This window comes from Phyllobates terribilis, unplaced genomic scaffold (genome assembly GCF_046119375.1).
Source record: "Phyllobates terribilis strain yellow unplaced genomic scaffold, ASM4611937v1 Scaffold_1__5_contigs__length_1240528914, whole genome shotgun sequence".
Taxonomy (NCBI): Eukaryota; Metazoa; Chordata; class Amphibia; order Anura; family Dendrobatidae; genus Phyllobates; species Phyllobates terribilis.
The window spans coordinates 918037570-918109658 of record NW_027362761.1 but is presented as its reverse complement, the minus strand read 5'-3'; positions in this window follow the sequence as shown (position 1 = coordinate 918109658).

Below are 72089 nucleotides of genomic sequence, written 5' to 3'. Positions count from 1 at the left end.
TGATTCGGGCGCCCTTGACCGGTGGGGGTTACACAGGAGACAGCAGCAGCATCAGTATCATCATTAAACACGTAACGCATACTCACCGTCTCCTGTGCCTTCTTCTTGCGCCCCTTCTTCTTTCCAGGTCCCGGATCTTCGTCCCCGAAACAAAAATGCTGGAGGTTCACCGGGGACTCCAGCAACCGGATGGCCGCCATGAGCCCCCCGGACCCCGAAGACGCCTCCATGTCCTCCTCCTCTGATGTGCTGGAGGCAGGCAGCGCCACCTGCTCAGGACGCAGACCGGAAGATTTAGGAGGCTCCCCAGTAACGCCGGCAGGCTGCTCGACCGGGGTTACTGCCACCTCCTGGGACACTGTTCCTGGATCCGTCTCTGTCTTCCCTGCTGTTTTCCCTGCTGCCTCCCTCCCAGCCGCAGGTTTCTTCTGGGTAACTCCAGGTGCTGTGGTGGGCAGGACGAGGGGCGGGGCACTGGCGCAAGGCTTGCTGAGCCCTCTGGTACTATAAGCATTGCTTGCTGCTTTTTCTTTCATGTCCCTCCTGCCTCCCTCCTTCCCTCCGCCCACAGACTGTACAGAGGCAGTGCAGAGAGCTGCGGTGGGCAGGACTAGAGGCGGACCAGCAGACCGGGAACTGCTGGGCTCTGCAGTTCCACTCGCGGCCCTCATGGTAGCTGCGCCGAGCGCTGAGGTGGGCGGGGCTTGGGGCGGGTTGGCAGACTGGGGGCCGCTGGGCTCGGTAGTTCCATGTGTGCCTCTCATGGTGGCCGCGCTGAGTGCCGAGGTGGGCGGGGCTAGGGGCGGACTGGTAGACCGGGTGCCGCTGGGCTCTGCAGTTCCACGTGTCTCTCTCATGGTGGCCACGCTGAATGTCGAGGTGGGCGGGGCTTGGGGCGGGTTGGCAGACTGGGGCCCGCTGGGCTCGGTAGTTCCACGTGTGCCTCTCATGGTGGCCGCGCTGAGCGCCGAGGTGGGCGGGGCTAGGGGCGGGCTGGCAGACCGGGTGCCGCTGGGCTCTGCAGTTCCACGTGTGTCTCGCATGGTGGCCACGCCGATTGCCAAGGTGGGCGGGGCTAGGGGCGGGCCGGCAGACCGGGTGCCGCTGGGCTCTGCAGTTCTACGTGTGTCTCTCATGGTGGCCACGCCGAGCGCTGAGGTGGGTGGGGCAAGGGGCGGAGCCCCGGACCGCGATCCCCCGGCCTTTGTGCCCGCACCCACACTATCCTCTGCTCGCACTAACAGCGCGCCACTTCCTCCACCCCCCACCTTCTCCTCCTCCATGGCTGGGGTAACCCCCGGGGCAGCACCCAGAGCTGTGGTGGGTGGGACAGGGGGCGGGGCTCCAGACAAACGTTCCTTTCCAGGCTCCTGGTTGCCATGCGTAGTCCTGGGAGTGCCTTCACTGGCCGGCAGGCCCCCTTCACACGCCCCCCTTCCTTGCTGCGTGGTTAACCCCTCCTGGCCCGAGAACCGCCGATCATTAGAGAATTTCTCCAGAAAGGGACCCGCAGCCCTCTCTATTTCTGCCTGCCTCTGCTCCACCTCGGCGATCCTATCCTTGACCCTCTGGATTTGCGTGGCGATCGCCGGGCGCTTCCTCTGGGCTGCTGCATTATATAGCGCCTTGGCCTGCCGCAAGTCCAGCAGGAGTTTCGCCAGTGCCACCTTCCCCTTTTCGTGGCACCGCAACATCTCCACCACCCGCTGGGAGAAAGCCTCCGCTGACTCGTCCGGGCCCCTCTCGGCCCATGGGGCACTCCCCTTGCTTCCCTTGGGCTTGCCAGTCACCTTGTTAGCCGATGCCGGCATGCTCACCGTAGCCGTTTCACGCTGGGACAGCCTCCCAGACCTCCTTACAGAGTCCTCCGATGGATCCATATTCAGTCCTCCGACCCCACCCGGCCCAGACCGGGAGGGCCGGAGCCCGGGGATACCCCCCGACACCCCTGCCTCGGTCCTGGGAAAACGAAGAGGCAAGGGTCGGGCTTAGAAAAAAGTCCTAGTTGGAGCTTCCCAGGAGCTCCTCCACACAGCTCTCACTCAGCTAGGAACACAGGCCACACCTCCTCCACTTCCTGCTACCGTGGCTGCTGGCATGAAACTTGCCCTCCAATAGATCCTTGTAAATGGATTTAAAGTGTATTCATTCAAATTAGAGAGACAATTTAAATTAAAAAGCTTAGAGCTGCCTCCACCACAGGGGGGCTCGCTGGACCCACCAGCGGACAGGCACCAGTATTGGGAGAGGGGGGCTGGCCGTCAGGGTTCACCGCGGCTCTGGCACAAACCCGGCGACACGGAGGTCGCACGGGCAGGAGCGGACTGGCCGTGTCGGCTTCTCACTTTTTGGATTTTAGAAGGGCATGACATGCCTATATCTGTGTCTCCCCCTCCTTTTACTCCTCCACCTCTTTTATTTTCGCATGACTATATGTACTTGTCACTTTTCCATGTGTTAGTTATGTCTTCTGAGCAGTTTGTCAGCTTTTGGACACCTTTGAAGGTGTTTTCTATGTGTTTCTATGTGTTTTTGTTTGCCTGCCATTGGTTTTAACGGTGTTCGAAGGTGTTCGACGAACAGTTCGACGAACAGTTCGGCGAACACACGGGTTTTCGACGAACCGAACCGAACTCGAACACTACGGGGGTGGCTCAGCACTAGTAATAATGAACATTTACTAACCAGTTAATAAAACCAAGGAAAGGATGGTAGGTAAACAGCGTATATATAACAAATACAATGACAGCAGTTACTCTGAATAACACAGACTAAGACTAAACACAGGTATAGCTAACCGAATCGACAGACATAAGCAAGCAAAAATACATGCAATTAACCATTTCTATGCATATATCCATAAAACGTCAGTGTTGTGACAGTACTTTAGTAATCGCATTCTCAGAGCAGTTTTTTTGAAGTCTCTCTTACAGAAGAAGCCTTTTCTCCTAACTAACTAGATCTCCATAAAGTTATTTATAAATGCTCTTATATATTCAGTTGTAAATTGTACCGGTACGTCCTGAGACTGAAGTGTCCTTGCTGGGCTGAATCCCGAATGATCAAAAATGCTGACTTGAATCTCTTAGAGAACACTGATCGCTCAAACGCAGGGCTTCTCTAAGTACTTAGCAAAAAGATCTCATGTGGCCTAGCCCAAGATGCTGTGTCCTTGGTTGTCCCCACCATGTCAAGCCGAATAACGCGTTCCAAAGTCACCAAAAACAGATCAGATTTGCACCACTATATCCAGACCTTTTTCCAATGATGCGTAGCTTCACTTTCTCCTTAAACTCCCCTAGCAACAGTCACCAACTGCCAAACCCCTGCACTATAACTCTGGCCTCTCTGCTGCCTACTACTGGCCAAATCATATATTACATCACAAATCTGCAACAATACAGTAAACTGTGATTAAGCCTTACTTTAGTATGCTCTGTTTTTCTTACTGCTGATTGACATCACTGGTTTGGTTGAGTTTTCACTGCAGACTGTGTACCCTGAACACATTAATTAGCATGTTTGACTAAACTTAAGTTTCTGCAGAATGGGAATGAAGGCAGCAATAAAACACTAAAGGTACAATTTTTATATGGGCTATATTACCTACAAGGTAGAATGCATATACTGTCAGTTCGAAATAAAAAGCTCACTTTAACATAGTAGAAAGTGTGGAAGTGTCATACTGATTTGCTTATTGTAAACAATATTTGGCTGATATATACAGTCATGCCAGAGTGTTGGCACCCTTGAAATTGTTCCAGAGAATGAAGTATTCCTCCTAGAAAATTAATGCAATTATACATGTTTTGTTATACACATGTTTATTTCCGTTGTGTGTACTGGAACAACACAGAAAAACAGATAAAAAAAATAAAATTGGACAGAATTTCACAAAAAATAAATAAATTGGGCTGGACAAAATTGTTGTCACCTTCAACTTAATATTTGTTTGCACACTTTTTGGAATAAATAACTGTAATCAATTGCTTTCTATAAACATCAGCAAGCTTCTTACACCTCTCAACTGGAATTTTGGACCACTCTTCTTTTGCAAGTTATTCCAGGTCTCTCAAATTTCAAGGATGCCTTCTCCCAAGAACAGTTTTAAGATCTCTCCACAGGTGTTCAAAAGGATTTATAGCCTGTCATGTTGCTGGCCACTTCAGAACTCTCCAGCGCTTTGTTTCCATCTTTTTCTGAGTGTTTCTTTAGTATATTTGGGGTTTTGTCCTGCTGAAATACCCATGACCTAGGATGCAAACCCAGCTTTCTGGCACTGGGCACTACATTGCGACTCAAAATCCTTTGGTAATTTTCAGATTTCATGATGCCTAGCACACAGTCAAGGCACCCAATGCCAGAAGCAGCAAAACAATCTCAAAACATTTTTGAACTTCCATCATATTTGACTGCAGGTACTGTGTTCTTTTCTATGTAGGCCTCATTCTGTTTTTAGTAAACAGTAGAATGATGTGATTTACCAAAAAGCCCTATCTTGGTCTCATCTGTTCACAAAACGCTTTCCCAGTAGGATTTTGGCTTACATACATTTTGGCAAACTTCAATCTAGCTTTTTTATGTCTGTGTCAGCTGTGGGGTCCTCCTTGGTCTCCTGTCATAGTGTTTCATTTCATTCAAATACACTGATGCACCCTCAGCTTGCAAGACAGCTTGAATTTTTTTGGAACTTGATTGGGGCTGCTTATCCACCATCCAGACTAACCTGCATTGCAATCTTTCATCAATATTTCTCTGCCGTCCACATTCAGGGAGATTAGCTACAGTGCCATAATCAAGAAGTTTGTGTAAACTTCTTGATTATGTTGTGCATCATGGACAAAGGAACATCAAGATCTCTGGAGATGGACCTTGAGATTGTTGATATTGTTCAACAATTTTGGTTCTGCAGTCCTCAGACAGATCTCTTCCCTTATTTCTGTTCTCCATGCTTAGTGTGGCACACATAGACACACAATGAAAGATTGAGTCAACTTCTCCCCTTTTTATCTGGTTTCAGGTGTGATATTCTTATTGCCCACACCTGTTACTTGCACAGGTGAGTTTGAACGAGCATCACATGCTTGAAACAAAGTTGTATACCCAAAATTTTGGAAAGGTGCAAACAATTATGTCTGGCCAGTTTTGGGGTTTTTTCTTGAGATTATGTCAAATTGGCCTATTTCTCAGGTTTTTTTGTGTTGTTCCAATACACACAAAGCAAATAAACATGTGTATAACAAAACATGTTATTGCAATAATTTTATGGGAGAAATACTTCATTTTTTGGTGCAATTTCCAGGATGCCAACACTTTCAGGCATGATTGTATGATATTATACAGCAACAAAACATAGCATAATGGTTTTAGCCAGTTTATGAATTTTATAAAGCATAGGAAAGCCAGGTAGGACTAGATTAAATACTAGCACTGCAGGTATTGATTAGATGCACCTGGCTAGCTTTTACAAAGAACAAAGACATGTGCTCACCTTAGTCTTTCAGTCAGCTAGGAAAGCTAAGCGAAGTGGGTTGTGTTGAAGCTGGGGAGAGACAAACCAGAGTCTCTCTGAAAGTAGTCTGCACAGGGCAGTGTGCACCAAACTGCAGGTATCTGTAGTTTCTACAGATAATAGCTGTTTTGTCTGACCAAACAGGGACTAGCTCTGCTGTGTATGAGTAACCAGTGTCTATTTTGCTTAGTTAGTGCCTAGACAAAGCTAGGGATTTTATTTTTATGGTTTTGTTTTCGGTGCTGTGCATTTTTTGGAAATTAATGGTACATTGCTTTGACACAAAGGTCAAGTGTCAGTGTGAACGCCACCTACTGCTGAGCATGAATTCCTACAATAGGTTGTCTGCACTTTGTGTGAATCAATCTTTGTATCTAATTCCACATATTTGGGTAGGTAGTGTAAGTTTGCTTAAGACTACATTTCGAAAATTATTATTATTATTTATTTATATAGCACCATTGATTCCATGGTGCTGTACATGAGGAGGGGTTACATACCAAATAGAGATATCACTTACAGTAAATGAACTAACAATGATAGACTGGTACAGGGGGAAGAGGGCCCTGCCCTTACGGACTTACATTCTACAGGATGGGGAAGGAGACAGTAGGTGGGAGGTTGCAGCTGCTCTGGTGGTGGTGATGCGGCAGCGTGATCATTCCAGGTTGTAAGCTTTCTTGAAGAGATGGGTTTTTAGATTCCGTCTGAAGGATCTGAATGTGGTGGATAATCGGAGGTGTTGAAGAACAGAATTCCAGAGGATGGGGGATATTCGGGAGGAGTCTTGGAGGCGATTGGGTGAGGAAAGAATAAGTGTGGAGGAGAGGAGGTGGTCTTGGGAGGACCGAAGATTACGTGAGGGAATATATTAGGAGATTAGTTCAGAGATGTATGGAGGAGAAAGGTTATATATTATGAAAATTAAATGTATTCAATTATTACATGCAAAATATATAACACATATTAAGGATATCCTTAAGTGACAGAGGAATTTGGTTCAATGAAATGTTATCAAGGACAAATGGAATTATCTTAAATATTGAGATTTCATCCCCTTCACTCCCCGGTGTTTTCTCATTTTAGTTTTTGCTTCCATTCTTCCAAGAGCCATATCTTTTTGATTTTTCCAACAATATGGAATTATAAGGGCTTGCTTTTAGTGGGACGAGTTGTACTTTTGAATAACACCATTGATTTTATCATATAGTGTACTGGAAAACAGAAAAAAAACATATTTCAAGTGGTGAAATTACAAAAAAGGTGCATTTCCACAATTGTTTTTTGGGGTTTTATGTACCAAGTTCATGATATGGTAAAACTGCCCTGGTAATATGATTCTCCAGGTCAGTAAGAGTATGCAGATACCAAACATGTGTAGTTTATTTTTTATAGAAGTGGTGACAAAAAATTCAAAAATTTGTATGAAAAAAAGCTTTTGCATTTGTTGCCATTTTCCAAGATCAGTAACGTTCTTATTTTTTGTGATCTGGGGATGGGTAATGGTTTATTTTTTGAGCCCAAAGCTGACATTTTTATTAATATCATTTTGGGGTAGATACAATGTTTTGATCGCTTGTTATTTCATTTTATTGCAATGTTATGGTAACTCACAAAATGTATTTCTGACGTATTTATTTTTCTTCTCATTACACCATTTACCAATCACATTAATTTACTTTACATTTTGATAGATTGGACATTTCTGAATGCAGCAATAACAATATGTAACTTGAAGCAGCAATCATCCAATCACTTGTGCTATACATAGCAGGTCTTCAGCCCTGCTATGTATACCAAAAATCATGATCTTTTATGAATGCCAAAAATCTTGATCTGCTATGATCTCCTATGAATGCTGGTCACAAGCTGGTGCTTACAGGAATATCATGATGACAGGCATGGGGGCCTTTTGCAAACCTGGGCTGTCATGACAACCCATCGGCGCCCCATGATCAAGTGACAGGGGTGCCAATGGGCGGGACTTGTGATGCACTTCCGGCTGGCACCTTTCAGTGATTGTGAAAGGAAGGATGCGGGTTCAGCACTGGAGCACGCGTCAATGCAGAGATACTACTGATGGCGTAAATATATGTTACTGGTTGTGAAGGGGTTAAAGTTCTTTTTTTCTTACAAGATTTATGATTAAATACATTTAAAACCCTTATTTTCAAACATCGGTAAACTTTTATACAGTGTTAGTAAAATGCATTTTTTTTATTTTAGGCTTCTTTATGTATTTGAAAATAAACTTATTCTGCTATATTTTACTTGAGGCAACATTATCCCATTATATGAATCACCACAAAAGCAGTCGAGAAGCACTAAAAAGATTTTGTAAAATTTATTGGGTCGTTTTGTTGCTTGTCTGCCACTGCATTAAGACAAAGGAAACATTTTTCTTGGGTTTGGCTTTTGCGCAATTCGGTTGCATGGAGTTGTGAAGCAATGAAAAGTGTAGTGTTAGTAATATGCCAGTTTCCAACTTATTTTGCATCCAAACTATTTTCCAGAATAAGAAATGAAATTTCACAAATGTAATATTCACAAAACAGCAAAATATGGAGACAGCAATGATCGGCTAATCTGTAGTTTTGAGTGTGCTGGACATTATAAAGAAACATAAACATATTTATCAATGCTAATTTAGGACATTGCGATTTCTACATAATATATCAAATTAAAATATTACAGTAATATCTTTCAAACTATTCCTCTTTGGTCAGTACAAAATGAATTACAACTCGAAGAGGCCTTTGATCACAATAACCATTGCTTGTAATATTTACGAGGGACAGCACTTATTATGCACTTTACATACTGTATGGCTCTATTGGATTCCACTGACACATTCTGAATTAAATGTAGGCAGTACATTAAAAGGCAGATTTTTATCATATTTTATATTTACTGTAGCATTATTTACAGATTATTCCAATGTGCTGACCCAGTTTCATTTAGATTTGCTGCTGACTTAACAAAACATAATTCCAAGAACTGTTTTTTTTTGTGCTGAATAGAGAAATTCCTAGATAACACTCAATCATTAAAGCCTTCTTTGTATTTCTCAAAAACTAAAATTAATTTTGGACTAAAATGTACAAGTAAGGTTAATGTGCCAAACCTAAAATAAACTGTCTCTACTCTATAGACTATTTTAGAATACATTATTTAAATGGATTATGTTATCATTGTTTTGCCACCTAATCTGAAAGTGACATAATGCCCCAAATCCCACAATGTGTCACTTACCAAGCTCCTTGCTGTAGTTTTGGTAAAATTACTGTTTTATCAGCAGGAGTTTATCTCTAGATCACTAATGAACCTGCTGCTATGCAGTCCTCCATATCTATGAGCTCTGTATAACAGGATCCCTACCACTAATTGGCAGATTTCTGCATATGGACAGAGGACACAGAAAGCTGTCAATCGGTGGTGGGGGTGGGGTTATACAGAGGACAGTGATTATGCAAGTTGAACATTTGTACTAGATAAAACAGGGATTTTATAAAACTGCAATGAACAGCCCAGTAAGTTATACTTTGCTGAAATCAAGGTAACAAATTCTTGGTGACAGATTTCTTTTAAAAATAATTAATACTTTATTGGCATTAAGACTCATGATTAGAGATGAGCAGTGTTCGACTCGAACTGTTCGCCAATCTCAAATTCGAGCTGGTTTGGGCGGTGTTCCAGCCGTTCGGCGAACACGAACAATTTGAAAAAAATTCGGCTGTTCGAGGTTATGTTCGATAACTGCTCGTACACCAAAATCATAACTGGATTTTTTCTCAGTAATGCTGAAAATTAATGTTAATACGCAGTTTGAGTGTACAGCGGGGCGGGGGGAGGGGCAGGGGATGGATCTCTCCAGAAATAATGAAGATCTCCATTTTTTTTTCTCTTTCCCGCATTTACAGTGGGGAGGTGCAATCTGTCAGCCTATCAGCAGCGCACACACGGAGAGAACTGCTTTTTTTCACACAAGCAAGGGCATGTGTCTTTGGCAGTGTATGTAACATGTCCTTGCCCTATAAGACCCAGCCATTTTCCCCGTCGCCACCATTTTCTCACTGCTGCAGCTGCGTGTTAGACGGCACCTCTGTTGCTGTGTGCACTATATATTGTTAATTTCAAGCCAATTTTCGCACAAATCTACAGATAGCTTGGGAGTAGGGAATAGTTGTGATTGCAGTCCTTTTAAGGACTATGTTACATCATTTTCTATGACTTTTATCAGGCTGGTTTGTGCTCTTAAATAGATAGGTTGGGAGTAAAGGCTAATTGTAATTGCAGTCCTTTTCAGGGCTAGGTTACGTCAGTTCCTATCACTTTTATCAGGCGGGTTTGTGCTCTTAAATCGATAGGTTGGGAGTAAAGACTAGAGATGAGCGTTGTTCTACTCGAACTGTTCGCCAATCTCAAATTCGAGCTGTTTTGGGCTGTGTTCGAGCCGGTCGGCGAACACGAACAATTTGAGAAAAATTCGGCTGTTCGAGGTTATGTTCGATAACTATTCGTGCACCAAAATCATAACTGGATTTTTTCTCAGTAATGATGAAAATTAATGTTAATACGCAGTTTGAGTGTACAGCAGGGCGGGGGGAGGGGCAGGGGATGGATCTCTGCAGGAACAATGAAGATCTCCATTTTTTTTTCTCTTTCCCGCATTTGCAGGGGGAGGTGCAATCTGTCAGCCTATCAGCAGCGCACACACGGAGCGAAGTGCTTTTTTTCACACAAGCAAGGGCATGTGTGATTGGCAGTGTATGTCACATGTCCTTGCCCTATAAGACCAAGCCATTTTCCCCGTCGCCACCATTTTCTCACTGCTGCAGCTGCGTGTTAGACGGCACCGCTGTTGCTGTGTGCGCTATACCTTGTTAATTTCAAGCCAATTTTCGCACAAATATACAGATAGCTTGGGAGTAGGGAATAGTTGTGATTGCAGTCCTTTTAAGGACTAGGTTACAGCATTTCCTACGACTTTTATCAAGCAGGTCTGTGCTCTTAAATAGATAGATTGTGGGAGTAAAGACTAATTGTAATTGGAGTCCTTTTCAGGACTAGGTTACATCAGTTCCTATCAGTTTTTGCCAGGCAGGTCTGTGCCAGTGCTGTGCAAGTTTTTTTCACAGCATTTGGCTGAATCTAGCAAAGCTAATCCTTTTTGGCCTATTGCAGAGTGTGTTAGTCAGTGGAGTAGCCTATCTGTGTTGCAAGATATACCACCTGTGTTTAGAATACCAATTTTTTTACTGCACCTAGTGAAGTAAAATCTTTTGGGCATAGCATCATTCTATTAGTCCATCTATACTGACCTCCATCAGGTTGCAAACTGAATATAATTTTTTTCTGCATCTAGCTCTGAAAAAATATTTGGGCTTCTAGCAGTGTGTGGGACTTGGTCTATTAGTCCATCTATACTGACCTCCATCAGGTTGCAAATTGAATAAAAAAATTTTCTGCATCTAGCTCTGAAAAAATATTTGGGCTTCTAGCGGTGTGTGGGACTTGGTCTATTAGTCCATCTATACTGACCTCCATCAGGTTGCAAATTAAAAATAATTTTTTTCTGCATCTAGCTCTGAAAAAATATTTGGGCTTCTAGCAGTGTGTGTGACTTGGTCTATTAGTCCATCTATACTGACCTCCATCAGGTTGCAAATTAAAAATAATTTTTTTCTTCATTTATCTCTGAAAAAATATTTGGGCTTCTAGCAGCGTGTGGGACTTGTTCTATTAGTCCATCTATACTGACCTCCATCAGGTTGCAAATTAAAAATAATTTTTTTCTGCATCTAGCTCTGAAAAAATATTTGGGCTTCTAGCAGTGTGTGGGACTTGGTCTATTAGTCCATCTATACTGACCTCCATCAGGTTGCAAATTAAAAATAATTTTTTTCTTCATTTAGCTCTGAAAAAATATTTGGGCTTCTAGCAGTGTGTGGGACTTGTTCTATTAGTCCTTCTATACTGACCTCCAGCAGGTTGCAAATTGAATATAATTTTTTTCTGCATCTAGCTCTGAAAAAATATTTGGGCTTCTAGCGGTGTGTGGGACTTGGTCTATTAGTCCATCTATACTGACCTCCATCAGGTTGCAAATTAAAAATATTTTTTTTCTGCATCTAGCTCTGAAAAAATATTTGGGCTTCTAGCAGTGTGTGGGACTTGGTCTATTAGTCCATCTATACTGACCTCCATCAGGTTGCAAATTAAAAATATTTTTTTTCTGCATCTAGCTCTGAAAAAATATTTGGGCTTCTAGCAGTGTGTGGGACTTGGTCTATTAGTCCATCTATACTGACCTCCATCAGGTTGCAAATTGAATAAAAAAAATTTCTGCATCTAGCTCTGAAAAAATATTTGGGCTTCTAGCGGTGTGTGGGACTTGGTCTATTAGTCCATCTATACTGACCTCCATCAGGTTGCAAATTAAAAATAATTTTTTTCTGCATCTAACCCAGCCAATAGTTTTGGCCTAATACCACAGTTTGGCCACTCAGCTCTGCTCGGTTACCATCCATTGTTTTTTTGTGCAAACAACTCCAGAGTTGTGAATTAGTTAACCACCAAAATGAGTGGAAAAAGGCCTGCTGCTGGTGGAAAGGGGAATAGGCGTGTTGGGAAGGGGAAAAAAGGTTGTGTCCGTGGGGTAGGTGCAGAAGAAAGACCATCTTCCAGCCAAACTAAAATGTCTACTTCTTTTAGCGGACAATGTGATAAGATCCCTTTCTTACGGCCACGCCAATCGCTACAAATTCCAGATGAGGCACAAAAACAGCAGGTGCTTCAACGGATATCAAGTGCTCCTTTAAGTGGGCTCTCCTCCACATCAACTTCAACATCACAAATACTCCAGTCCTCAAAGGTGTCACCCAAATCGCACTTGCTTCCTCACAGCTCCCAAATCTCCAGCTGCCCGTCTGAGTATGAGGTAGAACAGATGGTTGAGTCTGCAGAGCTGTTTACTCATACTATAGCCTGGGAATCAGAGGTCGACTCCAGCGCTTCTGTGAATCCAGACGAGGAAATGATCTGCACTGATGCCCAGAATCTTTATGAGTCGGATCCAGGACCAGACGCAGAAGGTTCTGACCATAATGTAGACCCTCATTCCCAAACTGTAACTCCTGTTGGTGGAGACAATGAGGAAGACGATGATAAGACTCAAATACCTGATTGGAGCGACAACTTTAGTTTTTTGTCAGGGCAGGAACAGGTTGGCTCTGAGGACGACGGGTGTGATAACGCACAGGGTGATGATGATGAGGTCGGAGATCCCACTTACTGTCAACCCACAGTCAGCCAAGAGATGAGGTCAGCAGAGGAGGTGGAGGAAGATGCTAGTGATGACGAGGTCAGGTTGCGCCTTCCTGGACAGAGACGTAGTACTGGAAGCACGTCAACAACTGCATCCTCAAACACAACTCTGCCTCTCACCACAAGTCGTGGTGGCTCTTCAGGTCGCATGGGTGCTAAGCCTTGCATAGCCTGGGCATTTTTTCAGATCGATAAAGATGACCCAACTCGTGTTATCTGTAACATTTGTCAGCAAAAGCTAAGTAGAGGCCAAAAAATACATAGTTTGAGTACTTCATGCATGAACCGGCACATGGACATGAAGCATAAGTTGCAGTGGGAAGCTCAGTGTGCTACAATGCGGCCTAGCCGGCCGGGCCAACCACCGTCTGCCATATCTTGTGCATCCGCGGCCTCTTCATCCTCTGTGACTGGGGGGACAGCAGTCACACCTGTTTTGGGGCGCAGACCTGCCACCTCTTTACCCGCAACAGCCAGCGTGATTGGCAGGTCATCATTTTCTTTGGAGCTGGTAACACCAGCTGGTCTTGAGCGCTGTCCGACATCGATAGCACCACCTTTGGATCAAGGCAACCTAACATGTCCGCCTGCATCTTCCTCACAGACCGGCAGTTTGCCGGGGACACCCTTATCAACCCCGTCTAAGCACAATAGCCAGCCCTCGGTCCCTCAGATGTGGACAAGTAAAAGACCATTTCCTCCTAGCCATGAGAAAGCTAAGAGGTTGAATTTCACCATCTGCAAGCTCTTGGCTACAGAAATGCTGCCTTTCCGCCTCGTGGACACAGAGGATTTTCGAGACCTTATGTCCGTCGCAGTGCCCCAGTACCAGATGCCCAGTCGGCACTACTTCTCAAAGAAAGGTGTGCCTGTGCTCCACCAGCATGTCGCACACAACATCACCGCTTCTTTGAGAAACTCTGTGTGTGACAGGGTGCATTTCACCACAGACACTTGGACGAGTAGGCATGGACAGGGGCGTTACATGTCGCTGACTGGGCACTGGGTAACTATGGTGACAGCAGGACAAGGAGCTGCTGTCCAAGTCTTGCCGTCCCCACGAGTTGTGCGTCAATCCTCTTTATGTCAAAGTTCCTCCACTGCTTCTGCCTCCTCAACCTCCTCTCAGTCTTCCACCTGCACCCAAAGCCTGTCTGGTCATGCCACAAGCTTTCTAACTGCGCAGAAGGGATCCTGCACACCTCCTTACTATGCTGGCAGTAGGGCTCAACGTCATCAGGCGGTTTTTACATTGAAATGTCTGGGAAATGTGAGTCACACAGCTGAGGAGTTGTGGTCAGCTCTGGAGAACCAATTTCATGAATGGTTGTCTCCACTGGACCTGAAACGAGGGAAGGCCGTGTGCGACAATGCTGCAAACCTGGGTGCGGCCCTTCGCCGGGGCAATGTCACACACGTGCCTTGTATGGCTCACGTGTTGAACCTGGTTGTCCAGCAATTTTTAGCCCACTATCCCAGACTAGATGGCCTTCTGCAGAGGGCACGGTCGCTGTGTGCTCACTTCCGCCGTTCGCATCCCGCAGCTCAGCGACTTACATCTCTACAGAAGTCGTTGGGCCTGCCACTTCACCGGCTAATATGCGATGTGCCTACCCGGTGGAATTCAACTCTGCACATGTTGCAGCGACTGTGGCAGCACCGACAAGCCCTGGTGCAATACGTTCTGACGTATAGCCTGGGCCAACGGGATTCAGAGGTGGGGCAAATCACGCTGGAGGAGTGGTCTCAGATCAGGGACCTATGCACCCTTCTGCACAGTTTTGAAATGGCGACGAAGATGTTTAGTGCTGACGATGCCATTATCAGCATGACTATTCCGGTGATTTACATGCTGGAGCACATGTTAAACAGAATTCGGAGTCAGGTGGTGGCACAAGAGGAGGTGGAGGAAGTAGAGGAGGAGGAGTTGTATGCGGAAGGGCTAACATCTGCAAGGTCCAGACGGTTGGCAGCACCAAGGCGGCAGGCATGTGAGGGTGGGGGAGATGATTTTACCAGGGCGCATGGTAGCAGCCAAACTAGTGAGGAAGGTGCAGGAGCCCAGGAAGAAGTGGAGGACGAACTGATGGAAGACTCATCAGATGAGGGAGACCTTGATCACATTTCTGTTGTGCGAGGTTGGGGGGAGAGGAAGGAGGAAGGAAGCATGATTGTTACCTCGCCACCAACACAACAGGGACTTGGTGCTCCTGGATGCGCAACACACATGAGTGCCTTCTTGCTGCACTACCTGCAACATGACCCTCGAATTGTGAGAATTAGAAATAATCCTGACTACTGGGTTGCCACACTGTTAGATCCCCGGTACAAAAGTAAATTTGCAGAAATTATTCCTGCCATAGAAAGGGATGCACGCATGCAGGAGTATCAGCAGAGACTGTTGCAGAATCTTACATGTGCTTTTCCACAAAATACCAGTGGTGCACGTAGTGAATCTCACAGTTCCAACTTGCCAACCGTGGGACCGTCAAGTGTTCAGCACTCAAACCGTAACAGAACCACAGTATCTGCTGGTAACATCAATTTTGCGGAATCATTTCACCACTTTTTTAGCCCATCCTTTGCAAGGCCACAGGAGACAAGAAGTCTGACACATAGTCAACGCCTAGAGACGATGGTACAGGAGTATCTCCAAGTAAACATTGAAGCCACGACTGTGTCACTGGACCCTTGCTCTTTTTGGGCTTCCAATCTGGATAAATGGCCGGAGCTAGCCACTTACGCCTTGGAGATCTTGTCATGCCCCACAGCCAGCGTTCTGTCTGTGGGGCATGTGTGTTCAGCGCTGCTGGTGGTGTGCTGACAGATAAGCGCACGCGGCTCTCCACTGATAATGTAGACAGACTCACGTTCATAAAGATGAACAAATCATGGATCCGAAACGACTTTTCTACCCCTGTGTCATCCTGGGGAGAATAAAAGCTTGATGATTGGTTAAAATCACCCTACCAACCGTTTTAAGCTTTCAAATTACTAATCATGTTTATCTGTATCTTGACTGGAAAATAATTTGGGCTTTGTAGCAGTGTGCAGCACTGATCCTATTAGGCCATCTATAATAAGCTTCACCAGATTTAAAATTAAAAATAATTTTTAGCTGCATCTAGCCCGGAAAATAATTTTGGGGCTCCGAGATGCGCAAGACACATAAGTGCCTTCTTGCTGCACTACCTGCAGCATGACCCTCATATTGTCAGAATTCGAAGTAATCATGACTACTGGGTTGCCACACTCTTAGATCCCCCAAACTTTTCGATCAACCTTTTCATTTTAATAAAGACCAAAAAAATGGTCATTTTTGAAATTATAAGCATTAGCAGGTTGTTAGAAACTGAAATTAAACAGTTTTCAACTCAAAACTTTATTCTAGGTGATGTTACATTTTCACATAGGACCCCTTGTTCGAAAGGAGCTTCTGAACTCTCTCGTCCATTGAATTTGTCAGGTTTTGGATGGTTTCTGCTTCAATTGTTTTGCATGAGGACAGAATACCCTCCCAGAGCTGTTGCTTAGATGTGAACTGCCTCCCGCCATCATAGACACTCCTTTTAATGATGCTCCAAAGGTTCTGAATGGGGTAGAGGTCAGGGGAGCATGGGGGTCACACCATAAGTTTGTCCCCTTTTATGCCCATATCAGCCAGAGATGCAGATGTTTTATGTGCAGCATGAGATGGTGCATTATCATGCAGAAAAATGATCTTGCTGTGAAATACACGGTTCTTCTTCTTGAACCATGGCAGGAAGTGCTGTTTGAGAAAATCCACATACATTATGGAGTTCATCTTTAGCGCCATCAGGGATCCTAAAGGGGCCGACAATCTCTCTCCCCATGATTCCAGCCCAAAACATTACTCCACCTCCTCCTTGTTGGCGCTGTAGCCGTGTTTGCGTGGGGTGTCCATCAACCAGCCATCCTCCACTCCATTCATCTGGACCATCGAGCGCTGCACGGCACTCATCCGTGAACAAAACAGTTTTGAAATCAGTCTTCATGTAATGTTTGGCCCACTGGAGCCGTTTCTGCTTGTGTGAAGTGGATAGAGGAGGTCGACAGGATGGCGTATGCACAGCTGCAAACCTCTGAAGGACCCTGCATCTTGTTGTTCGGGGGACGTTGGAGGCACAAGCAGCTTCAAAAACTTGTCTGCTGCTATGACAAGGCTTTTTTGCCGCTGCTCTTTCAACCTGACGTAATTGCCTGTAGGAAAGAGTCCTCAATTTGCCCTTATCAGCACGCACACGTGTGTACTGTGAATCAGCTACATACTTCTTGATTGCCAAGACACTTCATCCTGATCATCGCACAATGTTGATTGTAGTCATGCCTTGACCTAAACACTCCACAATTTGTTGCTTCTCAGCAGCCGACACATCCTTTTTCTTTCCCATTTTGGCAGAAAATGTAGGCTGCTTAATAATGTGAGAGAGCCTTCTTAAGTAGTCTTGCCTTTCATTGGACACACCTGCCAAACTAATTAGCACAGGTGTCTGCAATTGCTTACAGTGATATAAAGAGCCCTGACACACATCACCATCAATGAGTTTAACTGACAAACAAACAAATTCTTCCCTTATCACTCCTAAACACTTTTTGCATAATAATTTGGAACGCGGTGTACATGTGCTTTTCCACAAAACACCAGTGGTTCACGTAGTGAATCTTACAGTTCTAACTTGCCAACCGTGGTCTGTATGGAATTGTTCAATAAAGGGCCCAAAATTAAGATAACATAGATGGGAGAGGTCTCTATGAATAGGAATTCCTAAGTATTTGATACCCTGTGAGGGCCAGGCAAAGGGAAAGTTGGACTGGATGGAATCCTATATGGATTTAGGGAGGGAGACATCGAGGGCCTCAGACTTCGCTGCATTGATTTTAAAATTTTACCATGTAACAAAGTGATCTATTTCAGCCATAACAGCAGGGATGGATATATGTGATTGAGTGATATATACTAGGACATCATCAGCAAATAGAGAGCACTTGTACTCGGTGCCTCCCACCTCAAACCACCTAATATTGGGGTTATGGCGAATTGATGAGAGCAGGTGCTCCGTCACTAGGATGTATAAGAGAGGGGACAGAGGACATCCCTGCCTTGTCCCATTGGTGATTGTGAAAGGTGATGAAAATGTTCTGACGCACCCCCTGGGCCTTGGGACACCCAGAGCCGGACCCTTTTTGGTGGATGCTGGTGGTTGTAGTCTTCGTGGCGGCGATCCGGTTCCGTGGCTCAGGGCGGTCAAACCAGTGGCGGAACTATTTATGTGGTTTTGATGTTTAAATGTCCGACTACGCCACCCGTGGATTGCGGTCAGAGTGAACCGCCGCTACAAGGCAGACCGCTAAGGCTGGTGTTGTGGGTGCAGCAGAGCGTAGCATAACTCCCCACGGGAGGAGTATAGCCTCAGGGCAGTGTATGCGGAGGATGGGGGTGATGGTGCAGGGCAGCAGCATTAACGACACGGAGTCAGTGATGCAGTTCAGGGCCTTTACTCACAGTTCTTATTATCCAGACCACGTCTGCAGGTAACGGCTGCCCACGTCGTACTGTGCTCACCAGGTGAGGGGCTCAGACAACTCCCAGATAACTTTGGAGCGCTTCACAGGACCCCCTTTGTGTGTCCTTTGTCTGGCCTTTCTTACCAACACTTCTGTCCGGCTGCCTCGGGCCTCCTCTTGGTAAACTTGGCGCCAGTTTCCCTGACCCTATGTGGTGCCTTCCTAGCGGGTGGAGCAAGGGGCTGCGCCACATAAAATGTCAGAGCCTCCGGTTTCTAGCTGAGGGTCGTTTCCTGCCTCCTCTAGTTCGGGGACCGGTCTCCCCCTTTGGCCTGACCCCTCCACGCAGGTGGATTCGGGCGTGCGGTGGCGACTCGCCCGTCCGCACCCCTGGGATCCCTTCATTCCTCGTTCCTGGAGCCTTCTCCGCTCCTCTTCCTTCCTTCTCCCTCTTGCAGGCCTGGGCCTCTGTTACTAGGCCCGCCTCCGGAGCAGAGCTCATGCAGAGCCCCTGCTCCCTGCCACTTCTGCTCAGACTTCTCTGCACTGAACTAAGATGGTGCCCACCTTTTATACTCCCTTCTCAATGCACCCAGGAACTGCTTCCTCCCTGCTCCTGCACTGCAGGGTTCCCCTTCCTCAGTGTTCCCTCCCCCCACTCCAGCCAGCGACAGGGACTGTCGTGCCCATCTCAGGGGCATATTGGTCGCCCTGCCCCACGGCAATGTGGTGTAATGCATGCAGGTGTGGGGTCCTGATCCAAACTCCATCCTTATCTGAGAGTGAGATATCACACCTCTGGGTGAGGTGCAATACGTCTGTAGCAACCGAGCCCTCAGGGTGCTACAGTTCCATTTATCTTCAGCCTAGGTGACGTATTGTGATACAGGGCCGTGATTTTGGCTATAAAAGGGTCCCCTAGACCCCTACCCCAAGCTTTTTAAGAGAATCATATATGGCGTGCCAGGAGACTCTATGGAATGCTTTCTCAGCATCCAACGAGAGTATCTACTTACAAATTTTTAACTGCATCTAGCCCAGGAAATACTTTGTGCCTAGTAGCAGTGTCTGCTAGTCAGCGGATTATCCCGGCTGTTAAGCAAGCTACACCACCTGTAGTTTGGACACTTAATTTTTTCAAAGGAAATGCTTCGGTACCACGGGATACTCAGTGAAGAGCATCAGGAGGCACCCCAAGGCATAGGGGCTGGGACTGGCACTAGGATGCCTTGCGGTGGACAGCCGAGCTCGATCCTTATAAAAGCTTTTTAACTGCAGCAGCTTTAGTGGACGCTACTGGAGCTGGAATTACGCGGCTGCTGGCATGAGACTTGCCCTCCAATAGATCCTTGTAAATGGATTTAAAGTGTATTCATTCAAATTAGAGGGATAATTTAAATTAAAAAGCTTAGAGCTGCCTCCACCACCGGGGGGCTCTCTCGACCCACCAGCGGACAGGCACCAGTATTGGGAGAGGGGGGCTGGCCGTCAGGGTTCACCGCGGCTCTGGCACAAACCCGGCGACACGGAGGTGGCACGGGCAGGAGCGGACTGGCCGTCTCGGCTTCTCACTTTTTGGATTTTAGAAGGTCATGACATGCCTATATCTGTGTCTCCCCCTCCTTTTACTCCTCCACCTCTTTTCTTTTCGCATGACTATATGTACTTGTCACTTTTCCATGTGTTAGTTGTGTCTTCTGAGCAGTTTGTCAGCTTTTGGACACCTTTGAAGGTGTTTTCTATGTGTTTCTATGTGTTTTTGTTTGCCTGCCATTGGTTTTAACAGTGTTCGAAGGTGTTCGACGAACAGTTCGACGAACAGTTCGGCGAACACACGGGTGTTCGACGAACCGAACCGAACTCGAACACTACGGGGGTGGCTCAACACTAGTAAAGACTAATTGTAATTGCAGTACTTTTCAGGGCTAGGTTACATCAGTTCCTATCACTTTTTGCCAGGCAGGTCTGTGCCAGTGCAATGCAAATTTTTTTCACAGCATTTGGCTAAATCTAGCAAAGCAAATCCTTTTTGTCCTCTTGCAGTGTGTGTTAGTCAGTGGAGAAGCCTATCTGTGTTGCAAGCTACACCACCTGTGTATAGAATACAATTTTTTTTACTGCACCTAGTGAAGTAAAACCTTTTGGGCATAGCATCATTCTATTAGTCCATATATACTAACCTCCACCAGGTTTCAAATTCAGTATAATTTTTATCTGCATCTAGCTCTGAAAAATATTTCGGCTTGTAGCATTGTGTGGGACTTGTTCTATTAGTCCATCCATACTAACCTCCACCAGGTTGCAAATTCAATATAATTTTTATCTGCATCTAGCTCTGAAAAAATATTTCGGCTTGTAGCAGTGTGTGGGACTTGTTCTATTAGTCCATCTATACTAACCTCCACCAGGTTGCAAATTCAATATAATTTTTTTCTGCATCTAGCTCTGAAAAAATATTTCGGCTTGTAGCAGTGAATGGGACTTGTTCTATTAGTCCATCTATACTAACCGCCACCAGGTTGCAAATTCAATATAATTTTTATCTGCATTTAGCTCTGAAAAATTATTTCGGCTTGTAGCAGTCTGTGGGACTTGTTCTATTAGTCCATCTATACTAACCTCCACCAGGTTGCAAATTCAATATATTTTTTTTCTGCATCTAGCTCTGAAATAATATTTCGGCTTGTAGCAGTGTGTGGGACTTGTTCTATTAGTCCATCTATACTAACCTCCACCAAGTTGAAAATTCAATATAAGTTTTATCTGCATCTAACCCAGCCAATACTTTTGGGCTAATACCACAGTTTGGCCACTCAGCTCTGCTCGGTTCCCATCCATTGTTTTTTGTGCAAACAACTCCAGAGTTGTGAATTAGTTAACCACCAAAATGAGTGGAAAAAGGCCTGCTGCTGGTGGAAAGGGGAATAGGCGTGTTGGAAAGGGAAAAAAAGGTTGTGTCCATGGGGTAGGTGTTAAAGCAACAGTATCAACTGCAGAAGAAAGACCATCTTCCAGCCAAACTAAGATGTCTACTTCTTTTAGCGGACAATGTGATAAGATCCCTTTCTTACGGCCATGCCAATCACTACAAATTCCAGATGAGGCACAAAAACAGCAGGTGCTTCAACGGATATCAAGTGCTCCTTTAAGTGGGCTCTCCTCCACATCAACTTCAACATCACAAATACTCCAGTCCTCAAAGGTGTCACCCCAATCGCACTTGCTTCCTCACAGCTCCCAAGTCTCCAGCTGCCCGTCTGAGTATGGGGTAGAACAGATGGTTGAGTCTGCAGAGCTGTTTACTCATACTATAGCCTGGGAATCAGAGGTCGGCTCCAGCGCTTCTGTGAATCCAGACGAGGAAATGATCTGCACTGATGCCCAGAATCTTTATGAGTCGGATCCAGGACCAGACGCAGATGGTTCTGACCATAATGAAGACCCTCGTTCCCAAACTGTAACTCCTGTTGGTGGAGACAATGAGGAAGACGATGATGAGACTCAAATACTTGATTGGAGCGACAACTTTAGTTTCTTGTCAGGGCAGGAAGAGGTTGGCTCTGAGGACGACGTGTGTGATAACTCACAGGGTGATGATGACGAGGTTGGAGATCCCACTTACTGTCAACCCACAGTCAGCCAGTCGATGAGGTCAGCAGAGGAGGTGGAGGAGGATGCTAGTGACGACGAGGTCAGGTTGCGCCTTCCTGGACAGAGACGTAGTACAGGAAGCACGTCAACAACTGCATCCTCAAACACAACTCTACCTCTGACCACAAGTCGTGGTGGCTCTTCAGGTCGCATGGGTGCTAAGCCTTGCATAGCCTGGGCATTTTTTCAGATCAATAAAGATGACCCAACTCGTGTTATCTGTAACATTTGTCAGCAAAAGCTAAGTAGAGGCCAAAAAATACATAGTTTGAGTACTTCATGCATGAACCGGCACATGGATATGAAGCATAAGTTGCAGTGGGAAGCTCACTGTGCTACAATGCGGCCTAGCCGGCCGGGCCAACCACGCCTCTTCATCCTCTGTGACTGGGGTGACAGCAGTCACACCTGTTTTGGGACGCAGACCTGCCTCATCGTTACCAGCAACAGCCAGCTTGATTGGCAGGTCATCATTTTCTTTGGCGGTGGAAACACCAGCTGGTGTTCAGCGCTGTCCGACATCGATAGCACCACCTTTGGATCAAGGCAACCTAACATGTCCGCCTGCATCTTCCTCACAGACTGGCAGTTTGCCGGGGACACCCTTCTCAACCGCGTCTAAGCACAACAGCCAGCCCTCGGTCCCTCAGATGTGGACAAGTAAAAGACCATTTACTCCTAGCCATGAGAAAGCTAAGAGGTTGAATTTCACCTTCTGCAAGCTCTTGGCTACAGAAATGCTGCCTTTCCGCCTGGTGGACACAGAGGATTTTCGAGACCTTATGTCCGTCGCAGTGCCCCAGTACCAGATGCCCAGTCGGCACTACTTCTCAAAGAAAGGTGTGCCTGCGCTCCGCCAGCATGTCGCACACAACATCACCGCTTCTTTGAGAAACTCTGTGTGTGACAGGGTGCATTTAACCACAGACACTTGGACGAGTAGGCATGGACAGGGGCGTTACATGTTGCTGACCGGGCACTAGGTAACTATGGTGACAGCAGGACAAGGGGCTGCTGTCCAAGTCTTGACGTCCCCACGAGTTGTGCGCCAATCCTCTTTATCTCAAAGTTCCTCCACTGCTTCTGCCTCCTCAACCTCCTCTCGGTCCTCCACCTGCACCCGAAACCTCTCTGGTCATGCCACAAGCTTTCTAACTGTGCAGAAGGGATCCTACACACCTCCTTACTATTCTGGCAGCAGGGCTCAACGTCATCAGGCGGTTTTTACTTTGAAATGTCTGGGAGATGTGAGTCACACAGCTGAGGAGTTGTGGTCAGCTCTGGAGAACCAGTTTCATGAATGGTTGTCTCCACTGGACCTGCAACCAGGGAAGGCCATGTGAGACAATGCTGCAAACGTCAGTGCGGCCCTTCGCCGGGGCAATGTCACACACGTGCCTTGTATGGCTCACGTGTTGAGCCTGGTTGTCCAGCAATTTTTAGCCCACTATCCCGGACTAGATGGCCTTCTGCAGAGGGCATGGTCTCTCTGTGCTCACTACAGCAGTTCGCATCCCGCAGCTCAGCGACTTACATCTCTACAGAAGTCGTTGGGCCTGCCACTTCACCAGCTAAAATGCGATGTGCCTACAAGGTGGAATTCAACTCTGCACATGTTGCAGGGACTGTGGCAGCACCGACAAGCCCTGGTGCAATACGTTCTGACGTATAGCCTGGGCCAACGAAATCCAGAGGTGGGGCAAATCACGCTGGAGGAATGGTCTCAGATCAGTGACCTATGCACCCTTCTGCACAGTTTTGAAATGGTGACGAAGATGTTTAGTGCTGACGATGCCATTATCAGCATGACTATTCCGGTGATTTACATGCTGGAGCACATGTTAAACAGAATTCGGAGTCAGGTGCTGGCACAAGAGGAGGTGGAGGAAGTAGAGGAGGAGGAGTTGTATGCAGAAGGGCTAACATCTGCAAGGTCCTGACAGTCGGCAGCACCAAGGCGGCAGGCATGTGATGGTGGGGGAGATGGTTTTACCAGGGTGCATGGTAGCAGCCAAACTAGTGAGGAAGGTGCAGGAGCCCAGGAAGAAGTGGAGGACGAACTGATGGAAGACTGATCAGATGAAGGAGACCTTGATCACATTTCTGTTGTGCGAGGTTGGAGGGAGAGGGCAGAGGAAGGAAGCATGATTGTTACCTTGCCACCAACGCAGCAGGGACTTGGTGCTCCTGGATACGCATGACACATGCGTGCCTTCTTGCTGCACTACCTGCAACATGACCCTCGAATTGTGAGAATTAGAAATAATCCTGACTACTGGGTTGCCACACTGTTAGATCCCCGGTACAAAAGTAAATTTGCAGAAATTATTCCTGCCATAGAAGGAGATGCACGCATGCAGGAGTATCAGCAGAGACTGTTGCAGAATATTACATGTGCTTTTCCCCAAAACACTAGTGGTGCACGTAGTGAATCTCACAGTTCCAACTTGCCAACCGTGGGACCGTCGAGTGTTCAGCACTAAAAACGTAACAGAAACACAGTATCTGCTGGTAACATCAATTTTGCGGATTCATTTCACCACTTTTTTAGCCCATCCTTTGCAAGGCCACAGGAGACAAGAATTCTGACACATAGTCAACGCCTAGAGATGATGGTACAGGAGTATCCCCAAGTAAACATTGAAGCCATGACTGTGTCACTAGACCCTTGCTCTTTTTGGGCTTCCAATCTGGATAAATGGCCAGAGCTCGCCACTTACGCCTTGGAGATCTTGCCATGCCCCGCAGCCAGCGTTCTGTCTGAATGTGTGTTCAGCGCTGCTGGTGGTGTGCTGACAGATAAGCGCATGCGGCTCTCCACTGATAATGTAGACAGACTCACGTTCATAAAGATGAACAAATCATGGATCCGAAACGACTTTTCTACCCCTGTGTCATCCTGGGGAGAGTAAAAGCTTGATGATTTGTTAAAATCACCTCACCAACCATTTTAAGCTTTCAAATTACTAATCATGTTTATCTGTATCTTGGCTGGAAAATAATTTGGGCCTTGTAGCAGTGTGCAGTACTGATTCTATTAGGCCATCTATACTAAACTCCACCAGATTTAAAATTACTAATCATGTTTATCTGTATCTTGGCTGAAAAATAATTTGGGCTTTGCAGCAGTTTGCAGTACTGGTCTATTAGGCCATCTATACTAAGCTCCACCAGCTTTCAAATTAATAATAATTTTTAGCTGCATCTAGCCCAGAAAATAATTTTGGGGCTCCTAGATGCGCAAGACACATGAGTGCCTTCTTGCTGCAATACCTGCAACATGACCCTCAGATTGTCAGAATTCGAAATAATTCTGACAACTGGGTTGCCACACTCTTAGATCCCCCACACTCTTCGATCAACCTTTTCATTTTAATAAAGAACAAAAAAATGGTTATTTTTGAAATTTTAAGCATTAGCAGGTTATTACAAACTGAAATCAAACAGTTTTCAACTCAAAACTTTATTCTATTTGATGTTACATTTGCACATAGGACCCCTTGTTCGAAAGGAGCTTCTGAACTCTCTCGTCCATTGAATTTGTCAGGTTTTGGATGGTTTCTGCTTCAATTGTTTTGCATGAGGACACAATACCCTCCCAGAGCTGTTGCTTAGATGTGAACTGCCTCCTGCCATCATAGACACTCCTTTAGATAATGCTCCAGAGGTTCTCAATGGGGTTGAGGTCAGGGGAGCATGGGGGTCACACCATAAGTTTGTCCCCTTTTATGCACATATCAGCCAGAGATGCAGATGTGTTATGTGCAGCATGAGACGGTGCATTATCATGCATGAAAATGATCTTGATGTGGAATACACGGTTCTTCTTCTTGAACCATGGCAGGAAGTGCTGTTTGAGAAACTCCATATACATTATGGAGTTCATCTTTACCCCTTCAGGGATCCTAAAGGGGCCGACAATCTCTCTCCCCATGATTCCAGCCAAAAACATTACTCCACCTCCTCTTTTTTGGCCCCGTAGCCGTGTTTGCGTGGGGTGTCCATCAACTAGCCATCCTCCACTCCATCCATCTGGACCATCGAGCGTTGCACGACACTCATCGGTGAACAAAACAGTTTTGAAGTCAGTCTTCATGTATTGTTTGGCCCACTGGAGCCGTTTATGCTTGTGTACAGTGGATAGAGGCGGTCGACAGGATGGCTTACGCACAGCTGCAAACCTCTGAAGGACCCTGCATGTTGTTGTTCGGGGGACGTTGGAGGCACCAGCAGCTTCAAAAACTTGTCTGCCCCTATGACAAGGCTTTTTTGCCGCTGCTCTTTTAACCTGACGTAATTGCCTGTAGGAAAGAGTCCTCAATTTTCCCTTATCAGCGCGCACACGTGTGTACTGTGAATCAGCTACATTCTTCTTGATTGTGCGATGATCAGGATGAAGTGTCTTGGCAACGTTGATTGTAGTCATGCCTTGACCTAAACACTCCACAATTTGTTGCTTCTCAGCAGCCGACACATCCTTTTTCTTTCCCATTTTGGCAGAAAATGTAGGCTGCTTAATAATGTGTGACAGCATTCTTAAGTAGTCTTGCCTTTCATTGGACACACCTGCCAAACTAATTAGCACAGGTGTCTGCAATTGCTTACAGTGATATAAAGAGCCCTGACACACATCACCATCAATGAGTTTAACTGACAAACAAACAAATTCTTCCCTTATCACTCCTAAACACTTTTTGCATAATAATTTGGAACACAGTGTACATGTCCTTTTCCACAAAACACCAGTGGTTCACGTAGTGAATCTTACAGTTCTAACTTGCCAACCGTGGTCTGTATGGAGTTGTTCAATAAAGGGCCCAAAATTAAGATAACATAGACGGGAGAGGTCTCTATGAATACGAATTCCTAAGTATTTGATATCCTGTGAGGGCCAGGCAAAGGGAAAGTTGGACTGGATGGAATCCTGTATGGATTTGAGGAGGGAGACATCGAGGGCCTCAGACTTCGCTGCATTGATTTTAAAATTTGACCATGTAACAAAGTGATCTATTTCAGCCAAAACACCAGGGATGGATATATGTGATTGAGTGATATATACTAGGACATCATCAGCAAATGCAGAGCACTTGTACTCGGTGCCTCCCACCTCAATCCACCTAATATTGGGGTTATGGCGAATTGATGAGAGCAGGTGCTCCGTCACTAGGATGTATAAGAGAGGGGACAGAGGACATCCCTGCCTTGTCCCATTGGTGATTATGAAAGGTGATGAAAATGTTCCATTTATCTTCAGCCTAGGTGACGTATTGCGATACAGGGAAGTGATTTTTGCTATAAAAGGGTCCCCTAGACCCCTAAACCAAGCTTTTTAATATATGGCGTGCCAGGAGACTCTATGGAATGCTTTCTCAGCATCCAGCGAGAGTATCTAATTACAAATGTTTAACTGCATGTAGCCCAGGAAATACTTTGTGCCTAGTAGCAGTGTTTGCTAGTCAGCGGATTATCCCAGCTGTTAAGCAAGCTACACCACCTGTAGTTTGGATACTTAATTTTTTCAAAGGAAATGCTTTGGGCCCCCGGGACACTCAGTGAAGAGCATCGTGAGGCACCCCATGGCACAGGGGCTGGGACTGGCGGTAGGACGCCTTGCGGTGGACCGCCAAGCTCGATCCTTATAAAAGCTTTTTAACTGCAGCAGCTTTAGTGGATGCTACTGGAGCTGGAATTCCCGCAGCTGCTGGCATCAGACTAGCCCTCCAATAGATCCTTGTAAAAGGATTTAAAGTGTACTCATACAAATTAGAGAGACAATTTAAATTAAAAAACTTAGACCTGCCTCCACCGCAGGGGAGCTCACTCGACCCACCAGCGGACAGGCACCAGTATTGGGAGAGGGGGGCTGGCCGTCAGGGTCCATCGCAGCTCTGGCACAAATCCGGCGACACGGAGGTCGCACGGGCAGGAACGGACTGGCCGTGTCGGCTTCGCACTTTTTTGGTTTTAGAAGGGCATGACATGCCTATATCTGTGTCTCCCCCTCCTTTTACTCCTCCACCTCTTTTCTTTTCGCATGACTATATGTACTTGTCACTTTTCCATGTGTTAGTTGTGTCTTCTGAGCAGTTTGTCAGCTTTTGGACACCTTTGAAGGTGTTTTCTATGTGTTTCTATGTGTTTTTGTTTGCCTGCCATTGGTTTTAACGGTGTTCGAAGGTGTTCGACGAACAGTTTGACGAACAGTTCTGCGAACATATGGGTGTTCGACGAACCGAACCGAACTCGAACACTACGGGGATGGCTCAACACTACTCATGATGCACAGTCATTTGCATAATAACTAAACGTATATGAGAATAAATTTGATAGAAAAAAAAAAAGTTTTAAATATTTGAAGTCATGGATTTAACTTTTCATTTACTGTACATTTTCAACCAAAGTTGTAGAAAAGTTTTATTTTAAGTCTATCTTAAATTTTGCAGGTTGAGTCCTGAGTAGAAATGTAAAAATGTCACTTGTCATGTGAGCGTTTAAAAAGCAAAAAAAAAAACTGTACAAACATGATGAAGCATTAAAGAGCAGGGTTTCTTACCAGACACCTAGCGCAGCCAATCAACAAGATTTTAGGCTGCGTGCATTTCTTGAGCCATTCCAGTGCACCAAGCGCACCAAGTGACCAGTCCTGTATACAGTGGTGTAAAAAAGTGTTTTCCCCTTCCTGATTTCATATTATTTTGCTTGTTTGTCACACTTAAATGTTTCAGATCACAAAACAAATTTAAATATTTGACAAAGATAACACAAGTAAACACAAAATGCAGTTTTTAACCACTTTCTGACGTGTGACCTAATACAACCCCTGGCAAAAATTATGGAATCACCGGGCTCGGAGGATGTTCATTCAGTTGTTTAATGTTGTTGAAAAAAAGCAGATCACAGACATGACACAAAACTAAAGTCATTTCAAATGGCAACTTTAGGGCTTTAAGAAACACTAAAAGAAATCAAGATTAAAAATGTGGTACTCAGTAAGGGTAATTTTTTTCAGGCCAAGTAGAGGGAGAAATTATGGAATCCATCAATTCTGAGGGAAAAAATATGGAATCACCCTGTAAATTTTCATTTCTAAAACTATCACCTTCATCAAATTAGATCTGCTCGTTAGTCTGCATCTAAAAAGGAGTGATCACACCTTGGAGAGCTGTTGCACCAAGTGGACCGACATGAATCATGGCTCCAACACGAGAGATGTCAATTGAAACAAAGGAAAGGATTATGAAACTCTTAAAAGAAGGTAAATCATCACGCAATGTTGCAAAAGATGTTGGTTGTTCACAGTCAGCTGTGTCTAAAATCTGGACCAAATACAAACAACATGGGAAAGTTGTTAAAGGCACACATACTGGTAGACCAAGGAAGACATCAAAGCGTCAAGAGTGGAAACTTAAAGCAATATGTCTCCAAAACAGAAAATGCACAACAAAACAAATGAGGAAAAATGGGAGGAAACTGGAGTCAATGTCTGTGACCGAACTGTAAGAAACCACCTAAAGGAAATGGGATTTACATACAGAAAAGCTAAACATAAGACATCATTAACACCTAAACAGAAAAAAACAAGGTTACAATGGGCTAAGGAAAAGCAATCGTGGACTGTGGATGACAGGATGAAAGTCATATTCAGTGATGAATCGCGAATCTGCATTGGCCAATGTGATGATGCTGGAACTTTTGTTTGGTGCTCTTCCAATGAGATTTATAAAGATGACTGCATGAAGAGAACATGCATATTTCCACAGTCATTGATGATATGGGGCTGCGTGTCAGGTAATGGCACTGGGGAGATGCCTGTCATTACATCTAATATATATAATCGTCTTATCCCGTCTGTCTGTCCGTCCAGGAAATCCCGCGTCGCTGATTGGTCCGGCCGCGGCCAATCAGCGAAGCGGGATTTCAGAAAAAGATGGCGGCCGCTAGCGGCTCATCTGCCGCACGGAGGTCAGCGGCGATGCAGCCGGGAGATGACGGGCGCTAGCGATATTGGCGCTAAATTTCAACACCCCTCTGCTGATTGGTCATGGCCGCTAGCTGCGACCAATCAGCCATATTGGCGCTAAATTTCAACACCGCTCTGCTGATTGGTCATGGCCACTAGCTGCGACCAATCAGCTATTTTGGCACCAAATTTAAACACGCTCTCAGGTCTTCACTAACATGGTTCGCTGATTGGTCGCGGCCACTGGCCGCGACCAATCAGTGATATTGGCGCCAAATTTAAACACCGCTCTGCTGATCACGCCCGGTCGGCTGCATACATATTCTAGAATACCTGATGCGTTAGAATTGGGCCACCATCTAGTCTTCAATAAATGCCCAAGTTTACATTGATATTTTGGACAGTTTTATTATACCATCAATTGAAAGGATGTTTGTGGATGATGACATAATTTTTCAAGATGATAATGCATCATGCCATAGAGCAAAAACGGTAAAAACGTTCCTTGAAAGAAGACACATAAGGTCAATGTCATGGCCTGCAAATAGTCTCCTTCCCATATGTTTTTCAGCTGTTATTCAGCCGAAAAAAACTTGCGGCGATTGCCTGCCATGCACGAGCTATCCCTGCATATTGTTTTTTTTCGGGTGTCTAATAACTGTGAAACAAGCAGGCGGGGAGTCGAGCATGTCACTTGAGCACCCGCGATACTTGGTGCATAACCGATTACCTGATGCAAACTCAAGTAGCGAGCACTTGCGCTTAAGACTAATGACAACTTATTCAATATGATGAACTAATGTTAACAAATTCTGTGTTGCACCTCTGGGTTCAAAATGTTCACTATACCCCTTGATAAAATCCTTGAGGTGGCTAGTTTCCAAAATGGTGTCACTTGTGGGGGGTTTCCACTGTTTAGGCACATCAGGGGCTCTCCAAAAGCAACATGGCGTCCGCTAATTATTCAACCAAATTTTACTTTTAAAAAGTCAAATGGCGCTCCATCCCTTCCGAGACCTGCCGTGTGCCCAAACAGTGGTTTTCTCCAACATATGGGGTATTGGCGTGCTCAGGAGGAATTGCACAACAAATTACATAGTGCAATTTCTCCAGTTACACTTATGAAAATGCAAAATTGGAGGCTGAAAAACATTTTTGTTGCAAAAATGTGAAAATGTTATTTTTACGGCTCAATGTTCTAAACTTCTGTGAAGCACCTGGGGGTTCAAGGTGCTCACCACAAATCTAGATAAGTCCCTGAGGGGTCTAGTTTCCAAAATGGTGTCACTTGTGGGGGGTTTCCACTGTTTAGGCACATCAAGGGCTCTCCAAACGCAACATGGCGGTTGTTAATTATTCAAGCAAATTTTACATTCAAAAAGTCAAAGGGCGCTCCTTCCCTTCCGAGACCTGACGTGTGCCCAAACAGTGGTTTGCCCCCACATATGGGGTATTGGCGTGCTCAGGAGAAATTGCACAACAAATGTATTTTTGCAAAAGTTACCCTTGCAAAAATAAAAAAATTGGGATCTAAATTAACATTTTTGTGAAAAAAGTTAAATGTTCATTTTTTTCTTCCACATTCCAAAAATTCCTGTGAAGCACCTAAAGGGTTAATAAACTTCTTGAATGTGGTTTTGAGCACCTTGAGGGTTGCACTTTTTAGAATGGTGTCACTTTTGGGTATTTTCTGTCATAAAGGCCCCTCAAAGTCACTTCAAATGTGATGTAGTCCCAAAAAAAATTGTTTTGGTAATTTTGTTGGAAAATTTAGAAATCGCTGGTCAACATTTAACCCCTATAGGTCCCTATCAAAAAAATTTTAGTTCCAAAATTGTGCTGATGTAAAGTAGACATGTGGGAAATGTTATTTATTAACTATTTTGTGTGACATATCTCTCTGATTTAAGGGCATAAAAATTCAAATTTTAAAATTGCTAAATTTTTGCCAAATTTCCATTTTTTTCACAAATAAAAGCAAGAGTTATCGAAGAAATTTTACCACTATCATGAATTACAATATGTCATGAAAAAACTATCTCAGAATCAGGGGGATCCGTTGAAGCATTCCAGAGTAATTACCTTATAAATTGACAGTGGTCGGAATTGTAAAAATTGGCCCGGTCATTAAAGTGCAAACCACCCTCGGGGGTAAAGGGATTAAATGAAGATCTTTATCATTAAGGTAAAATGAAATCCAAACCTAGAGGGCCTTGTGTGAAAAAGTGATCGCCCCCTAAACCTAATAACGAGTTGGGCCACCCTTAGCTGCAACAACTACAATCAAGTTTTTGCGATAACTGGCAATGAGTCTTTTACAACGCTCTGGAGAAATTTTGACCTACTCATATTTGCAAAATTGTTGTAAGTCAGGCACATTGGAGGGTTTCCAAGCATTTTAAGGTCATGCCACAGCACCTCAATCGGATTAAGGTCAGGACTTTGACTAGGCCACTCCAAATTCTTAATTTTGTCTTTCTTAAGCCATTCAGAGGTGGACCTGCTGGTGTGTTTTGGATCATTGTTCTGCTGCATAACCTAATTGCGCTTCAGCTTGAAGTCACAAACAGATGGCGGGACATTCTCCTTCAGGATTTTTTGTTAGACAGGAGAATTCATTCTTCCATTTACCACATCAAGTCTTCCAGGTCATGAAGCAGCAAAACAGCCCCAGACCAACACACTACTACCACCATATTTTACTGTTGGTATGATGTTCCTTTTCTGAAATGCTGTGTTACTTTTATGCCAGATGTAATGGGACATACGCCTTCTAAAAAGTGAAACTTTTGTCTCGTAAGTCCACAAAGTATTCTCCCAATAGTTTTGGAGATCATCAAGGTGTTTTCTGGCAAAACTGAGATGAGCCTTTATGTTCTTTTTGCTCAGCAGTGGTTTTTGTCTTGGAATTCTGCCATGCATGCCATTTTTGCCCAGTCTCTTCCCTATGGTGGAGTCATGAATATTGACCTTCACTGAGGCAAGTGAGGCCTGCAGTTCTTTGGTTGTCATGGTGAGGTCTTTTGAGACCTCTTGGATGAGTCGTCACTGTGCTCTTGGGGTAATTTTAGGAGTCCCAAAGCCTTAGAAATGGCTCTATAACCTTTTTCAGACTGATAGATCTCAATTACTTTGTTTCTCAATGGTTCCTGAATTTCTTTGGATTGCAACATGATGTCTAGCTTTTTGATATCTTTTGGTCTACTTCAGTTTGTCAGGCAGGTTCTATTTAAATGATTTCTTGATTGAGAACAGGTGTGGCAGTAATCAGGCCTGTGTGTACCTAGAAAAATTGAACTCAGCTTCCCAAAGATGTGATAAACCACAGTTTATTCATGTTTTAAGAAGGTCGGCAATCACTTTTTCACACAGGGTCCAGTAGGTTTGGATTTAATTTTTCCTTAAAGAGGTTTTCTCACGAGCAAAAGTACATTTTAATCAATTGATCTTGGAATGATAATAAGTCCCACAATTGGATGTGTTTAAATAAAATGTTCCGGTGCTGAGATAATCTTATAAATTTGCCTCTGCTGTGTACTGTGTAATGGTTGTGTCTGACCGTGTACGGAACATGGTCTGATCATACCACAACTCTTGGGCAAGGGAGGAAGCAAAAGAGTCTTTCTTTTAAGTAAAACATTGTTTAAAAACAGGCAGTAAAATGTTTTACCTTACAGAAAGAATCAGCTGTGATCCCATTCTGTAATGTCTGTATACTCTTTTGCTTCCTCCCCTGCCCTGGAGCTGTGGTATGGTCAGACCATGTTCAGTACACGGTCAGACACAAATATTGCACAAGGGAACATTTATAACATTATTTCAGCACAGGAACATTTTATTTAAACACATCCAATTGTGGAAATTATTTTACTTCAGGACTAATTTAAATATTAAACAAAGATAACACAGGTAAACACAAAATGCAGTTTTAAAAATGAAGGTCTTTATCATTAAAGGGGTTTTCCCACGAACAAAAGTTCATTTTAATCAATAGATTATTCTGTTATTTTAAGATATTTCCATATCCGCAATTGTCCTGCTCTTACAACCATTTAGCTTCCTTTTGCAGCCCCCTAGCCATTACTATGTCCATTTTACAGTCAGTTTAAAGCACTGAAGTTTAGGTTCCCATTGACGTCTATTGGGTTTAGGGTAAAGTTAGGATACCCAACCGAACTTTCAACTCTAACCCAACAAAACAGAACACCCACTGGTTCGCTCATCCCTAATAAAGACTAATGTTAATGATTAATAATTGGAGTGACCAAACAATATTTTGTGATCATATAATAGTTTATGATATGGTAAATATGTACTGTAGAATAGCCATAATAATTTTCCAAAATCTTAACAATCTTCAATCGGGTAGTATGAGACTTAGCTCCTCTGTCATTAGTAAGATTTGACTTTTCTATTTATTGCGTGGTCCAACTCATATTCTTATTACTAGTCTTTAGTTCATCGATGGTGTGATCATCAACTGCTTAAACTTCTATCACCCACCACTATCTGCATTTATTTTTAAATACAAGACACATTATTTCTTAAGGATATTAACTTGTTTCTTTATTCATTAATTTGGGTCTGAATAAAAATGATTTTGTACTGAAAACAAAACAAAAACTCTGGCACTCAACATTGAGTATTGTAGTTTTAATTTCAGCAAAAATTATGTAGAAATTCCATTAATACAAATCCAAAGAGTATGTGACGCATACATCTTTTAATTGATTTTGTAACACATGTTCAGGTTTCTGTCCCCTCTGTTTCCACCTTTGCTGTGGATGATGTGTGACAGTCCTGTTTTATTTCTGGTACTTTTGGTGCCTCTAAATCAGTGAGCTAAGAGGTTAATGGGTTAATTTTTGTCTGTTTTTGATTACTCCTTCCTTAGAGCACTGAGCAGTGCTATCTGCTATTTACACTTTTACTTTCAATAGACTTTTATTTATTTTTCCAAAAAAAAGAAAAGAAAAAACAAAACAATTTTTTTTTTTTAACGTAACAAACTGTGCATGTGGCTTATCACTTCTATCTTTTAAGTGTATCTTCTCTTAATATTTTACTATACTTAAGACATATTACCAGGCATGCTGGTTCAGTATGCCTTCAATTTTGAATAAATCCCCAACAGTGTCACCAGCAAAGCACCCCCACACCATCACATCTCCTCCTCTGTGCTTCAAGGTGGGAACCAGGCATGTAGAGTCCATCCGTTCACCTTTTCTGCATCGCACAAAGACACGGTGGTTGGAACAAAAAATCTCAAATTTGGACTCATCAGACCAAAGCACAGATTTCCACTGGTCTAATGTCCATTCCTTGTGTTCTTTAGCCCAAACAAGTCTCTTCTGCTTGTTGCCTGTCCTTAGCAGTGGTTTCCTAGCAGCTATTTTACCATGAAGGCCTGCTGCACAAAGTCTCCTCTTAACAGTTGTTGAAGAGATGTGTCTGCTGCTAGAACTCTGTGTGGCATTGACCTGGTCTCTAATCTGAGCTGTTATTAACCTGCGATTTATGAGTCTGGTGACTCGGATAATTTTATCCTCAGAAGCAGAGGTGACTCTTGGTCTTTCTTTCCTGGGGCGGTCCTCACGTGAGCCAGTTTCTTTGTAGCGCTTGATGGTTTTTGCAACTGCACTTGGGGACACTTTCAAAGTTTTCACAATTTTTCAGACTGACTGGCCTTCATTTCTTAAAGTAATGATGGCCACTCGTTTTTCTTTACTTATCTGCTTGTTTCTTAACATAATACAAATTCTAACAGTCTATTCAGTAGGACTATCTGCTGTGTATCCACAAGACTTCTGCACAACACAACTGATGGTCTCAACCCCATTTATAAGGGAAGAAATCCCACTTATTAAACCTGACAGGGCACACCTGTGAAGTGAAAACCATTTCCGGTGACTATCTCTTGAAGCTCATCAAGAGAATGCCAAGAGTGTGCAAAGCAGTCATCAAAGCAAAAGGTGGCTACTTTGAAGGACCTAGAATATAAGACATATTTTCAATTGTTTCACACTTTTTTGATAAGTATATAATTCCACATGTGTTAATTCATAGTTTTGATGCCTTCAGTGTGAATGTTCAATTTTCATGGTCATGAAAATACAGAAAATTCTTTAAATAAGAAGGTGTGTCCAAACTTTTGGTCTGTACTGTATATACATATATATATATATATATATATATATATATATATATATATATATATATATGTGTGTTTTGTTTGTTTTTTTGCATCAGCAGCAGTACGCAGTATAAGGCAATAATATCTGGCTGGATAGGTGTAATATGTTATCCATAGTGCCATAGCTCACCCATAAATGAATTTCAGATAAGAGAGGTAATATTGTAGAATATTGAATCAATTTGAATTGGCATTCCCATTATTAAAGTGTAGCTTTCCTATGCTGTTATTACTTATATGTTAGAATAACCTCGGTGGCACTAAATACCATGTCTGACAAAAAGCCAGCGGCAAGGACCTGTAAGACGTAGAGAGACAGTTCATGCCACATGTCCAGCTTGGATACCGAATAGCCGAATAGCTGTAAGGCACAGAGGCGTCACAGAGGATGCTCATACTGTCACCAAGGTAGTCCTTCAGTATCTTTTAAAACTTTTTGCTCCTTGTCAGATTAACCAGCGCATCAGGGCCTGGGCACTGGGAGGGTCTGAGATAACTGTCCAAAACCTTTGACAGCTTTCCCCTACCTCTTCTGCATCTGATTTGTTTCTCCTGTACTCCTTGGTTGTCCAAGAAACTGTTGCCTCTGCCACCAGCATTTTCAGACAGGATTTTTTAAAATAATTCTTCAACAAGGGCCATCTGGTCGTGAAACATATAACATAGGTGTGGGTCTCCTATACTGTTATTGAGTATACAATAAGTGCAACGGCTGCCAGAAATTAGGATGCACTCCAATACCACATTGAAAAGACATAGTAAAGGGCCTCAGTCCTTTTTTTCCCCTAATTAAGAAGTGGGTCTCCTATACTATTATTGCTTATGCAGCAAGTTAAAGGGCTACCAAAAATTAGGACGCACCCCAATACCCCTTTGAAGAGACGTTGAGGAGGGCCTCATTAAAAAAAATGTTCCCATTGTAAAGGAGTGGGTCTCTTACACTGCTATTGCGTATGCAGCAAATTCAAGGGCTGCCAAAAATTAGGACGCACTCCAAGACTCCTTTGAAGAGATGTAGAGAAGGGCCTCATTAAAAAAAATGTTCCCATTATAAAGGAGTAGGTCTCCTATAGTGGTAATGCCCATGCAGTGACTGCTGGTCCAATTTGGAGAACCATTTAGCTCCCACAAGTTGATTAAAGAGGTCCAGGATGAGAGGAAGGGGATATGGATCCCGGAACGTGATCTGATTCAACTCACGGAAATCTAGGCACGGGAGTGAACCCCCATCTTTTTTCTTTACAAAGAAGAATCCAGCAGCAATGGGTGATGATGAGGGTTTGATATGACCCTTTCCCAGACTCTCCGTGATATAATCCTTCATGGTCTGTCTCTCTGGCCCAGAGATGCTATATAGTTTACACTTAGGCAGCTTAGCACAAGGAACGAGACTTATGACGCAATCGTATGGGCGGTGTGGAGGTAGCTCCTGATTTCCCTCCTCAGAGAACACAGCCCCAAAATCCGAAATGAACTTGGGAAAAATATAGACACCCACCCTGGCTAGCCGGGTGCCCAAGCAATGTTAATGGCAATACTCACTCCACTTAGTCACCTCTCGAGTTCGCCAGTCAAGGCCCGGGTTATGTAACGTGAGCCAGGGTAGACCGAGAACCAAAGGAGATGGCAATCCCCCAAACACATAGCAATCAATTGATTCGGAATGCATAGCCCCACTCTGTAAACTCACCCCACGGACGATGTGAGTGAACGTCCCCTGGCTCAAAGGCGGGGAGTCTGTTGCAATTATGGGTATCGAACTAGACAACTTCGGCAGAGAGAGGCGGTCAGGATCATCATAATTCACATGGCCCAAGGCATGAGAAAACTCCTCCACAGTCAGTAGCGGTATGGCGCCTGCAGGAAGAGACAATGCCCAGACCTGAGGATCACCCTGTAGGAGCGAGATTACTATTCCAACTCTCTGCTCCTCTGAACCTGAAGTGTGGGGACGCAAAGTAAAATACAACTTACAGGCCTCCCTGAAGGTTACAAACGTGTCGTGCTCCAAAGATAACCTGTCAGGTAAGGCAATCTCAGACTCCACCAGAGTTTGTGGGGGTGTAACAACCCCTGCAGTGGCCCTGAAGGGGCGCTGTCTGACCGCTGAGTCAAGGTCTGCCACCTCTAAACTGAGTTGCTGAAATTGTTCATCCAGAGCAGCAATGGGTCCATTTTGGGCTGGAAATCTTTTTAAAGGTCAGTGATACTGTCACGCCGTAAACGACGAGTGTTGGGACCCACATCTGTCCCTGCCACACTAGGGGGGCCCTGACTTTCCCTTATCTCAGGGGTACCTCTGAAGGTGAGGAGGCCTGAGCCACCAGGGTCTCCTTATCACATGCGCAGGCCCTGACAGTGACCCCCTTTCCCCCCAGTGAGGAAGACAGTACAAAGGAATGATACTGCGACAAGACAGGGAAATACAGACAGGGTAAACAGAGTCACATGAAATGCTCACTCAGCCACAGAGGAAACACAAGAGAGTTAAGGAGGGGAAGCCAAAAAGGAAAGAAGGCAGGAAAACACACAGTAAAACAGCAACCTCGATAGCAAAGTAAACCTCCAAGCTCCTATACACAATGCTCCACTTTCACTCTCCAAGCCAGGCAGAAGAACTGATCACTGACAACCCAGAAAGTCAGAGCTGAGTCTACATAGAAGGGAAGAGTAGATAACCAAAATCAGCTGAGAGATCTCAGGAGAAGCCAGCAACCCATATTAACTCCTTCACTGCTGGAAAAAGCAGTATGTTAATAAACTGGAGAGGAGCTTCGGCCCAGTGTGTGTGAACTATGCCCAGAACGCTTTCTCTGGAATCTCTCTGTCGCAGTAACCCCGTGAAATCTCTTCAGAGTGTCCAAGTGTGGGATTACTTGTCTCTGGGCGCTCGGCATGGTGGGAGGAAGAAGTATCAAGGTGAGGAACATGCAGTCCAAACTCACGGCTACTAAAACTGGACCATTTGGTAGACAGGGTGGTGGTGATGGCAAACTGACAGGAAGCATTATCTGCTATCCAACCAACAACTTTTTCACACTGCCCTGGCTTCAAGAGTGGTGTTCCATGGCCCCCTAGAAATTGGGAGAGCAAGGTTTATCGACATGATGTGGGTGTTTGTTGTGCTCCCTCAGCAAGCACAGTTTGATCTTGCCCATGGCCACGGCCCATCAGCATTACATCCACTTTCTCATCCCTTGCCACGTGCCTTGTCCATTTTAAATGGACTATAATATTTTGCAGCTTGAAAAAAAAATCTGGATTAATACCGCAGTATTTGATCACGTCTGATAACCAATTCTTTTGCCCAGTGAGGGTATAGTGATGCTATTGGTCAGCAAACAAGTGTAAATATTTTTTGGACACGCAAGTTCTTGACTTATTCCAGACTTTAAGTGGTCCAGACTCATGGCTACTGAGACTGGACCAAGTGGAAGACAGGGTAGTGGTAGTGGCAAACTGACTGAAAGCATTATCTGCTATCCAACCAGCAACCTTTTTACACTGGTCTGGCTTCAAGAGTGGTATTCCTCAGTCCCCTAGAAAATGGGACAGGAAGGTAGGTCAACATGATGTGGGTGCTTGTTGTGCTCACTCAGTAGGCACAGCTTCATCTTGCCCACAGACTCGGCCTCTGCATGCACCATTAGCATCATGTCCATGTCCCCGTCCCTTACCATGAGCCTTGCCAATTGAATGGAGTATAATATTTTGCTGCTTGCAAAGAATGTCCAGTTTATAATGGCAGTAATTTTTGATCATGTCTGATGACCAATTTTTTTAAGCAGTGCCAGTATAGCGATGCTTTTGGTAAGCGACCAAGTGTTAATATGTTTTCAATGCACAACTGGCAGACTTTAAATGGAGAATAATATTTTGCAGCTTGAAAAAAATGTCAGGATTATTACCGCAGTAATATTTGATCAATTTGTAATGCAGTGACGGTATAGCGATGCTATTAGTCAGCGACCATGTGTGGATATGTTTAGAACACACAACTGGCGGATTTTAAATGGAGTTTAATATTTTGCACCTTACAAAAAATGTCAGGATTATTATCGCAGTAATGTTTGATCACATCTGATGAACACGCAAAGATTCAGAGGCGGTATAGCGATGCTATTGGTCAGCGACCAAGTGTGGATATGTTTTCAATGCACAACTGCCACACTTTAAATGGAGTATAATATTTGCAGCTTGCAAAAATGTCCGGATTATAACCACAGTAATATTTTATCACGTCTGATGACCAATTTGTTTATGCAGTGCAGGTATAGCGATGCTATTGGTCAGCGACCAAGTGTGGATATGTTTTGAACACACAACTGGCAGATTTTAAATGGAGTATAATATTATGAAGCTTGCAAAAAATGTCTGGTTTAAAACCACAGTAATATTTGATCATGTCTGATGAACAATTTTTTAAGCAGTGGCAGTATAGCAATGCTATTTGTCAGCGACCAAGTGTGGAAAAGTTTTCAACGCACAACTGGCAGACTTTAAATGGAATATAATATTTGTCAGCTTCCAAAAAAATTCTGGATTATTAGGCAAGTAATATTTGACCACCTGAGATGATGGACAAGTTTCTAAGTTTCTCAGCAATTCTGTTCAAATCTACCAAATCTAGCTGTATGCTGCTATCAAGCAAAAGAAGCAGTAAAATTATGTATTATATTTAGTGATGAGCGAATGTTCTCGCCACTGCTCGGTTCTTGCCCGAGCATTACTGTGCTCTACAAGCTCAGCGCTCGGCTAGTATTTCCGGGTTGCTCAGGCGGGAACTCGTGTCCCTTCCCTGCATGTTTGGCACTCTTTAGAGTGCCAATGAACATGCAGGGATTGCCTGCATGCTTTAGCCATGTTGGTTATGGGCATTACAGTGATTGGCTGGCCGCACAGCATCATCAGGTCTATATAAGACCTGAAGCCGCTATGCTCGTCACAGTCTACCCTGGAAACAGGCAGAGTAGGGAGAGGTGCTGCTGAGTTAGTGAGAGATTTGCTTGTTTATAGTTAGTATTGGTATTCCACAACATATATACAGTGCATTGTGAAAGTATTTGGCCCCCTTGAACTTTTCTACATTTTGCCACATTTCTGGCTTCAAACATAAAGATATAAAATTCTAATTTTTTTTGGGAAGAACCAACAACAAGTGGGACACAATCGTGAAGTGGAACGAAATTTATTGGATATTTTAAACTTTTTTAACAAATTAAAAACTGAAAAGTGCAGCGTGCAATATTATTCGGCCCCCTTGAGCTAATACTTTGTAGCGCTACCTTTTGCTGCGATTACAGCTGCAAGTCGCTTGGGGTATGTCTCTATCAGTTTTGCACATCGAGAGGCTGAAATTCTTGCCCATTCTTTAATGCAAAACAGCTCGAGCTCATTGCGGTTTGAATTTGGGGGCGCTTGTGAACCGAAGTTTTCAGCTCTTTCCACAGATTCTCGATTGGATTCAGGTCTGGACTTTGACTTGGCCATTCTAAAATCTGGATACGTTTATTTTTGAACCATTCCAGTGTAGATTTTGCTTTATGTTTGGGATCAATGTCTTGTTGGAAGATAAATCTCCATCCCAGTCTCAGGTCTTTTGCAAACTCCAACAGGTTTTCTTCTAGAATGGTCCTGTATTTGGCTCCATCCATCTTTCCATCAATTTTAACCATCTTCCCTGTCCCTGCTGAAGAAAAGCAAGCCCAAACCATGATGCTGCCACCACCATGTTTGACAGTGGGGATGGTGTTTTGAGGGTGATGAGCTGTGTTGCTTTTACGCTAAACATATCATTTTGCATTGTGGCCAAAAAGTTCGATTTTGGTTTCATCTGACGAGAGCACCTTATTCCACATGTTTGGTGTGTCTCCCAGGTGGCTTGTGGCAAACTTCAAACAAGACTTTTTATGGATATCTTTGAGAAATGGCTTTCTTCTTGCCACTCTTCCTTAAAGGCCAGATTTGTGCAGTGCTCGACTGATTGTTGTCTTATCGACAGACTTTCCCACCTCAGCTGTAGATCTCTGCAGTTCATCCAGAGTTATAATGGGCCTTTTGGCTGCATCTCTGATCAGTCTTCTCCTTGTTTGAGATGAAAGTTTAGAGGGACGGCCGGGTCTGGGTAGATTTGCAGTGGTATGATACTCCTTCCATTTCAATATGATCGCTTGCACAGTGCTCCTTGATATGGGAAACTTGGGAAATATTTTTGTATCCAAATCCGGCTTTAAACAACAGTATCTTGGAACTGCCTGGTGTATTCCTTGGTTTTTATGATGCTCTCTGAACTTGAAACAGAACCCTGAGACTATCAAAGAGCAGGTGCATTTATACAGAGACTTGATTACACACAGGTGGATTCTATTTATCATTATCAGTCATTTAGGACAACATTGGATCATTCAGAGATCCTCACTGAACTTCTGGAGTTAGGTGGCTGTACTGAAAGTAAAGGGGCCAAATAATATTGCACTCCCCACTTTTCATTTTTTATTTTTTAAAAATGTTGAAAATATCCAAAACATTTCGTTCCACTTCACGATTGTGTCCCACTTGTTGTTGATTCTTCCCCAAAAAATTAGAATTAAATATCTTTATTAGTGTTGAGCCACCCCCGTAGTGTTCGAGTTCGGTTCGGTTCGTCGAACACCCGTGTGTTCGCCGAACTGTTCGTCGAACTGTTCGTCGAACACCTTCGAACACCGTTAAAACCAATGGCAGGCAAACAAAAACACATAGAAACACATAGAAAACACCTTCAAAGGTGTCCAAAAGCTGACAAACTGCTCAGAAGACACAACTAACACATGGAAAAGTGACAAGTACATATAGTCATGCGAAAAGAAAAGAGGTGGAGGAGTAAAAGGAGGGGGAGACACAGATATAGGCATGTCATGCCCTTCTAAAATCCAAAAAGTGAGAAGCCGAGACGGCCAGTCCGCTCCTGCCCGTGCCACCTCCGTGTCGCCGGGTTTGTGCCAGAGCCGCGGTGAACCCTGACGGCCAGCCCCCCTCTCCCAATACTGGTGCCTGTCCGCTGGTGGGTCGAGAGAGCCCCCCTGTGGTGGAGGCAGCTCTAAGCTTTTTAATTTAAATTGTCCCTCTAATTTGAATGAATACACTTTAAATCCATTTACAAGGATCTATTGGAGGGCAAGTCTCATGCCAGCAGCGGCGTAATTCCAGCTCCAGTAGCGTCCACTAAAGCTGCTGCAGTTAAAAAGCTTTTATAAGGATCGAGCTCGGCTGTCCACCGCAAGGCATCCTAGTGCCAGTCCCAGCCCCTATGCCTTGGGGTGCCTCCTGATGCTCTTCACTAAGTATCCCGTGGTCCCGAAGCATTTCCTTTGAAAAAATTAAGTGTCCAAACTACAGGTGGTGTAGCTTGCTTAACAGCCAGGATAATCCGCTGACTAGCAGACACTGCTACTAGGCACAAAGTATTTCCTGGGCTAGATGCAGTTAAAAATTTGTAAGTAGATACTCTCGTTGGATGCTGAGAAAGCATTCCATAGAGTCTCCTGGCACGCCATATATGATTCTCTTAAAAAGCTTGGGGTAGGGGTCTAGGGGACCCTTTTATAGCCAAAATCACGGCCCTGTATCACAATACGTCACCTAGGCTGAAGATAAATGGAACTGTAGCACCGAGGGCTCGGTTGCTACAGACGTATTGCACCTCACCCAGAGGTGTGATATCTCACTCTCAGATAAGGATGGAGTGTGGATCAGGACCCGACACCTGCATGCATTACACCACATTGCCGTGGGGCAGGGCGACCAATATGCCCCTGAGATGGGCACGACAGTCCCTGTCCCTGGCTGGAGTGGGGGGAGGGAACACTGAGGAAGGGGAACCCTGCAGTGCAGGAGCAGGGAGGAAGCAGTTCCTGGGTGCATTGAGAAGGGAGTATAAAAGGTGGGCACCATCTTAGTTCAGTGCAGAGAAGTCTGAGCAGAAGTGGCAGGGAGCAGGGGCTCTGCATGAGCTCTGCTCCGGAGGCGGGCCTAGTAACAGAGGCCCAGGCCTGCAAGAGGGAGAAGGAAGGAAGAGGAGAGGAGAAGGCTCCAGGAACGAGGAATGAAGGGATCCCAGGGGTGCGGACGGGCGAGTCGCCACCGCACGCCCGAATCCACATGCGTGGAGGGGTCAGGCCAAAGGGGGAGACCGGTCCCCGAACTAGTGGAGGCAGGAAACGACCCTCAGCTAGAAACCGGAGGCTCTGACATTTTATGTGGCGCAGCCCCTTGCTCCACCCGCTAGGAAGGCACCACATAGGGTCAGGGAAACTGGCGCCAAGTTTACCAAGAGGAGGCCCGAGGCAGCCGGACAGAAGTGTTGGTAAGAAAGGCCAGACAAAGGACACACAAAGGGGGTCCTGTGAAGCGCTCCAAAGTTATCTGGGAGTTGTCTGAGCCCCTCACCTGGTGAGCACAGTACGACGTGGGCAGCCGTTACCTGCAGACGTGGTCTGGATAATAAGAACTGTGAGTAAAGGCCCTGAACTGCATCACTGACTCCGTGTCGTTACTGCTGCTGCCCTGCACCATCACCCCCATCCTCCGCATACACTGCCCTGAGGCTATACTTCTCCCGTGGGGAGTTATGCTACGCTCTGCTGCACCCACAACACCAGCCTTAGCGGTCTGCCCTGTAGCGGCGGTTCACTCTGACCGCAATCCACGGGTGGCGTAGTCGGACATTTAAACATCAAAACCACATAAATAGTTCCGCCACTGGTTTGACCGCCCTGAGCCACGGAACCGGATCGCCGCCACGAAGACTACAACCACCAGCATCCACAAAAAAGTGTCCGGCTCCGGGTGTCCCAAGGCCCAGGGGGTGCGTCAGAACATTTTCATCACCTTTCACAATCACCAATGGGACAAGGCAGGGATGTCCTCTGTCCCCTCTCTTATACATCCTAGTGACGGAGCACCTGCTCTCATCAATTTGCCATAACCCTAATATTAGGTGGATTGAGGTGGGAGGCACCGAGTACAAGTGCTCTCTATTTGCTGATGATGTCCTAGTATATATCACTCAATCACATATATCCATCCCTGCTGTTATGGCTGAAATAGATCACTTTGTTACATGGTAAAATTTTAAAATCAATGCAGCGAAGTCTGAGGCCCTCGATGTCTCCCTCCCTAAGTCCATATAGGATTCCATCCAGTCCAACTTTCCCTTTGCCTGGCCCTCACAGGGTATCAAATACTTAGGAATTCCTATTCATAGAGACCTCTCCCATCTATGTTATCTTAATTTTGGGCCCTTTATTGAACAATTCCATACAGACCACGGTTGGCAAGTTAGAACTGTAAGATTCACTACGTGAACCACTGGTGTTTTGTGGAAAAGCACATGTAAGATTCTGCAACAGTCTCTGCTGATACTCCTGCATGCGTGCATCCCTTTCTATGGCAGGAATAATTTCTGCAAATTTACTTTTGTACCGGGGATCTAACAGTGTGGCAACCCAGTAGTCAGGATTATTTCTAATTCTCACAATTCGAGGGTCATGTTGCAGGTAGTGCAGCAAGAAGGCACTCATGTGTGTTGCGCATCCAGGAGCACCAAGTCCCTGTTGTGTTGGTGGCGAGGTAACAATCATGCTTCCTTCCTCTGTCCTCTCCCCCCAACCTCGCACAACAGAAATGTGATCAAGGTCTCCCTCATCTGATGAGTCTTCCATCAGTTCGTCCTCCACTTCTTCCTGGGCTCCTGCACCTTCCTCTCTAGTTTGGCTGCTACCATGCGCCCTGGTAAAACCATCTCCCCCACCCTCACATGCCTGCCGCCTTGGTGCTGCCGACCGTCTGGACCTTGCAGATGTTAGCCCTTCCGCATACAACTCCTCCTCCTCTACTTCCTCCACCTCCTCTTGTGCCACCACCTGACTCCGAATTCTGTTTAACATGTGCTCCAGCATGTAAATCACCGGAATAGTCATGCTGATAATGGCATCGTCAGCACTAAACATCTTCGTCGCCATTTCAAAACTGTGCAGAAGGGTGCATAGGTTCCTGATCTGAGACCACTCCTCCAGCGTGATTTGCCCCACCTCTGAATCTCGTTGGCCCAGGCTATACGTCAGAACGTATTGCACCAGGGCTTGTCGGTGCTGCCACAGTCGCTGCAACATGTGCAGAGTTGAATTCCACCGGGTAGGCACATCGCATTTTAGCCGGTGAAGTGGCAGGCCCAACGACTTCTGTAGAGATGTAAGTCGCTGAGCTGCGGGATGCGAACGGCGGAAGTGAGCACACAGCGACCGTGCCCTCTGCAGAAGGCCATCTAGTCTGGGATAGTGGGCTAAAAATTGCTGGACAACCAGGTTCAACACGTGAGCCATACAAGGCACGTGTGTGACATTGCCCCGGCGAAGGGCCGCACCCAGGTTTGCAGCATTGTCGCACACGGCCTTCCCTGGTTTCAGGTCCAGTGGAGACAACCATTCATGAAATTGGTTCTCCAGAGCTGACCACAACTCCTCAGCTGTGTGACTCACATTTCCCAGACATTTCAATGTAAAAACCGCCTGATGACGTTGAGCCCTACTGCCAGCATAGTAAGGAAGTGTGCAGGATCCCTTCTGCGCAGTTAGAAAGCTTGTGGCATGACCAGACAGGCTTTGGGTGCAGGTGGAAGACCGAGAGGAGGTTGAGGAGGCAGAAGCAGTGGAGGAACTTTGACATAAAGAGGATTGACGCACAACTCGTGGGGACGGCAAGACTTGGACAGCAGCCCCTTGTCCTGCTGTCACCATAGTTACCCAGTGCCCAGTCAGCGACATGTAACGCCCCTGTCCATGCCTACTCGTCCAAGTGTCTGTGGTGAAATGCACCCTGTCACACACAGAGTTTATCAAAGAAGCGGTGATGTTGTGTGCGACATGCTGGTGGAGCGCAGGCACACCTTTCTTTGAGAAGTAGTGTCGACTGGGCATCTGGTACTGGGGCACTGCGACGGACATAAGGTCTCGAAAATCCTCTGTGTCCACCAGGCGGAAAGGCAGCATTTCTGTAGCCAAGAGCTTGCAGATGGTGAAATTCAACCTCTTAGCTTTCTCATGGCTAGGAGGAAATGGTCTTTTACTTGTCCACATCTGAGGGACCGAGGGCTGGCTATTGTGCTTAGACGGGGTTGATAAGGGTGTCCCCGGCAAACTGCCGGTCTGTGAGGAAGATGCAGGCGGACATGTTAGGTTGCCTTGATCCAAAGGTGGTGCTATCGATGTCGGACAGCGCTCAACACCAGCTGGTGTTACCACCTCCAAAGAAAATGATGACCTGCCAATCACGCTGGCTGTTGCGGGTAAAGAGGTGGCAGGTCTGCGCCCCAAAACAGGTGTGACTGCTGTCCCCCCAGTCACAGAGGATGAAGAGGCCGCGGATGCACAAGATATGGCAGACGGTGATTGGCCCGGCCGGCTAGGCCGCATTGTAGCACACTGAGCTTCCCACTGCAACTTATGCTTCATGTCCATGTGCCGGTTCATGCATGAAGTACTCAAACTATGTATTTTTTGGCCTCTACTTAGCTTTTGCTGACAAATGTTACAGATAACACGAGTTGGGTCATCTTTATCGATCTGAAAAAATGCCCAGGCTATGCAAGGCTTAGCACCCATGCGACCTGAAGAGCCACCACGACTTGTGGTGAGAGGCAGAGTTGTGTTTGAGGATGCAGTTGTTGACGTGCTTCCAGTACTACGTCTCTGTCCAGGAAGGCGCAACCTGACCTCGTCGTCACTAGCATCTTCCTCCACCTCCTCTGCTGACCTCATCTCTTGGCTGACTGTGGGTTGACAGTAAGTGGGATCTCCGACCTCATCATCATCACCCTGTGCGTTATCACACCCGTCGTCCTCAGAGCCAACCTGTTCCTGCCCTGACAAAAAACTAAAGTTGTCGCTCCAATCAGGTATTTGAGTCTTATCATCGTCTTCCTCATTGTCTCCACCAACAGGAGTTACAGTTTGGGAATGAGGGTCTACATTATGGTCAGAACCTTCTGCGTCTGGTCCTGGATCCGACTCATAAAGATTCTGGGCATCAGTGCAGATCATTTCCTCGTCTGGATTCACAGAAGCGCTGGAGTCGACCTCTGATTCCCAGGCTATAGTATGAGTAAACAGCTCTGCAGACTCAACCATCTGTTCTACCTCATACTCAGACGGGCAGCTGGAGATTTGGGAGCTGTGAGGAAGCAAGTGCGATTTGGGTGACACCTTTGAGGACTGGAGTATTTGTGATGTTGAAGTTGATGTGGAGGAGAGCCCACTTAAAGGAGCACTTGATATCCGTTGAAGCACCTGCTGTTTTTGTGCCTCATCTGGAATTTGTAGCGATTGGCGTGGCCATAAGAAAGGGATCTTATCACATTGTCCGCTAAAAGAAGTAGACATTTTAGTTTGGCTGGAAGATGGTCTTTCTTCTGCACCTACCCCACGGACACAACCTTTTTTCCCCTTCCCAACACGCCTATTCCCCTTTCCACCAGCAGCAGGCCTTTTTCCACTCATTTTGGTGGTTAACTAATTCACAACTCTGGAGTTGTTTGCACAAAAAAACAATGGATGGTAACCGAGCAGAGCTGAGTGGCCAAACTGTGGTATTAGGCCAAAACTATTGGCTGGGCTAGATGCAGAAAAAAATTATTTTTAATTTGCAACCTGATGGAGGTCAGTATAGATGGATTAATAGACCAAGTCCCACACACTGCTAGAAGCCCAAATATTTTTTCAGAGCTAGATGCAGAAAAAAATTATTTTTAATTTGCAACCTGATGGAGCTCAGTATAGATGGACTAATAGACCAAGTCCAACACACTGCTAGAAGCCCAAATATTTTTTCAGAGCTAGATGCAGAAAAAAATTATTTTTAATTTGCAACCTGATGGAGGTCAGTATAGATGGACTAATAGAACAAGTCCCACACGCTGCTAGAAGCCCAAATATTTTTTCAGAGATAAATGAAGAAAAAAATTATTTTTAATTTGCAACCTGATGGAGGTCAGTATAGATGGACTAATAGACCAAGTCCCACACACTGCTAGAAGCCCAAATATTTTTTCAGAGCTAGATGCAGAAAAAAATTATTTTTAATTTGCAACCTGATGGAGCTCAGTATAGATGGACTAATAGACCAAGTCCCACACACTGCTAGAAGCCCAAATATTTTTTCAGAGCTAGATGCAGAAAAAAATTATTTTTAATTTGCAACCTGATGGAGGTCAGTATAGATGGACTAATAGAACAAGTCCCACACGCTGCTAGAAGCCCAAATATTTTTTCAGAGATAAATGAAGAAAAAAATTATTTTTAATTTGCAACCTGATGGAGGTCAGTATAGATGGCCTAATAGACCATGTCCCACACACTGCTAGAAGCCCAAATATTTTTTCAGAGCTAGATGCAGAAAAAAATTATTTTTAATTTGCAACCTGATGGAGGTCAGTATAGATGGACTAATAGACCAAGTCCCACACACTGCTAGAAGCCCAAATATTTTTTCAGAGCTAGATGCAGAAAAAAATTATTTTTAATTTGCAACCTGATGGAGGTCAGTATAGATGGACTAATAGAACAAGTCCCACACGCTGCTAGAAGCCCAAATATTTTTTCAGAGATAAATGAAGAAAAAAATTATTTTTAATTTGCAACCTGATGGAGGTCAGTATAGATGGACTAATAGACCAAGTCCCACACACTGCTAGAAGCCCAAATATTTTTTCAGAGCTAGATGCAGAAAAAAATTATTTTTAATTTGCAACCTGATGGAGCTCAGTATAGATGGACTAATAGACCAAGTCCCACACACTGCTAGAAGCCCAAATATTTTTTCAGAGCTAGATGCAGAAAAAAATTATATTTAATTTGCAACCTGATGGAGGTCAGTATAGATGGACTAATAGAACAAGTCCCACACGCTGCTAGAAGCCCAAATATTTTTTCAGAGATAAATGAAGAAAAAAATTATTTTTAATTTGCAACCTGATGGAGGTCAGTATAGATGGACTAATAGACCAAGTCCCACACACTGCTAGAAGCCCAAATATTTTTTCAGAGCTAGATGCAGAAAAAAATTATTTTTAATTTGCAACCTGATGGAGGTCAGTATAGATGGACTAATAGACCAAGTCCCACACACTGCTAGAAGCCCAAATATTTTTTCAGAGCTAGATGCAGAAAAAAATTATTTTTAATTTGCAACCTGATGGAGGTCAGTATAGATGGACTAATAGACCAAGTCCCACACACCGCTAGAAGCCCAAATATTTTTTCAGAGCTAGATGCAGAAATTTTTTTTATTCAATTTGCAACCTGATGGAGGTCAGTATAGATGGACTAATAGACCAAGTCCCACACACTGCTAGAAGCCCAAATATTTTTTCAGAGCTAGATGCAGAAAAAAATTATTTTTAATTTGCAACCTGATGGAGGTCAGTATAGATGGACTAATAGACCAAGTCCCACACACTGCTAGAAGCCCAAATATTTTTTCAGAGCTAGATGCAGAAAAAAATTATTTTTAATTTGCAACCTGATGGAGGTCAGTATAGATGGACTAATAGAACAAGTCCCACACGCTGATAGAAGCCCAAATATTTTTTCAGAGATAAATGAAGAAAAAAATTATTTTTAATTTGCAACCTGATGGAGGTCAGTATAGATGGACTAATAGACCAAGTCCCACACACTGCTAGAAGCCCAAATATTTTTTCAGAGCTAGATGCAGAAAAAAAATATTTTTAATTTGCAACCTGATGGAGCTCAGTATAGATGGACTAATAGACCAAGTCCCACACACTGCTAGAAGCCCAAATATTTTTTCAGAGCTAGATGCAGAAAAAAATTATTTTTAATTTGCAACCTGATGGAGGTCAGTATAGATGGACTATTAGAACAAGTCCCACACGCTGCTAGAATCCCAAATAATTTTTCAGAGATAAATGAAGAAAAAAATTATTTTTAATTTGCAACCTGATGGAGTTCAGTATAGATGGACTAATAGACCAAGTCCCACACACCGCTAGAAGCCCAAATATTTTTTCAGAGCTAGATGCAGAAATTTTTTTTATTCAATTTGCAACCTGATGGAGGTCAGTATAGATGGACTAATAGACCAAGTCCCACACACTGCTAGAAGCCCAACTATTTTTTCAGAGCTAGATGCAGAAAAAAAATATTTTTAATTTGCAACCTGATGGAGGTCAGTATAGATGGACTAATAGACCAAGTCCCACACACTGCTAGAAGCCCAAATATTTTTTCAGAGCTAGATGCAGAAAAAAATTATTTTTAATTTGCAACCTGATGGAGGTCAGTATAGATGGACTAATAGAACAAGTCCCACACGCTGCTAGAAGCCCAAATATTTTTTCAGAGATAAATGAAGAAAAAAATTATTTTTAATTTGCAACCTGATGGAGGTCAGTATAGATGGACTAATAGACCAAGTCCCACACACTGCTAGAAGCCCAAATATTTTTTCAGAGCTAGATGCAGAAAAAAATTATTTTTAATTTGCAACCTGATGGAGCTCAGTATAGATGGACTAATAGACCAAGTCCCACACACTGCTAGAAGCCCAAATATTTTTTCAGAGCTAGATGCAGAAAAAAATTATATTTAATTTGCAACCTGATGGAGGTCAGTATAGATGGACTAATAGAACAAGTCCCACACGCTGCTAGAAGCCCAAATATTTTTTCAGAGATAAATGAAGAAAAAAATTATTTTTAATTTGCAACCTGATGGAGGTCAGTATAGATGGACTAATAGACCAAGTCCCACACACTGCTAGAAGCCCAAATATTTTTTCAGAGCTAGATGCAGAAAAAAATTATTTTTAATTTGCAACCTGATGGAGGTCAGTATAGATGGACTAATAGACCAAGTCCCACACACTGCTAGAAGCCCAAATATTTTTTCAGAGCTAGATGCAGAAAAAAATTATTTTTAATTTGCAACCTGATGGAGGTCAGTATAGATGGACTAATAGACCAAGTCCCACACACCGCTAGAAGCCCAAATATTTTTTCAGAGCTAGATGCAGAAATTTTTTTTATTCAATTTGCAACCTGATGGAGGTCAGTATAGATGGACTAATAGACCAAGTCCCACACACTGCTAGAAGCCCAAATATTTTTTCAGAGCTAGATGCAGAAAAAAATTATTTTTAATTTGCAACCTGATGGAGGTCAGTATAGATGGACTAATAGACCAAGTCCCACACACTGCTAGAAGCCCAAATATTTTTTCAGAGCTAGATGCAGAAAAAAATTATTTTTAATTTGCAACCTGATGGAGGTCAGTATAGATGGACTAATAGAACAAGTCCCACACGCTGATAGAAGCCCAAATATTTTTTCAGAGATAAATGAAGAAAAAAATTATTTTTAATTTGCAACCTGATGGAGGTCAGTATAGATGGACTAATAGACCAAGTCCCACACACTGCTAGAAGCCCAAATATTTTTTCAGAGCTAGATGCAGAAAAAAAATATTTTTAATTTGCAACCTGATGGAGCTCAGTATAGATGGACTAATAGACCAAGTCCCACACACTGCTAGAAGCCCAAATATTTTTTCAGAGCTAGATGCAGAAAAAAATTATTTTTAATTTGCAACCTGATGGAGGTCAGTATAGATGGACTAATAGAACAAGTCCCACACGCTGCTAGAATCCCAAATAATTTTTCAGAGATAAATGAAGAAAAAAATTATTTTTAATTTGCAACCTGATGGAGTTCAGTATAGATGGACTAATAGACCAAGTCCCACACACCGCTAGAAGCCCAAATATTTTTTCAGAGCTAGATGCAGAAATTTTTTTTATTCAATTTGCAACCTGATGGAGGTCAGTATAGATGGACTAATAGACCAAGTCCCACACACTGCTAGAAGCCCAACTATTTTTTCAGAGCTAGATGCAGAAAAAAAATATTTTTAATTTGCAACCTGATGGAGGTCAGTATAGATGGACTAATAGACCAAGTCCCACACACTGCTAGAAGCCCAAATATTTTTTCAGAGCTAGATGCAGAAAAAAATTATTTTTAATTTGCAACCTGATGGAGGTCAGTATAGATGGACTAATAGAACAAGTCCCACACGCTGCTAGAAGCCCAAATATTTTTTCAGAGATAAATGAAGAAAAAAATTATTTTTAATTTGCAACCTGATGGAGGTCAGTATAGATGGACTAATAGACCAAGTCCCACACACTGCTAGAAGCCCAAATATTTTTTCAGAGCTAGATGCAGAAAAAAATTATTTTTAATTTGCAACCTGATGGAGCTCAGTATAGATGGACTAATAGACCAAGTCCCACACACTGCTAGAAGCCCAAATATTTTTTCAGACCTAGATGCAGAAAAAAATTATTTTTAATTTGCAACCTGATGGAGGTCAGTATAGATGGACTAATAGAACAAGTCCCACACGCTGCTAGAAGCCCAAATATTTTTTCAGAGATAAATGAAGAAAAAAATTATTTTTAATTTGCAACCTGATGGAGGTCAGTATAGATGGACTAATAGACCAAGTCCCACACACTGCTAGAAGCCCAAATATTTTTTCAGAGCTAGATGCAGAAAAAAATTATTTTTAATTTGCAACCTGATGGAGGTCAGTATAGATGGACTAATAGACCAAGTCCCACACACTGCTAGAAGCCCAAATATTTTTTCAGAGCTAGATGCAGAAAAAATTTATTTTTAATTTGCAACCTGATGGAGGTCAGTATAGATGGACTAATAGACCAAGTCCCACACACCGCTAGAAGCCCAAATATTTTTTCAGAGCTAGATGCAGAAATTTTTTTTATTCAATTTGCAACCTGATGGAGGTCAGTATAGATGGACTAATAGACCAAGTCCCACACACTGCTAGAAGCCCAAATATTTTTTCAGAGCTAGATGCAGAAAATTTTTTTATTCAATTTGCAACCTGATGGAGGTCAGTATAGATGGACTAATAGAACAAGTCCCACACGCTGCTAGAAGCCCAAATATTTTTTCAGAGATAAATGAAGAAAAAAATTATTTTTAATTTGCAACCTGATGGAGGTCAGTATAGATGGACTAATAGACCAAGTCCCACACACTGCTAGAAGCCCAAATATTTTTTCAGAGCTAGATGCAGAAAAAAATTATTTTTAATTTGCAACCTGATGGAGGTCAGTATAGATGGACTAATAGACCAAGTCCCACACACTGCTAGAAGCCCAAATATTTTTTCAGAGCTAGATGCAGAAAAAAATTATTTTTAATTTGCAACCTGATGGAGGTCAGTATAGATGGACTAATAGAACAAGTCCCACACGCTGCTAGAAGCCCAAATATTTTTTCAGAGATAAATGAAGAAAAAAATTATTTTTAATTTGCAACCTGATGGAGGTCAGTATAGATGGACTAATAGACCAAGTCCCACACACTGCTAGAAGCCCAAATATTTTTTCAGAGCTAGATGCAGAAAAAAATTATTTTTAATTTGCAACCTGATGGAGGTCAGTATAGATGGACTAATAGACCAAGTCCCACACACTGCTAGAAGCCCAAATATTTTTTCAGAGCTAGATGCAGAAAAAAATTATTTTTAATTTGCAACCTGATGGAGGTCAGTATAGATGGACTAATAGACCAAGTCCCACACACCGCTAGAAGCCCAAATATTTTTTCAGAGCTAGATGCAGAAAAAAATTATATTCAATTTGCAACCTGATGGAGGTCAGTATAGATGGACTAATAGAATGATGCTATGCCCAAAAGATTTTACTTCACTAGGTGCAGTAAAAAAATTGGTATTCTATACACAGGTGGTATATCTTGCAACACAGATAGGCTACTCCACTGACTAACACACTCTGCAATAGGCCAAAAAGGATTAGCTTTGCTAGATTCAGCCAAATGCTGTGAAAAAAACTTGCACAGCACTGGCACAGACCTGCCTGGCAAAAACTGATAGGAACTGATGTAACCTAGTCCTGAAAAGGACTCCAATTACAATTAGTCTTTACTCCCACAATCTATCTATTTAAGAGCACAGACCTGCCTGATAAAAGTCGTAGGAAATGCTGTAACCTAGTCCTTAAAAGGACTGCAATCACAACTATTCCCTACTCCCAAGCTATCTGTATATTTGTGCGAAAATTGGCTTGAAATTAACAAGGTATAGCGCACACAGCAACAGCGGTGCCGTCTAACACGCAGCTGCAGCAGTGAGAAAATGGTGGCGACGGGGAAAATGGCTTGGTCTTATAGGGCAAGGACATGTGACATACACTGCCAATCACACATGCCCTTGCTTGTGTGAAAAAAAGCACTTCGCTCCGTGTGTGCGCTGCTGATAGGCTGACAGATTGCACCTCCCCACTGCAAATGCGGGAAAGAGAAAAAAAAATGGAGATCTTCATTGTTCCTGCAGAGATCCATCCCCTGCCCCTCCCCCCGCCCCGCTGTACACTCAAACTGCGTATTAACATTAATTTTCATCATTACTGAGAAAAAATCCAGTTATGATTTTGGTGCACGAACAGTTATCGAACATAACCTCGAACAGCCGAATTTTTCTCAAATTGTTCGTGTTCGCCGACCGGCTCGAACACCGCCCAAAACAGCTCGAATTTGAGATTGGCGAACAGTTCGAGTAGAACAACGCTCATCTCTAATCTTTATGTTTGAAGCCAGAAATGTGGCAAAAGGTAGAAAAGTTCAAGGGGGCTAAATACTTTCACAATGCACTGTATATCCATCTGAACTAACAGTCCTTCTGAGGACGAATCCAGCTGCATGTATTCAGTGGTGATAGCAGGAGTTAGGCAAGCAGGCAGGGTAGGAGGCAGACATCCGGTCGTCATGGCAACATCCGGCAAGCCGCGGCAGACAGAGTTGGAGGACGGAAGAGGAGGTGAGTATTTAAATCACCTCCCCTTGCCATCGCAATGCTGCAATCAACTTAGATCGCAGAATTGCAGGGGTTAATGTGTCGGGAGTGGTGCGGCACAGCTCCCTTCACATAGCACCGGATGTCAGCTGTGACAATCAGCGGACACCCAGCGGCGATGGCGCTCGCACAGCCTGTGTGCGGGCGCGATCGCCATGACATACTATTCCATACCTGGCTCTTAAGTCCCAGGGCGCAGGTATGGAATAGTATTTCATGTGCTTTAAAGGGGTTAAAATCGTGGTTCTCTGTCAGACGTATCACATATAACTGCGTTCCAAAAACAGCCATTTCTCGTGAACGAGGAAAATATTGTCCTCTATTTAAAATGGTGAAGGTGCGTGGCAAGGGATGGGGAAGTGGACATGATGGTGATGGAGCATTCATAGGCCGAGGTCAAGGATGTGGCAAGCTGAAATTGTGCTACAACATACACCCATACCTAGTCGCTCTACCTTCCTGTCCCAATTTCTAGGGGAACGCAGCACACCACTATTGAACCCAGAGCAGTGTCAAAAGGTTGGCTATTGGATAGCGGATAATACTATGGACCACTACTATAAAGAACAATGTGTCATGAAAAAATTATCTTAAAATTACTGAGAAATGTGGAAGCATTGTAGAGTAATTACTAGTGATGAATGAGCACTAAAATGCTCGGGTGCTCGTTGCTCGGGTCAAGCAAATTGCAATGCTCAGGTTCTCAACCCCAGCAACGAGCCCAATGTAAGTCAAAAGGAAACTCAAGCATTTTTCCAGCAGGATGGGGTAGACCTCTGAAAGCATCTCTGACTCCCAGGTCACTTCCTAAAAGTGTGCCCATCATGAGTGATCCTTGGTGCATGCAAAGATACCTCCCGCCATGCACCTGTCGTTGCAGACTTGAAACAATCACCGTCCATGTCCTTGTCTCACTGCAGCGTTCAGTTGTCCCTACCCCATTCCTTCGAAGTATGCAGGCAGCCACCCACCCACCCACAGGCTGCAATACTACACTGCCAAATTTTTGACAGCTGCTTGCACTTGAAATGTGGCCTTTTAAGCTCATGAAGGTGGACGTTTTTCACAACCCCATGCCGGCGGCAGCCGGGTGTCCATACTCAGTCCCCAGCCGCCACTATATTCCCCGGTATCGCCTCCGCCTTCCACAAGCACGGGTCCCACAACATTACCCGTGCCCTCCCCAGTGCACTTACTGAGAAGGACCGCCTACACACAAACACGTGGACAGGTGAATGTGGCCAGGGACAGTACAGAGCCAGTCCACAACTTTTTTTGCTAAGGGTTGTATTTAGCTCGGTGAAAGGACTGGTATAGAGGGAAACCGTATCTACCCTGCGAAGTCCTGTAATTGAGCTTGCTGCAGAAGCAATGGCAGCCCGTCCAACATCAACTCGCACTTGTCGGTGGTGCTTTGACACCCACACACATCTTTCTTTGCGCATTTAATTTCTTGAATACAAAGTTGGACAATGGCCTGATCTGTAATGCGTTTTGAGAAATAACATGCATAAGCATGGCCAATCCACATTAAAAAAGCAGCCATTGAGTGTCCGGGAACCTTCCCCCACACTTTTCTTAGCCAGGGCTGCTTTTCGACTGGGTTGGATGGGCTCACCAGAGAACTGGAGACTCCTCCTGCGCGCCCTGGCTTCTCCTTCAGGAGAGTTCATAGTGCCGAGGTGAGGCCATGATGATGATAGAGGCCACCATCTGCTTAGTTTTATGTTACTTGGAATGCAAGTGCAAGCATGCAGCCAGTCACCCACCCACCCACAGGCCGCAACACGAAACTGCCAGATTTCTGGGCAGCTCTTTGCACCTACTTTGAAATATGGACTTTTAAGCTCGTGGAGGTGGAAGCTTTTCACAACCTCATGCCGGCGGCGGCCGCGTGTCCATACTCGGTTCCCAGTCGCCACTATATTTCCCAGTATCGCCTCCGCCTTCCACAAGCTAGGGTCCCACAAAATTATATGTGCCCTCCCCAGTGCACTTACTAGGAAAGACTGCCTAACCACAAACACATGGATAGGTGAATGTGGCCAGGGACGGTACGGAGCCAGTCCACAACTTTTTTGGCTGAGAGTTGTATTTAGCTCGGTGAAAGGACTGGCATAGAGGGAAACCATATCTACCCTGCATGTCATTTCTCCCAGTAAGTTCTCTAGAGCTGCTTGCACTTAAAATGTGGCCTGAACATTACTGCTGGTACTTTTCTGTGGGAATTTGCTTGCCTCCTACCAGCCTGGAATATTTCCAGCAAACTATGGTACAACGCCATGGTATTAGCACTGCCCCCAGTACTAGTAGTGAAGCCATCCCCAATTTCCTTCTCAGGAATTTTATTTGGTAGACTGAGTGGCTGCCCAAATACATTTTCTCACAAAGGAGCTGAAGATAGAGTGGCAGTAGGTGCAAGTTTCTCCAGCCTGTTAGATATTAGAGAGTGAACAGCAGCACATTGGATCAGTGGTTAGCACTGAAGCCTTGCAGCGCTGGGATCCTGGGTTAAAATCGCAGCAAGGAAAACATCTGCAAGGACTTTGTATGTTCTCCCCGTGTTTGCGTGTGTTTCCTCCTCAGTAAAAAAGCAGCCATAGAGTGTCCGGGAACCTTCCCACACACTTTTCTTAGCCAGGACTGCTTCTCAGCAGGGTTGGACGGTCCCACCAGAGAATCCTCTGGTGTGCCTTGGCTTCTACCTCAGGAGAGTTCATGATAGTGCTAACTTTGCAGCTGCCATGGGGCTCTTGAGCTGGAGAGAAAGGTTAGCCCTCAGAAACAAATCCTCTGGTGGGCACAATGTTTTTCAATGGGAAACAGCTTCTCAGTGGGAGTTGTAATTCACCACAGCCATATTCTTTAGCTCGGTGAAAGGGCTGGCATAGAGGGAAACCATATCTACCCCGGCTGTCATTTCTCCGTCACCAGGTTCCGCCCATTGTCACACACGACCATGCCTTGCTGTATGTTCAGTGGTGAGAGCCACAGATCAGGCTGCTGTGTTACAGCTTTCAACAACTCTGCAGCGCTGGGCGGTTTGTCAATTAAGCATTAAGCATGTTATCTTCAGCACAGCCTGTTGCCGCTCGGCCAAGGCAGTGCTGCAGTGCTGTCAGCTTGTGACTGATGTGGTCATTTCGGAGATGGAGGAAGAGGTGCATGAGCTGAGCAATGTGATTACATTGAAGTTAAATTGGTGACGCTGTTTTTTATACTAAAGAAAGATCCTATTGTTTTGTTTTTTTTACGTTATTTTTTAAGACAAATGCATTCACCGGGAAATGTCATTTTAACATTTTACAACCTTGTCTGGCAATGTGGTGTGTGACACATCATCAGACACATCCTGTTTTATTTATGATGCAGGGACTCTGAAAGTCATAAAGCCTATTTTTATAGGGACATCAGACAGCCCTTACTATTCTTAAAAGGCCAGCAGTCAGCCCTAGCTATTGTTAGAGAGCCAACAGCCGGCTATGCTTTGTTGTTTCCATTATTAACAAGTGGGTCTCCTATACTGTTATTGCATATCCAGAGACTGCAAGGGCTGCCAAAAATTTGGACGCAACCCAATACCCCTTTGAAGAGACATAGAGGAGGGTCTCAGTAAAAAAACTGTTTCCATTATAAAGGAGCGAGTCTCCTATAGTGGTAATTCCCATGCTGTGACTGCAAGGGCTGCCAAAATTTGGGAAAAACCTCACTAAGAATTTAAAGACACATAGAGCAGAGCCACAGTAACAAGGTACGACATGTTCCCATTAGAAAGGAGAGGGTCTGCTATACAGTTAAAGGGTATGCAGTGAGTCCAATGGCTTATCAAGTTTAGGAATAACCCCACTAAGAATTTAAAGACACACGGACCAGGGCCACAGTAACAAGGTACGACATGTTCCCATTAGAAAGGAGAGGGTCTGCTATACAGTTATAGGGTATGCAGTGAGTCCAACGGCTGACCAATTTTAGGAAAAACCCCACTAAGAATTTAAAGACACACATAGCAGGGCCACAGTTATGACAAATTCCCATTAGAAAGGAGAGAGTCTCCCATAGTGGTGGCCTATGCAGTGAATGCAAGGGCTGCCAAAAATTTGGAGGCAGGTCAATGCCCCTTGGAAGAGATGTGGAGGAGGGCCTCATAAAAAAATGTTCCTATTAGAAAGGAGCAGGCCTCCTATACTTGTAATGCCCATGCACTAAGTGTATTGGCTGACAAACATTTACCCCTGGGGGTATACATGAACATACTGTATCAAAATTTTTTTTTACTGGCATCATAAACACCCTTTAAAAAATTATGTGGGTGCTGCATCACGGACCACGGTCACCCTGGTGATATGGTGGTTGAGGATGAGGAGAAGGAGGCGGACAAGAGCAAATAGACAAAATCAGGAGGCGTATACCCATGTGCGGGTGTGAAAATGTGCATGGGAATACACCTCCCAAGAAAAGACTCTGGATTTGAGTTTATGTTACGCTGCTATCATTCGGTGGTGTTGAGAAGTCTGGCCCAATCCAGTCCTTGTTAATTTTTATTAGAGTCAGTCTGTTAGCATTTTCAGTTGACATGTCGATGCGCATATCAGTTATAATTCCACCAGCGGCACTAAAAACTCGCTCTGATAAAACGCTGGCGGCAGGGCAGGCCAGGACATCCAAGGCATAGAGTGCCATTTCATTCCACGTATCCAGCTTGGATACCAAATAACTATAAGGCACAGAGGAATCACGGAGGACGTTGGTACGGTCGGCAAGGTACTCCCTCAGCATCTTCCCAAACTTTTCACTCCTTGTGAGACTATACCGCCCCTCAGGGCCTGTGCGATGGAAGGGTCTAAGAAAACTCTCACAGAACATTGACAGTGTTCCCCTGCCTCTGCTGAACTGAAGTTGTGTTTCTCTCATCTGTACTCCTTGGTTGTCCATCGAAGTGTGCCCTATGCCGCCAGCGTTTTCAGATGGGAATTTTTTTAATAGCTCCGCAACAAGGGCCTCCTGGAAGTGCCCCATTTTTGTAGACCTGTCCGCCTCAGGAATAAGAGATATAAAGTTCTCCTTGTAGCGTGGGTCTAGAAGTGTCACCAACCAGTAATGACTGTCACCCAAAATTTTGAGAACTCGAGGGTCATGGGAAATGCAGCTTAACATAAACTCGGCGATGCGTGCCACACTACTAACAGGCAAGACTTCCGTGTCCTCACTGAGAGGATGACTGACCATGCTCTCCTCCTCCTCCTCTGTGTCCTCTGGCCATCCACGCTGAACAGACGGTATGACAGCTGTACAGGTAGTACCGTCTATAGTGCATGAAACTAGCTACTGTCCTTCCTCCTCCTCCTCCTCTTCCTCATTGTCACCCAATCCACTTTGAGATGAGATGAGGCTTGGCTGTGTGTAATCACCCTGTGTGGTTCCTAGCTCCATCTCATCGTGCTCCACCTGCAATGCATCCTCTTTGATTGTGAGCAGACAGCGTTTCAGAAGACAGAGAAGAGGGATGGTGATGCTAATTATGGTGTCATCGCCGCTCACCATCTTGGTGGAGTCCTCAAAGTTTTGGAGGATGGTACATATGTCTGACATCCATGTCCACTACTGAGGTCTTATGTGTGGAGTCTGAACTGAATACAGATGGCCTTGTTGATGCTGGCACTCGACAACTGCACTCTTCGGCTCACAAATCCTTCCCAACATCTGCAGTGTAGAGTTCCAACGTGTGGGGACATCACACACCAGTCTGTGAGCCGGAAGCTGCAAACGCTGCTGAAACACAGCAAGGGCGGCGGAAGCTGTAGCTGACTTTCTAAAATTGTACACAGGTGGCATACTTTAACAAGCAGATCCGGCAGCTCCGGGTAGGATTTGAGAAACCGTTGAACCACGAGGTTAAGCACATGGGCCAGGCATGGTACGTGTGTGAGCTCGCCTCGCCGCAGAGCCGCCACCAGGTTCCGGCCAATGTCACTCATGACCATGCCTGGTTGTAGGTTCAGCGGTGTGAACCACAAGTCTGCTGCTCTTTCAGAGCTGTCCACAACTCTTCAGCATTGAGCAGTTTTTCAGCTAAGCATATTAGCTTCAGCACAGCCTGTTGCTGCTTGGCCAAGGCAGTGCTGCAGTGCTTCCAGCTTGTGACTGATGTGGTCAGTTCGGAGATGGAGGCTGAAGAGGAGGAGGAGGCTGAGGAGGATGAGATGCAGGAGCTGTAGACCGTGGGGACAACCCTGATTGACCTAGGGCCCGCAATCCTTGGCGTCAGGAGGACGTGTTCCGTCCCAAGGTCCGACTGGGTCCTGGCTTCCACTATGTTAACCCAATGTGCCGTCAGTGAGATGTTCCATCCCTGCCCACAAGCACTTGTCCACGTGTCCGTGGTTAGGTGGACTTTACCGGTAACTGCATTGTTGAGAGCATGGCTAATGTTTTGGGACACGTGCTTGTGTAATGCGGGGATGGCACACCGGGAGAAATAGTGGCGGCTGAGAATCGAGTACCGAGTACCGAGGGATGGCCACCGCCATCAGGTTGCAGAATGCTTCTGCCTCCACGAGCCAAAAAGGCAACATTTCGAGCGCAAGCAATCGTGAAATGTGAGAATTTAGTGGTGTGGCCTGTGGGGCGTTGGCTGCATATTTGCGCTTGCATTCCAAGGACTGGGGTATGGACAACTGAACGCTGTGCTGGGACATGGACATGGACGTGCTTCCTGATGCTGCTACTTGAGAGTGTACAACGACAGGAGCAGGGCATTAGGCGTCTTCGCATGCACCATGGACAGGGGTTTGGCTCGCATGCACAACAGCGGAAGAAGCAATGGTGCAACCCACAGACAAGTTATCTGTACCCTGGGGTTCTGCTCACAAAGTCGGGTGCTTTGTTGCCATGTGCCTGATCATGCGGGTTGTGGTCAGGCTGGTCATTTTGCCACCCCTGCTGATGATGGCCTGGCCTTTTTGGGGTTATCGGCAGAGTCTTTAAAAACAACCAGACTCTGGAAGACCTAACAGTGGTAATGGCAACTTCCTTCGTGTTGGTGTTACAGGGAACGGTTGCCTGCCTTCTGTCTGCGGCCACCACACTGCTTATTCCTGCCTGTTGGGGTGCTCTGCCTCCCTCCCCCTGTGTGCTGCTGTCCTCGCTCTGCATGTCCTCCTGCCTGGTTGGGTCAGTTACTATATCATCCACCACCTCGTCTTCCACTTCGGCACCCTGGTCCTCCTCCTGACTTTCTGGCAATTGTGTTTCATCATGGTCCCCCTCTTGTGAAACTTTCCCACGGTTGCCTTCGTGTGACCGTGGCTGCTCAAATATTTGGGTATCGCTACACGTGATCTCCTCTTGCCCTGCTTCAAGTGGACAGGGCGAGAAGCCCGAATCTATAAATGAAAAAGTGAACAGCTCTTCAGAGTGTCCAAGTGTGGGATCAGTTGTCTCTGGGTACTCGGCATGGTGGGAGGAAGGAGGATCAGCGTGAGGAATATGCAGTCCAGACTCACGGCTACTGAGACTTGACCGTGTGGAAGACAGGGTGGTGGTGGTGGTCATGGCTAAGTGACTGGAAGCATTATTCACTATCCAACCAACAACCTTTTGACACTGCTCTGGGTTCAATAGTGGTGTGCTGCGGTCCCCTAGGAGTTGGGACAGGAAGGTCGGGCAAGAAGATGTGGGTGTTTGTTGTGGCACAATTTCGGCTTGCCCACAACCTTGTCCTCAGCCTCTGCATGCACCATTACCATCACGTCCAGATCTCCGTCCCTTGCCACGTGCCTTGCCCATTTTAAATGGAGGACAGTATCTTCCACGCTCACTACAAATGACTGAGTTTGGAGCGAACTTATATGTGATCTGTGTGATAGAGAAAAAAAATTGAGTTTTAAATACCTGGCCTGTAGGTAACTAGTTTGAACAGCAAACTGGTGTGAATTGCTTCAATGACACACTAAAGGAATTTTTTAATGGAAGCCAGAAATGGCAGTATTTACTGACAACTTATATGTGATCCGTTTGACGGAGAAAACACAGTTTTAAATACCTGGCCTGTAGGTAAGTAGTATGAACAGCAAACTGCGGTGAATTGCTTCAATGACACACTAAAGAAAATTTTTAATGGAGGCAAGAAATGGCAGTATTTTCTGACAACGTATATGTGATCCTTGTGATGGAGAAAACAGAGTTTTAAATACCTGGCCTGTAGTTAACTAGTTTGAACAGCAAACTGGTGTGAATTGCTTCAATGACATTCTAAAGGAAATTTTTAATGGAAGCCAGAAATGGCAGTATTTTCTGACAACTTATATGTGATCCGTTTGACGGAGAAAACACAGTTTTAAATACCTGGCCTGTAGGTAAGTAGTTTGAACAACAAACTGCGGTGAATTGCTTCAATGACACACTAAAGGAAATTTTTAATGGAGGCCAGAAATGGCAGTATTATCTGACAACGTACATGTGATCCGTTTAACGGAGAAAATAGCTTTTTTAAATAGCTGGATTTCTAGCGCTCTAATATGGAAAGGACCTGGCTGTATTCTGCAGTTCCAAGAAGCAAAAGACGCAGAAAAAATGATGTTTTCTGGATTGCTTTTTAAACAAATAATGAGGATTAAGATTCAAAGAAAAGTATTCCTGGCCCCTGAGACCTGGGCCTTTGTATAGAAATATCTAACAGCAGCAGAAGGCAGAATTGCAATGGAGCCTCTTGTGCTATATGCACTGCAGTCTGCTCTATACACCACTTGCCTATACACCCTGCCTGCCTGATATCTCTGCAGATGGATTAGTCCTCAGAAGAACTGTTTTTTAAGATGGATATGTGTAATATACGGTTTTTCTCCCTACACTACCTAATACACAATCCAATCTCTCCCTGACACAGCAGCAGCTATCATTACACTGTCTGATCCGGAGTGACTGTGACAAGCATGGCGGCGCCAGGTCTAATATAGACCTGATGATGCTGTGCGGCCAGCCAATCACTGTAATGCCCACAACCAACATGGCTATGGCATTAGAGTGCATGGCAGGAAATCCCTGCATGTTCATTTGCTCTCTAAAGAGCGCCAAACATGCAGGGAAGGGACCCGAGTTCCCGCACGAGCAACCCGGAAATACTCGGCAAGCACCGAGCATCTCGAGCAGTGAGATGCTCAGGCGAGTACCGAGCAGTAGTGAGCATGCTCGCTCATCATTAATTTTGACCCAAATTTCTTATGTTTACAAGGGTAACAGGAGAAAATGAACCCCATAATTTGTCGTTCAATTTTTCCTGAGATGCCAATAGTGCACATATGGTCAAAAACAACCATATCACATTAGAAGAGCCCCTCAGATGCCAAAACCGTAGAAGCCCCCATAATTGAACACAGTTTGAAAATTTCACACCGTAAGTAGTGTTGAGCGAGCATGCTTGACACTGCTCGGTACTCACCCGAGCATCTCACTACTCTGTATGTTTGGCGAGCACCGAGCATTTTCGGGTTACTCGGGCGAGAGCTTGGGTCTCCACCCTGCATGTTTGGCACTCTTTACAGAGCAGATGAACATGCAGGGATTGCCAGCCAGTCACTGTAATGCCGCAGCCATGTTGGTTGTGGGCATTACAGTGATTGGCTGGCCGCACAGCATCACCTTGAGTATTTAAAACCGGGCGCCGCCATCTTGGACACAGTCGCTCCGGATCAGACAGTGTAGGGAGAGTGCTGCTGAGCTAGGGAGAGATTTATACTGCGAAATAGGTAGTGTAGGGTCTCTAAAGCCTGCAAAATCAAACAAACACTCCTTCTGAGGACTAATATCCATCCCAGATATCAGGCAAGCAGGTAGGCAGGCTGTATAGGAGACGCAGTGGTTATGCCAACAAACACTGCATTACAGTCCTGTGTGCTGCTGCTGCTCAAATTGCTAGACTTAGCCCCAGGTCTCAGGGGCCAGGAAAAATCATTTTTTTTCATCTAAATCCTCTTTTTTTTTTTTTCCTCAGTCAGACTGTGCAAATACCCATCTTATTAACCTTTTGGTATTCACCCCCCCAAAAAAAAAAAATTTAGTGTGTCTGTGAGTGTTCAGACACAAATAAATCTGTTTAAAAGAGTCTGGTTTCGGCCAGATAACTAGAACTGTGGTTTTGCAGTTCCATGGTTCACATCTCTGTATTATCCACTTTTTTGCCTTTTTTCCATAAAAAAAACAGTTTGAGTGTCTCGCTGACTGTTCAGACACAAATATATCTATTTAAAAAAGTCTGTTATACACCCGGAAATTAGAACTGTGGTTTTCCTCTTCCACGGTTCAAATCTGGGTGTTATCCACCTTTTTGCCTTTTTTCCATAAAAAAAAAACAGTTTAAGTGTCTCGGTGACTGTTCAGACACAAATATCTCTATTTAAAAAAGTCTGGTAAACGCCAGGAAATTAGAACTGTGGTTTTCCTCTTCCACGGTTCAAATCTGGGTGTTATCCACCTTTTTGCCTTTTTTCCATAAAAAAAAACAGTTTGAGTGTCTCGCTGACATTTCAGACACAAATATATCTGTTTAAAAGATTCTGGTGTAAGCCAGAGAAATAGAACTGTGGTTTTCCTCTTCCACGGTTCTAATCTCCTTTTTATTACCCTTTTGCCATTGATAGTGCGAGTGTAAGCTATTTTACTTCAGTTACCATGGGCAAGGGACGTGAAACTGGACGTTCAGGTGATGTAGCGTGCAGAGGACTGGGCCGTGGCCAAGGTGAAAATGTGCCACATTCAACAGCCACATCTTCTCGCTTCAAGTTCTTGACCGAATTACTAGGGAAGCAAACAACAACACAACTATCGCGAACTGATCAGTGTGAACAGGTTATTAATTGGATATCAGAAAATGCTTCCAGTTACCTGGCCACCACCACCCCTGGTCTGTCTTCCACACGGTCAAGTCTTATTAGCCGTGAGTCTCGACCACATACTCCTCCTCACGCTGATGCTCCTTCCTCCCACCATGCCGAGTGTCGTCAGACAGCAATTGATCCCACATTGGACACTCTGAAGAGCTGTTCACTGGTCAATTTCCATATTTAGGCCCCTCGCCTGCTCTGCTTGAAGTGGTGGAAGAGGAGAACCCATGTAGCGATGGCCAAATATATGAAAAGCCACGGCCACAGGAAGGCGATGCTGGCAATGTCACAAGAGGTGGACGATGACGAGACACAATTGCCACGAAGTGAGGAGGAGGACCGTGGTGCAGAAGTGCAAGAGGAGGAGGTGGTGGATGATGTAGTAACTGACCCAAAGTGGCAGGAGGACACGCAGAGCGAGGCCAGCAGCACACAGGGGGAGGGAGGCAGAGTACCCCAAAAGCCAGGAAGAAGCAGTGTGATGGCCACAGACAGAAGGCAAGCAACTGTTCCCCGTAACACCAACACGTGGGATGTTGCCAGTACAACCGGTAGGTCTTCCAGAGTCTGGAATTTTTTTAAAGACTCTTGCTGATAACCCCAAAAAGGCCATTAGTACAACCTGCCAGGCCAGCATCAGCAGGGGTGACGAAACTACCAGCCTGACCACCACCAGCATGATCAGGCACATGTCAGCAAAGCACCTGACTTTGTGGGGCGAACCCAAGGGTCCACGACCAGTGGCAGCGGGTGTCACCACTGCTTCTTCTGCTGTTGTGCGTGTAAGAGAACCCCCTGTTGTGCGTGCAAGACAATCCCCTGTCCATACTGCATGCAAAGATGCCCCCTCCTCTCAGTCTTCACTTGTTATGGCAGTTTCTCAAGAAACAGCATCAACGTCCACGTCCCACCACAGCGTTCAATTGTCCATATCCCAGAGCTTTGAACGAAAGCGCAAATTCGCAGCCAACGACCCACAGGCCACAGTCCTAAATTCACACATTTCACAAATGCTTGCGTTGGCAATGCTGCCTTTTAAGCTGGTGGAGACGGAATCCTTCCGCAACCTTATGGCGGTGGCCGTCCCTCGGTACTTGGTGTTATGCACCCGCCTTATCATCCTCTAGTTTTTCTTTAACCCTGAGGAGATCCTCATAGTCTCTTTCAATTTGTTGCAGTTCCCCTCTGCGTTCACTATATTCCTTCTTGGATTCACACAGCTCCCGGTTGAACTGTTCGTGCAGTCGTTCTAGGTTTTGTTCACGCCAAGAAACTTCATCCTGCAGCGCCTCCTTGAGGGCAGACAGCTCTAACTGTACCAGAGAGAAGCGACCTTTCACCTCGCATAACTCATCTTCACACTCTGCTTTGTCAATCTCCAATTGAAAAACCTCCTCCTTGATTTTGCTGCGGTCCTCCTCTATTTCGTAGAACGCTTCCTTCCATTGGTTAACCTCCTCGTTGCTTCCCTCCAGGTCTCGCTGCCAGTTCCTCACAACCTGGCATATTTTCTCCTGTTCAGACTCCAGGTTCAGCTGGTCTAAGGACACGTTCTACAGGTTTTTCCTTAGTTGCTGCACGTCACTCTGATACTGCTGCCTGATAGGCTCCAGCTCTTGGTCATGACTGGCCGTCTCCTCTTGCAGGGCTGTCAGATCCTTCAGACTCAGTACTGAACCGGAGGTTGCTACTGGCAATGTCACCTCCTCTTCTGCCTCTAAAAGAGGATCCACACTTGAAACAAAGTCACACAGTACTACATTTTCTTTATTTTCACTTTCAGCAAAGACTACAGGAGCAACCTTTTTGTGGCCCTTGCGCTGTCAACGACGAGAGGGGGACTCTCTCCCCTCGTCTAGCCCCTCCTGACTGAACTCTCTTTCTACTTTTGTAGTTTCACCGTCAGTTGTGGGGTCTGCGTCACTCCCTATGGTGTCGTGGACCAACAAGTCACCACCCACCTTCACGTCACCCCCTTCTACTGAAGCTAGTCCATTATCAACGGTCACATTGTCATTTTTAGGCGGTACCAACCCACCACCAGTAAATTTTTCTGATTTTCTATACTCCACGCTGTTTTGAACAAGCGCCCCTTTTTAGACTCCGCCCCCTTTTTAACAACCACACCGATAGGGGAATTTTTACAAGAAAAATCAACAATAGTCTTAGGACTCAGTTCACAACAGCTCTTACCACCTCCCCGGGCACTCTGGGACAACAATGGCGCCCCCGGAGAGTTCACAGAATGATCCACTGCCGCCATTTTATTCGGTGCCCACCGCTCCTGCGGTTACTGCACCATGTCCAGTAGAAGTTTCCCAAATACCTGCTGTGGTTTTAACTGGCACTTTAATCGCTCAATAGCTTCATTTTCATTTGCTACTCTGTTCACAGCCATCGTGGTACACTATTCACACACACCGCTCTCCCCAGAAAATTTTCGTGGCCCAACCGTGCCACAGCAAACCAGGTTTGAGTGCGACGACAATTTTCGTAACCCCTGCTGAGTTACCGCAGGATGCTTTAATCTTCTTGACCCCGCCGAGGCACAGCAAGATGCTTTAATCTTCGTGACCCCACCGAGCCACAGCAAAACAGGGTTTGAGTGCGACGACAATCTTCGCAACCCCACTGAGTTGCAGCCAGATGATTTAATCTTCGTGACCCCGCCGAGCCACAGCAAGATGCTTGCATTACACTCGTCATTCAGACAGACACGTCCACTTGGCTCCAGTTACAGCCCTCAGCTAGGCAACAACATAAATGTTAATATAACGCAGTGTTTTTACCTTTGGCGGGTTTTTTATCTGCTTCAGGTTTATTCTGCCACCACTGTGGCTTTATGGCTTCCCAGATGGGGGTCTCCAGCCCTCGTACCATCCAAGGCTACTGCTATGCTTACACAGCCAACATCCAGCCTCTGCCTTTCAGGCTCTTGCCTTCCAAGTCTCTGGCCCTCCAAGGCTACTGGGATCGCTTACACAGCTAAGGATCCAGCCTCCGCCTTTCAGGCTTCACCAGGCTTCAATAGGCCTCACTAGGCCTCACACTCTAGCGGTGTCCCCACACAGGAACAGGCCTGACGCCTTACACCCCCCCCGTGTCAAGACTACCAGGGTTTATACATCCTGTAGTACACACGCACAGGACCTGTACTATGTCACAGTCATGTGACCAGTCACTTTAGGGGGAAGGTACATGGTCAGCCCAACACACATCCTGGACCATTACAGTAATGGCAAGCAAGCCGCTGCATTACATATAGTAGCAGGAAAACATCCAGCAATCCCCGGAGTAGGTAGGATATGTGCCAAAACGCTGACCACCTCAGGCCTAGCCGCTGCTACATACATGCGCTTGCATTCCAAGGAACAGAAAGCTAAGGAGATGGATGGCCCCATGATCATGAAAAATTTACTTGCTGTGTAGGAGGCCGACCACTGCTGCTGTCTACCTTATGAACTTTGTGTTGAAGCCTGATTGACCCAGGACCCGCAATGCTCTATGTCTGGAGGACGGGTTGCATCCCAGTGTCCAACTGTGTCCCGGCATCCACAATATTAACCAAGTGTGAAGGCGTCAGTGAGATGGACCATCCCTGGCCACATTCACTTGTCCACGTGTTTGTGGTTAGGCTGTCCTTCCCACTAAATGCACTGGGGAGGGCACAGGTAATGTATTGGTATGTGCGCTTGTGTATAAGGCGCACAGGGACAAATAGGGGTGGCTGGGGACCGTTTATGGACACCCGGCCGCGGGGCAGCTGGGGACCGAGTATGGACACCCGGCTGCCCCTTGGCGGCTGGGGACCAAGCGTGGACACCCGGCCGCTGGGCGGCTGGCGACTGAGTATGTATATCAGGCCACCGACGCAGACATGACATGGTGGCCGGCGTCTGCCTCCACATGGCTAAAAGGCCCAATTTCAAGTGCAAGCAAGCTAGCAGTATGGTATTGCAGCCTGGGGGTGGGTGGGTGGCAGGCTTCACTCTTACGCTTGCATTCCAAGAAAACAAAGCAGATGCTAACTTCTATCATCATCATCATGCTCCTCACCTTGGCACTCTCAACTCCCCTGATGGAGAAGCCAGGGCCCACCGGAGAAGTCTGGCTATCTGGTGGGCTCGTCCAATACTGCCCTAAAGCAGGCCAGGCTAAGAAAAGTGTGGGGAAGGTTACCGGGACAAATAGTGGCGGCTGGGGACTGAGTATGGAGACCTCGCTGCCGAAGCAGCCATGAGGTAGTGGCTAACTTCGGCCTCCTCCAAACTAAAAGGCCCCATTTCAAGTGCAAGCTAGCAGTATGGTATTGCAGCCTGGGGGTGGGTGGGTGGCAGGCTGCACACTTACGCTTGCATTCCAAGAAAACAAAGCAGATGCTAACTTCTATCATCATCATCATGCCCCTCACCTTGGCATTCTCAACTCCCCTGATGGAGAAGCCAGGGCCCACCAGAGGAGTCTCTGGTTGTCTGGTGGGCTCGCCCAATGCTGCCCTAAAGCAGGCCAGGCTAAGAAAAGTGTGGGCAAGGTTCCCGGAACAAATATTGGTGGCTGGGGACTGAGAATGGAGACCTCGCCGCCGACGAAGCCATGAGGTAGTGGCCAGCTTCGGCCTCCTCCAAACTAAAAGGCCCCATTTCAAGTGCAAGCTAGCAGTATAGTATTGCAGCCTGCAGGTGGGAGGGTGGTTGGCTGTATATTTGCACTTGCATTGCAAGGAATGGGGGAGGTACAATTGAACACTGCCCTGGGACAAGGACTTGAATGGGGATAGTTGCAAGTCTGCATCTTCTGATGCGGCAAGGTTCACTTCTGATGGGCACACTTTTAGGCGGTGACCTGGGTGTCAGAGATGCTTCCAGTGGTCTTCCCCATGCTGTTCCCATGTCTTTTCAGCACTGTATGCATGTGTCACACAGCACATGGCCAGATAAGGTTGTAAAATGTTAAAATGACATTTCCCGTTGAATGCATTTGTCACGGTTGAAAGCAATACAAAAGTGCAAAAACACATAAAAAATGCTACTTGTGAACATAGCCCAAGGTGTGGAGGAGTATTTTTGTTTTTGGTTATTTATTTTAC